This window comes from Castanea sativa, chromosome 1, assembly GCF_040712315.1.
Source record: "Castanea sativa cultivar Marrone di Chiusa Pesio chromosome 1, ASM4071231v1".
In the NCBI taxonomy this organism is placed as follows: Eukaryota; Viridiplantae; Streptophyta; class Magnoliopsida; order Fagales; family Fagaceae; genus Castanea; species Castanea sativa.
The window spans coordinates 88,891,630-88,963,718 of NC_134013.1; the positions used below are offsets into that span (position 1 = coordinate 88,891,630).

At 37.1% G+C, this 72,089-nt stretch overlaps 2 protein-coding genes and 1 long non-coding RNA gene across 6 annotated transcripts; 1 reads left to right on the forward strand and 2 right to left on the reverse strand.

Moving 5' to 3' along the window:
- Positions 1-159: 159 nt before the first annotated feature.
- LOC142619056 (YTH domain-containing protein ECT4) lies at positions 160-7,602 on the reverse strand. 2 transcript variants are annotated; one of them, XM_075792136.1, is made up of 10 exons: positions 7,403-7,602; positions 6,752-6,814; positions 6,271-6,332; positions 5,516-5,672; positions 4,264-4,328; positions 3,797-4,159; positions 2,918-3,433; positions 2,244-2,456; positions 1,317-1,487; positions 160-610 (listed from the first exon to the last, which is right to left on the reverse strand). In XM_075792136.1, the coding sequence occupies exons 2-10, from the start codon at positions 6,777-6,779 to the stop codon at positions 434-436; spliced, it is 1,752 nt and encodes a 583-aa protein (XP_075648251.1). In that variant the 5' UTR covers positions 6,780-6,814; positions 7,403-7,602; the 3' UTR covers positions 160-433. The 2 variants fall into 2 exon arrangements, with proteins under 2 accessions (XP_075648251.1, XP_075648259.1); XM_075792144.1 differs by having other exon boundaries at positions 5,594-5,672; positions 7,403-7,601.
- A 17,633-nt stretch (positions 7,603-25,235) lies between these two features.
- On the reverse strand, positions 25,236-48,784 carry LOC142607673 (protein ACCELERATED CELL DEATH 6-like). 3 transcript variants are annotated; one of them, XM_075779247.1, is made up of 7 exons: positions 48,424-48,784; positions 48,238-48,307; positions 36,689-37,678; positions 35,858-36,396; positions 32,096-32,769; positions 30,579-30,639; positions 25,236-25,702 (listed from the first exon to the last, which is right to left on the reverse strand). In XM_075779247.1, exons 3-6 carry the CDS (start codon positions 37,671-37,673, stop codon positions 30,603-30,605), a joined length of 2,235 nt encoding a protein of 744 aa, XP_075635362.1. In that variant the 5' UTR covers positions 37,674-37,678; positions 48,238-48,307; positions 48,424-48,784; the 3' UTR covers positions 25,236-25,702; positions 30,579-30,602. The 3 variants fall into 3 exon arrangements, with proteins under 3 accessions (XP_075635362.1, XP_075635373.1, XP_075635382.1); XM_075779267.1 differs by lacking the exon at positions 25,236-25,702 and adding an exon at positions 27,058-27,223; XM_075779258.1 differs by lacking the exon at positions 48,238-48,307.
- Positions 48,785-63,466: 14,682 nt separating this feature from the next.
- LOC142623319 (uncharacterized) lies at positions 63,467-64,302 on the forward strand. Its single transcript, XR_012842108.1, has 3 exons — positions 63,467-63,600; positions 63,767-63,827; positions 63,961-64,302. It is a non-coding gene; the product is annotated as an uncharacterized LOC142623319 (long non-coding RNA).
- Positions 64,303-72,089: the final 7,787 nt, after the last annotated feature.

Here is a 72,089-nt window from a genome sequence, read left to right on the forward strand (position 1 = left end):
TCTCCACATTCCATCCTCTGGGGGCAAACGGTAATGTTTAATTAAAATTTGGCATAGGATCCATCACCCATATGAAATTAGCAGCTTGCCAATAGATTTCGGAAATCGGGTGTTCTAAGTAAAGTAATAACTGGAACCTCATCACATAGTCTTTGAGCCTACTGAAAAATAGAAATGCTAAACTCTGATAAACTGGAATCAAGCACAAAACTGTAAAATCAATATCTGACACCAAACTCCAACTAAACCAGAAACAGAAACATCAAACCAGGACTCAATAAACTAAGAAAATAAACACACAAACCAACTTAGGAATAGAATAAAAACTGAAATGTAGAAGGGGAGGGATAAAGACATCGAAAGAGATGGAGAGAGAGAGAGAGAGAGGGAGGAGGGGGGGGGGGGGGGGGCTCTAACTAATAATCTAAAAACTCTAAAATGCTGATGTTGCGGAGTTTCCTATGGGATTCTTTACAGAACTACCCTTCAGAGGGGAACCATTGAGGGAAAGATTTTTAGTGAGATGGATAAGAGTATTGGGATCGGTAGTTGTAGTTCTCTTGGCAGCCCCTAATTCCACTTCAATTTTCCTTTCTCCTGCTGTGTTATCCTGCCAAAAACAAAAAAAAAAGGGGTTGAGATTGGTGCAACAGAATTTCAAAGGTAGCCAAAACACTAGATAATAGAAGGAGGAATTGAAAAGGAAAAGAGAAGAAAAAGAACCATCAAAGGTGTCATTAATGCTAGTAATAGTAACATGAATAAGAGGATCTGCAAACTATAACATGATTCTACATAAACTTGCGGTGAAAAATTTAGCCTTCACAATGGATTCTAAACAAAATTACTATCCACCAGGAAATGACATGAAAGAGGTAAGCAGAAATATTAAACAAAGTCACTACCTCTAATTCAGTAGCCAATAATGAATAACGTGCAATAAATTACTAAGTGCGCAAAATACTAATCTCCACATAAGCCAATACCACCTAACTATGTGCAATAAACAGAAGTATCCAAATACAGAGAAAATCAAGCCTGGTTACAGCTAGTTGATTTCAACATGGTGGCTTTGAAGGCAAGTAAATCAAGGTCCCAGTTCAAGAAACAAAGTCACCATTTCTCAAAAAAAAAACAAAAGGTCCCAGTTCAAGAAACTATGTTGGGTGTATTTTACAGAGAAAAAAAATGAATTACTTATAAATAATCATAGAAACTATCAATTAGAACAGACATTTTGTATAATAGAAAAGGTAGTTCCGTTCCATAGGAATAGAAATTTTAAAATTAATAGAGAAGAAGGAATTGAAACTTACAGGAATATCACCGTTACTGTACATTTCCATTGGTGGAGTTGTAGGCTTGTTGCTTTTGGAAAGAAGAGACTTCTCTCTATTTTCATAAAATTTAAAATCATCTACCAATGATGATTTTGCTGTGTAACTTTTAAAAATACTCAGCATTTCCAAACCTTGCTTCAGCCCAACCTGCAAAGTATAATAATAAAAAAATAAATGATTCCAACAAACAGAAAATATGGACAATTCTCTTGATCCTAATTGTCACTAGGAAAAAAACAAAAATAGAAACCAAAATTCAAGATTGAAATAATAAAGATACTATGAAATGACATTTGATAACAGAACCTCCACCCGACACTTGGGTATATTCTACATTTTAGGTAAAACCACAAATGTAATAATCTTTTTTTTTTTTTTTTAATAAAAACAACTTAACTCTAAACTAAGCCTTGATTTCAGAAAAAGCAAAAATCTAACCAGCCTTAGTTTAAATTAAGTTGAGCTCAGCATTAAGCATAATCTTAATAATGATTAAAAAAACATAAAATACCAACATACAGTTTATTTCAAAATTTAAATAGTAATGATTCACATCAATGTCTGAGTTTACAAATGGAGCAAGGAAAATGGAGATTCATTGTACTTTCTTTGCTGTAAACTGACACTCAAAAGAACATTACATATCAAGAAATGACAAATAATTCCATTCTAGGGGGATGAAGCAGTTTTTTATTTCTATTTTTTAAACACACAACACCAACTTAGCACCACTTTTCAAAATAAAATAGTAAAAATACTAAAAGACAACAATTATATATATATATATATATATATATATATATATATATACACACACATACATATCATAGATCAGTAGATCAGGTTCACTGCTAAACTAGCAAGTAAAAATGGAGTGCTGTCAACAAAGAAAGGAAGTGATACCTCTTGAGTGTCCCGGGTAAAAGTTACAGGCCTATTCTCATTGTTTTCTAGGATAATGTGCCGCAGTTGAGTGTTAGGAACATCTTTTACTATATGCCATTTTACTGGAAAGAACCCATTCCACTTGTCAAGTTGCCAAAATTCCATGTCTTTATTGAAGTCCACCTGTCCAATCATCTCAGCAACGCCCACAAACTGTCCACTTCCATTAACCTGGAAAATGGGAGTGATTGTTATAGAAGGATACACCACATATTTGGTTATATAACTTTAGACAATGCTGTACAGCATAATAATTAATAGACTACACAGATGCCCACTCCCACAGGCGATGTCTGCTAACAGTAACACAAATACATAGATAAATGATCACAAACTGATTTTCCCTAACCATGGCCATAAAATTGATAGTTGAACATGCTGCCACATTGATCTAGCCAGCTATTTAGAAAATAATTCTCCAAAGAAATTAAAATCAAGCAAAACCGCAAAAGAATAAAGCTAGCTTATTTATGCACTCTAGTTTACAAAGGGGGAGAAAGGGGGGGGGGGGGGGATTTTAATAAGATCATCTTTAACATGCATTTTAACCTATGAGAATGACAAAACATGTAAGTTAACTGATGAAAAAAATCACCAAGAATTCTTGCAAAAAAATTTAAATTTTGACTCACCGAGAAGAAGAGGAACATTGGACACTTGGAATTTTTCTCAGTTGCTTTTGCTTCAACATCACGGAATGCTGCATCTAACTTCTTATTTCCATTTGGAGTACTAGACCAAACATTATATTTAATACTCTTGTGAATATCATCTTCACTGTAGGACTTGATGATGTAGAATTTTGCATTTTCATACTCAATTGGGAAATCGTGAAGGTTGTATTCGTCACTACGAACTGCGAGCCCCAAATCCACAATTTCACCGGATGAGTCTGAAGAAGCACTCTTGTTGTATGCCCTAGGTCCACGAGTTAATTCAGTTGAGTTTTCGAATTCTCCATTCCTGTTGTATTTGTCTCTCAACTTACTTCTATCATTTACATTCCATGCTCTCCCATTTGGTCGGTAATTCACTTGACCATTCTGAGGGAACATACCTTGTTTTTGGTAAGTAAACGACGACAACTTCCCCATTGGGTTGTAACCTTTCAAAAGGCCTTTTGAGAAGTCAGAACTTAAATGAGGCACCTGTAACATTATAAATTCACATAATCAAAACAATTATACCAGGTAAGAGAGCCCATGATTAACGTTAACACCTTAACAGATCAATTCAAACAAAGTATTTCCTCCCTACACATTTAAAAGATTCTATAATGACAAACAACAGGCATGGCAGATAGTAGTACAGTAAAATTATTGAACTGCAACTGAAAAGGCAGATTCAAATTTAAAAAACAATAACCTCAAATTTTAGATAGACATAGTGCAGTAATGCAATTACTATGATCTTAAGTCTTATCTCTTCTTACGGAACACTTTGCTCAAACAATATAATGATATCAAAATTACTATGCTCTTCAAACAAGGGTTGCTTCAAACATTAAGTACCTTGTTAAATGTTCTGACAGGTTGTGTATGAGGAATAGACTTTGAAAATTTGCTAGCAACATTGCCATTTGTTCTCATTGAGTAGGAGCTATTAGACTTTGCAAAAGTGGTTGAACCTGGGGCAGATTTTCCATTAGCAAAACCAGCAGAGCTTCCATTTAGAGCATCCCCAACATATGGTGAATCCCATGAATAACAAGGCATTGCTTCAGATCCATAGGGAACAGGTTGCTGAAGATATCCTGAGGAAGCCAAATATTGCTGTTGACCAGCGCACTGCCCATCAGCACCCACAAGAGTCCCTGAAGTATATGGGTAGCCAGGCAGATAATAGACCATTGAAGCATTGTCGGATTGCATACCCTGGAGCAACATCCAATGACAGAACAGACCAATTTCAATTAGTAATGCCAAATTTGCAGGTCAATTTCATCAGTAATTTCCACAAAGCATGGAACAGAACATACCGTATGAGAACCATCTGCTTGAAGATTATAATGATCACCTAGCTGATTATAGGATCCATTAAATCCTGCAAAATGACAAAATAAACAAAATTTCCCCAATAAGAATGGGTAAAACAGCTGATTAATTCTAAAATGCCATTTTTTTTTAGCGAAGGCTCTACATGCAACTGCAAACTGAACAATAAAAAATGGAACTATTAAGCAAAGTTCCATGCTTTTACATAAAACTTCCTTAGCAAAGAATGAGGAACAAAGAGAGAATTTTCTTTCTACACATGTATGTTTAAGGGTTTCAGATGCTTTCAGGTCAAGTATCTAGCTAGATATGGTATTACCACACAAGTGCCAAATTAATCAAGAAAATCACTCGATGAAACTAATCAGCATAACCAGTTCATTCCTTCAGCATGGGGCAACCAAAGCCACGTAGCAAATCATACTAACTACATCACCATAAACACAACTGCAACACTATCAACTTCACCAATACAGCAACACCTATTCAAAGATCAATTCCCATCAGCCAAGATTTTCATTTTGGGACCTAGCCTATCTCAAAGATCAATTCCCATCAGCCAAGATTTTCATTTTGGGACCTAGCCTATCTCTCCAACCTTAAATTCAATAATATAGTATCCTTGTTAACAATCCACGTTGGGTTCAAACATTAGAATAACTTTCCTACCAGATTAACCAGTCCATATCACAAACTTGACACTAATGTTTTCTTTGCTAAACACACCTTCAAATTGCCCATGAATAGAAAGATACACACCATTACAATTTTTCAACTTTACAGGACATCAGAGAACTTTTTTTTTGGGTAAGTTGGAGGACATCAGAAACTTGACTTCACCAAATCATGACAAGATGATAATTTAAGGCATCAAAGCCTTAACTACATAAAATTGGTTTTAACCATTCATACTAAAAGACATCAGGGTCTAGGCATTCCTTTCCACTGGATCGCTATATTACCACAACTACAATTAGCCCTTCTTGGAACAATGCATGTCCAGCAATAAATCCTATAAGCTATGCTAAAATAGGGTCAACAAACAGAACGTTACTGTCACCGATCAAAGGATCTACTCTTTAATTAAGCCGAGAAATGGCAGTGGCTAGGATCCTCAGTTACAGATTCCCATTTACTAATGATTTTTAATTTTCAACAATTGTCATGATTTTCTGCTGAATCAACTTTAGTTCTATTAATAGTGTTTGTGGACAAAGAACCATTTTAACATCTAACCTGGGAAATAATAATTGTAACAGCTAGTAGGTGGATGGTATTCACCATGCTCTCCAACTGATTTGTGATCAGTCTCACCTTTGGTGCTAGAGGTAGCATCCATAGTAGAGGAGACGTAGGAGGTAGAATCAGATGGAATCCCATCTTTCCCAGATGCCTGCAAGAAACATTAAAACAATGTCCAATTGAATTTCAAGAGTGACAGAAAGAAAGGTGATGTTAAATGAACCAAGAAACCCCCCCCCCCCCTTGAATAAAAATCAGAACCCTAACCCCAGCCAAATAGAAAACCAGAAATAGGTTACAGCATTAAAACATCTCATATGCACAGACTAGGAAAGTCTAAAGCAGTGTACTACTACTAAACAAAAAAAAGTATGAATGCATGATCTCATTGCGTTATAAAACATCCAAATTACACACACATTGATGGATAAGCTCAAGAATATGACTGATACAATGAACAAACACTAATTTTGGCTTCAGTGATACACAGCAATATCATTCCTCCTGCTAGAGAGAGAGGAGCAGAAAAATAATTGTAATATTAAACACACAAACACTACAACCTGAAAACTCCATATCTCAGTGTACAAAGAAACATCTTGGACTAACAATATAACATGCTGCCAACTCAATGATTTAAGGCTTTGAACTCCAATGGCATTCAAATCCAACCCCCAAAACAACAAATTGAACTAGAAGCAAACATAAACAACAAAAAGGGAAATAAAGAATTGTTAACTCTGACTTACCGCATCTTGCTCACTCAATTCAGCAACAGATTCTGGCTTCATTCCTGCAGCCAAAAGCTCAGCTGGAATTCATGGTTAAGAAAAGCATAAAACATTATACTAAAATTGACCCTAGTATGTTATCAATTCAAAGAATCAAACCCATATAAGCCATTCAGACACTCAAATCCAACACAGTGGTTACTTACATACTTTAAAAATAATCACTATTCCCACTAAGTAACCCCTGAACTCACAAACTTGATGCAATTTACAATCTACACATGTAAAAATTCAATCTTTAAGCACCAACTACCTATAATTGTTATAATAAAGCAAATTCTATTGCAAAACAAACAAAACCCAGATCATATTTATCGATTTAATTCACAAAAACATAAACTTCAAAACTATTTGCACCACATATTCCAATAAAACAACACAAACCCACATACAAATACTACTTCAAAAAGCACAAAACAGATTCAAAAATAGAGGATACGTTTCTCCAATATCTTCTCTCCAGCCATTGTTTCAATCTTCGTAAAAATAAATCACAGCTCACCTACAGTCCAACAATGAATAAGAAAAAGACGAAAAGGGTTAGTCTAAGTTTATATATAAAGTCAACCTGTATTTTCTAATAAAGGAAATACTACTTCTTCTTTTTTTTTTTATACTTAAACCCTAAGGAATCCTTAAAAAAAAACAAAAACAAAAACAGAAAAACATCGACACTGACAGCGACTCGTGCGCGTTTCATACTTTTTCATTCTTAAAAAAACAAAACCTTTAAAAATTTTCTCACCAGGAAAATTTAATAAAATAAATTTAAAAAATAATAATAGTCAATTTAGATATTTTATAAATTAAAAAAATATATACATCGAATTTAGATGTTTTCTAAGCTCTATTCTCATTTTTTTTTTGCCCGAAACCTATACATAAAGCAAAAGAATTTAAACAAAAAAAGAAGAAGCGAATTTGCAAAGAGACAGTGAAACGTTTCAATTCACGAACCAAAAAAAAAAACGTATCCTAAGCTTCTGATATAAATTTATTATTAAAAAAAACGTGTTTCACACAGTAGACTTCACACACACACAAACAAACATAGAGAGAGAGAGAGAGAGAGAGTGTAACCGAAACGAACCTAAGAAACAGAATTGGAAAAAAAAAAAAAAAAACGCGTATCGAATCGGCAAGGACCGATCTGAAAGAATCGGAAAACCGCTTCGGTTGCGAAAAGCGGTTTTCCAAAAAATAAATATTTTATATATAAATAAATAAATAGAGAGAGAGAGAGAGAGAGAGAGAGAGTGTGTGAAGACGAAGACGAAGAAGAAGAAGAATTGTGTTAGTAAAGAGAGAAACCCTTAAACGGTGGAATGGACGGTTAGGATTTTTTCCTACTTTTGAGTACAAAGGATGTGGGCCGTTCGATGAGAACGGGCCAAAATAAACGCAGGGCCTATCAGCCTTGTATGTGTTGTTGTTGGAATGGAATGGAATTGGGGGTTTTTTGTTTTTCTTTTTTTTTTTTTTTTTTGGGATAAAATAAATAAATAAATATTGTGAGTACTTTGAAATTTTTTTAAGTGAATTAGAGTCACTTGACTCCAACAACAATAGGTAAATACAAAATTATGATATGTAATTAAAATAATAAAATATAAATCTTAAATTTTATATTAACTTTCTTCAAATTTTTTTACAATTTTAAATCTCTATAACTTAAATAATTGAGTTTTGTTTAAATCAAAATATCCGAAAAAATTAAAAGGAAAAATATAATTTTAGTTGAAATCAAAATTTTAGTTTTTTTTTTTAAACTTAGATAATAGAGTTTTAGCTACATTAAACTATCCTAATAAGATATATAAAACTAATTTAACAATTAAAGAGGACGAAATCACTTATCATAGAAAAAAGATAGACCCTTGGGGCAACTAAAGTTTTTAAGACCCAACTCTATTATATAGGATAGGGTAGTATACAAACTAATTAATATAAAATTAAAATAAATAATAGATTTTATTTTAAATTATTTTATACTTTATTTTATGTAATAATATTATAGTTGAAGAAGATAACTACTCTTTATCATCTAATGAAGATATTAATTAGTTCTTTCTCCAAAAAAAAAAAAAAGATATTAATTAGTTTTTGATATACACAAAATTTGAACCAATTAATTCAAAAATTTGTACCCATTGCCCATGGGTAGGATTCCAATCCATCTTCGACATTCAGCCACCAAAAAAAAAGTTAATGATTGAAATTGAACCACTAGAACTTAATAAAGTTGATTATTCTAAAAATTAATAAGTCACTTGATAATTTGCTAATTGATCAATACTCTTGTAATACAACTAGCACCTCTTGATATTTTCAATTAAAACGTTTATGGCTCAAATTCTTATTTCTCTAACTATCATATTATTATTATTATTGAGTGCAATAAGGTAAACTATCGCAACAATTAATGATAAGGGTTCAAGTGACTACACGGTAATAATAGTATGATCATTCATGGTGTTGTATGTATGTGGCTCAGACAAGATCAAAACTACTCAAAATTTTATGTGTGCATATTTATTTATTTATTTATTTATTTTGAACCATTAAAGTGCAAATTTCAATTATATATACATATAAACTATATCGAAATTTTCACCCCTAAATTTTAGGATAATTTTAATTTTGCTTTCTGAAATTTCAAATTTTGGATCTATACCTCTAATATTATATATGATTTGAATTCAAGTGCATTGTGATAAGGTGTCTGTTAAATGTCTTCTTCTTTTTTTCTTTTTTCTTTTTTTTGTTGATCAACTGGAATTCATTAAGCAGCAAAACTAAGGGGAAAACAAAGTATCAAGACAAAGCCTGTTATGATACAATCTTGAGCAGTCCGAGCGTATAAGCTCAAGTAATTCCATAGGAGGATCAACATAAACAATAAAATCTTTGTCTTGAGTAATCCTTTTCTTTGCAAGAAAATCTGCACATCCATTGGCTTCGCGATAGCAATGGCCGAGCCTAACTTGGGGGATTTGACTTAGCAATCGCCTGCAATCATCAATAATGGGAATAACAACATTATTAGAGCAGTGGGGGTTAGCAAGAAGCTCAATCACACCTTTAGCATCAATCTGAATTTCAACAGCACACAAGTTAAGATCTTTCCAAAGAGTAAGGCCATCTCTAAGGCCCTGAAGCTCTGCAGTGAAGCTGGTTACTCTCCCTATGTTTCTTGAGAAGCCCTTAATCCACTCACCACGCTCATTCCTCAAAATACCTCCACAACCAGCCATGCTTGGGTTACCACTGGAAGCACCATCAGTGTTGAGGCGGATCCATCCTCGCTGCAGCCTTTCCCAACAGATTTGCATCACCTTTCGCGCACCAGCATTCTTAGGATTTAAAGCATAATATTGAAACTCCGATGCACTAAAGAGGATGTCTTTGTGGAGGTTGGCTTTGTAGGGGCAATTATTAAGAACCATGCCATTCCTCTAATTCCATATCATCCAAACAGCAAAGGCAAAAATTATTCTCCATGGAATATGATTTCCCATACGTCTCAAGAAGTCCTTACAATTTCTGCTAAGCCACCGATGCAAATCTTCCTCAAAAAAATTGTCATTAGCTTTAATTCCCAGCTGAGCCCAAGTGTTTCTTGCCACCATACAGTCACGCAACCCATGCAGGATAGTCTCTGGCTCCCTTTGGCAGATTTGACAGATTTCCAAGTCCCTTAAACCCCTTCTAGCTAAACACACTCCCACTCCAATGCTATTATGAAAGCACATCCAAATGAAGAACTTAATGCGCGGCAAAGTCTCCATTTTCCAGACCCACTAACCCGAGAAAAGAGTAGGAGAATCTTGATAGTGCATAAGCTGATTTGAGGTCAAAATCCCCATGGCTCGTGCCACTCCAAGTCAGCCTATCTTCCATACTTGAGACCAAAGTGGAATGAGGAATGGATTTCAATTCCATAAGAATAGAATCAAGGAGAAGGAGGGACAATTTAGACCAATCCCACCTACCAGGCCCATTAACATCCTTTACAAGCAAATTCTCTTCTTCCGCCAATAGCGGACCTTGGATAGCTGATCTTAAAGGGCCACTCGTAGTCCAATTGTCATGCCAAAAACTAAGCTTACTACTTCCTCTCAAAATCTATCTCATGCCTTTTTCAAAAACCACCGAGCCCTTTTTCATTGCCTTCCACACCCTAGAATAAGCAAGGTTATCAGCATTCCTAGAATTTATCCTTCAATTCGAGCAATACTTGCTTTGAGCACTTTGGTCCAAATAGAGTCCTTTTCTGTGTGGAATCTCCAATTAAGTTTAACAAGGAGAGCTAAGTTCTTCCCTTTAGTAGATTGGAGACCTAAGCCTCCCTCCTCCTTAGATTTGGTGACTTTATGCCATCCAACCCAATGAGTCTTTTTGGTTGTTTCTGTGGAGCCCCATAAAAAGTTCTAGTTAACTCTATCAATGTTTTCAAGCAATTTTCCTAGCAAGGCTGCACACTGCATAGTGTAAGTAGGGACTGTGGAAGTTGAGGCTTGGATAAGAACAAGTCTTTCTGCCATTGAGAGAAGATTGGCCTTTCACCCCGCCAGTTTTTGCTTAATCCTATCCAGCACAAAATTGTAATCTTGACTACCAGTGCCTTGATGCTTAATAGGGAATCCTAAATATTTGCCTAGGTTAGGTGTTGACTTAAAACCCAAGATATCGCACAAAGATTCCCTAGTATCAATATCCACATTAGGGGAGAAAAAAACCTTGGATTTACTGTCACTGATGGTCTGACTTGATCGGATGCAAAACTTATCAAGCACATCTCTTATGGTAAAGCAATTTATGTGATTTGCTTTGGCAAAAAGAACTAAGTCGTCAGCGAAGAACAAATGAGATATTGCTAAACCACTCTTGGAGTTTTTAACAGGAATCCAGCTTTTCTCACTGCATTTTTCTTTAATAAGATGCCCAAGGACTTCCAAACATAATGAAAAGATAAGGGGATAGCAGATCCCCTTGTCTAATGCCTTTGGTCGGGAGAATAAGATTAGCACTGCCACCATTAAAAAAAGAAAAGAAAAAAGAGGTGGACACCAAGGATACGCAACTCATAATAAGAGACACCAAATGATTAGGAAAATTCGAGTTGATCAGAACTTCCCGAATAAAACTCCACTCTATCTTGTCATACGCCTTCTCTAAGTCTACTTTGATTGCCATATTACCCACCCGGCCTTTCTTAGAGCTGATAGTATGTATGAGTTCTTGCACAACAATAGCATTATCCACCCCTTTCCTTCCCGGAACAAAGGCTGATTGGAATGGAGAGATAAGCTTGTCAAGGAAAGGCCTCAATCTGCACACAATAATTTTTGTCACAAGCTTGTATACCGTATTACACAAGCTAATAGGATGATAGTTTCCCAAAGTTTCCGTTAGTCTTATTTAGGTAGTTAGGAATTTTCCTCTCCTCAAAAGCTAGCTTAACTTCCTTTTTGACCGACTCGCCAACTACATACCAAAATCTCTGAAAAAACCAGCGTGTAATCCATCAAGACCCGAAGATTTCCTTGGTTTCATCGCCCAAATACCATCTTTAATTTCAGCATTAGAAACATATATGCTAAGGGAGTTCTTCTCCTCCTCGATGAGGGCAGATTGCCACTAAGAAGGTTGTGGAGGAGTGAGGGGAGCACTATCCAGACTAGAAGTGAAAATCCTGTCAAACCCCAGCCTAATGAACTCCACAATCTCCCTTTCATTATGAATCCAATCCTCAGCATCATTCTTGATACAAGAAATTTGATTGCACCTTCTTCGAACAATGGCAGACACATGGTAGAAGGATGTATTTCTATCCCCATAAACCAATCTATTAATCCGAGATTTCTAAACCCAAAGCTCCTCTTCCTGTCTTAGAATATCACTTAACTCTCTATGAAGTTTATTTTCCAGGGCTAGTAATGATGAAGAGAGGTGTGTCGTAAAAGCTTTTTGGACTCTGCCCAACCTAGCCATTACTCGTTTCTTTTTGGCGAAGATATTACCAAAATGGTTTTTATTCCAATCCGTTGCCTTGTTAGCAAATTTTTCTGAAGCTTCTTGTAAGGAGGAGGATCGATCCCAAGTATTTGAGACAACCTTAGGAAAAGTCAAGTCTTCAAGCCAAAAACTTTGAAACCTAAAGGGCCAAGGAAGGTAGACACCACTACCCAGATCAGACTCCAATTAAATGTGGCAGTGGTTAGAGTGATAATGAACCAAATGACTCACCCTTGCATTAGGATGTAGAGCACACCAGCTCGGATTGGCAAACATTCGATCAATTCTTTCTTGAATCAGATCTGAAATATCTTTCCGATTAGACCAAGTAAACCAGGGACCCGAAAACCCCAAGTCTATCATATTACAGCTATCAATATACTCTTTGAAAATTAAAGACCAATTGGCATTGACAGCCCTACCCCCCCAAATTTATCCCCATTGACAAGCATTTCATTGAAACTTCAGCAATTATCCAAGGCTTATCATGAAGGTTAGCAACATTTTTCAAATTATTCCACAATATACATCTTTCATGAAATCTAGGACTAGCATAAATGGCAGTAAGTATACATTCAAGGTTGGAAGAGATTACCTTTACCAACACATGGATTTCTTGTTTAGACTTGGCAAGTTGAGCAACGTGCACCTTCTCAGTGTTCCATAGGAGCTAGAGGCCACCAGCATAGCCTATTGTGTCTGTACGAATCGCTCCATCAAAAGGGAGCTTGTCCGTAATGTCCTTAGCTCTCTTTCTGCCAATACGAGTCTCCATGATGATCATGATGGCCGGATTATGGTTGTTAGCCAATTCAGTAGCATACTTAAGAAAGGAAGCCTTCAATGCATCCCTACAGTTCTAAGCAATCACATTCATGACTAAACGATGATTCAGAGTTGGGCATTCATCAACGAACTTTCCATGGAATATTATGATGCGGGGGTTCTAGGACAAATTGGGCAAGCTTTAGGGAATGTTCTTAAGATCGATACTCACACCGCCACGAAGGCCAGAGGTAGATATCCTCGTATTTGCGTACATTTTGATATCGGCAAGCCATTAGTTACGACGGTGTGCATCGGTAAGCGCCATTAGAATGTAGTTTATGAGGGACTCCACAAGCTTTGTTTCCTTTGTGGGCACATTGGCCGCCAGAAGGAAAATTGCTAGTATGCCATCAGATCACCCTTTCCTCTGGCCAATGTGGATAACACGAAAAAGTTCATCGATAAGGAAGCCCAGGCCTCTCTGTCTCCCGAGATGCAGGAGGTTGAGTCACATGATGCTATTTTTGGGCCTTGGATGGTGGTTTCACAAAGAAGGAAAGGTCCTAAAGCTGTCCAGAAAAGTAACATTAACCTTAAACTCGAATTGCACCATACTTTCAAACATGCCAGTACGATAGAGCCGTTGGAGACAAACACAGGTGACAGGTTTCTAGTTGGATCAAAAAGCTCTAATGGGAAGAGGAAATCACGAAGTGAGCTGGACCAGGGTGGAACCTGAGCCCAATACATTGGGTAACAATGTGTCGGGGTTAACGGGCTTGGGCTCTTTTAAGATAACACAGACAAAGCTTCAAATTAGGCCTTCCACACAATTTAATCAAGGCTTAGTCTTGGCAAAGCCTGTTCCCACTTCAGTAAAGGGCAAAAAAGACATTGCAAGGGGCAAGGCTCCGCCCCTTTCTTCGGGCAGTGCTGCTCCAAGCAAAGTGAAAATTCCAGCTCCTTATGCTTCACACTCAGAGAAGCTTCCTTCCACCTTTGATTGGTCAAGCAGTGTTACAAAAATCCAAGGGGACTTCAATGGAGGCTTTCAATTCCGAAGCAAACCAGGAAGAGAAGTGGGCGATCAATTTGGAGGGGAGGATTGTGGAAATTCCTTCAGTGGTCATAGACAAAATCCAAGCTCGCCCCACATACAAAATGGGTTGGTTCAATGCAAAGCTTTGCAAAGCATGGAAACTCATCTTCCCTCTAGCTCCGAAGAGTGCGACACTGGGTTTTCTTCCTCTAACTGATCCAGCATGGGCGTCTGTTAAATGTCGCTAAGTGCAAAATAATGCCATCTTTTTATTCAAAACTACATCCTTTTAATTCTGGCAATTTTTTCCCAGCCCACCTGAAGAGTATTGTCTTTAATTATGGCGTTATGTATTAAAATGGTAATTGATGATGCAAAGAAAATCAGTAGGCTGGATGCTTTGGACTTGAAAGGACTACTTGCTTTCTTGATGGCCTGAAAGACAAAGAAAAGCGATCAAAGGTGATCGGGATCACTGGCCAAGAACCCTCCGATGGCAAAGTTAGTTTTCTCCCTGTATTTTTGGAATTCCAACTTTTTGGGAATCGTAAAAACGTACCTTTCATTGGTCTGAACGGGTGTTTAAATAGTGTTCTAGGAGCAGTTATTGGAATTGTAACCTCTCCTAAATTTGAGGAGGTCAGGAGTTCATGGATAACTCCTACAACCGTTTAGGAGTTATATCTTCTCATAAAACGGTCACCGGAAGTTACGCGTAAGTCACGGAGTGGTAAAATGTACTTAGTAATTCCCAAGTGTAACGGTCTCGTCCAAGGGTCTTCATGTGGACCAATTCCTTCAGGACAGGTGTGTGCGCCTCCCTTGGATGAATGATGTAGGTTTGTTTTCGTCTAAGGATGACCATGCCCGTTAGACTCGTCTTGACGCTACCTTCTGGACGACTGCTGGTGTAATGACTATGGACGGTCTAAGTATCTTCATCCCTATCAGTTGCCCCCTCGTCCAGGGGTCATGCAGCATATTACCAAACTTTAGGACGAGTTTTTTTTTTTTTTAAGAAGCGTGCCACGTGTCACCATTTCATAAGGGGTTGGTTATGTCGACTTACTTTCTCGAGACAGATGCTACGTGTTACTTTCTCATTGGTTTCGTCATTGCGATTACCGAGACTTTTCCACCTATAAATAGTGGTTTCCCTCTCATGCCCCTCTCACTTTTTTAGATTTTCTGTTTTGACATTCTCGTCCGTCGCCTCGTCTAGGAGTATTCTCTGCGTCCTTAGTATCTCTCGTCTAGAGCCAGGTACTCCCTTTACTCTAACTCTCAAGCTTTCCTTTCTAAGTGTTAGGACGTCTTCAATGGCTTCCTGTTCGTCTAGCGACAGTGTAGTCAAGGCCATAGATGAGTATCACGATTCTTCTAGTTATAGTACCTCCAGTGGTGACAGTAGTAGTAGTGGTCACACAATAGAGGAATACACCTCTAGTGTTCCTGGAATTCCTGTCGAGACCTTTCAGGAGAATATTAGGACGAGGATAGACTCGGGGGCTGATAACTCAACAAGCATCCCGCCGTCCTCCCCTTTGGATGAAGAAGAAACAGTATATAGTTGTGCCATTGAAATCCCTTCCAAGACGGACGAAAGGAGCTTAGACGCTCTTAGGAGCTGGTTCCAAATCCTAGACGATCTGAACCCTAGGTTAGCCGTCCGAGGGGAATGGTGTTGTCAACCCCGTTTTGGGATAGGTGTCTACGAAACTTACCTGTTAGGGGGGCTTAGATTTCCTTTAAAAGGCTTTGTTAGGGAATTACTCACTAGGCTGGGTTTGGGAGTGTGTCAACTTAACCCCAACGCGTGGAGACTTATTGTCTCTATGCAAGTCTTATGGAGGGAGGTATTTGATGGGAACCGTCCTATCATCGTGACGAGTTCCTGTACTGTTATAAACCCTCCGAGATAAGTCAATCTCTAGGCTTTTATCAGTTTACAGCTAGGGGCAATGACTATAGATTGATTAAGTCTTTGCCTTCGTCTAACATAAACTGGAAGACATAATTTTTCTTTGTCTCTGGTTTCTGGGCGGGGCATCCTATCGAGATTGGTAGAGATGCATTTGGCCCTATACTGGAGAATTAAGGAACCTTCGTCCAGAAGGTATGTTATGTTTTTTCCTTCGTTTTTTTTATTTGTTTTGTCATATTTCATACAGTGGTCTAACCTTAATTTCCACTGTGATCGCATTCATAGGGCTCGTCTACACTCCGAGAGAGATTTTCACTCGTTGGTGACCCTTCAACGCCTACACAGGTGGGGACTTGGCCCTGATCCGTCCGTCGAAGCCTAGCGCACGAAAAAACCGTCCGTAGACGTGAGTGCTTTTCTTAAAGATATATGTATTTTTCATTTTTATTTTATTATTATTATTTATTTATTTGTATGTATATGTGTTCACGTGTTTTTTTACAGGAATGGCAACCATGAAGGGAAATAAGGGGAAGGAGGTGATCGACGAGGCGGCTAGACCTGAAGTTCAACCCTAGCCTCGTCCTGCTACTGGAGACAAGAGGAAAAGCTTGTCCAAGCACTTGGACTTGGCTAGCTTGCCCAGTTGTCGGGGAAGGAAGGCCAAGTATGGGTCATCCAGGCCCGAAACTGCTAGGCCTGATCCTCCTTGCTCCCAGCCGTTAGTCCCAGTCGTCGATATCGACTCGTCTACGCTTGTTAGCGTCACTCCGTCCAAGTCCCCTACCCCTGATTCGTCCCAGCCTCCTCAAAGGATTTCTACAAATTTGTTGGAGAACGAGGATTTGGCTTGGGAACGATTCCAAGAGGCTGCGAAAGGTGAGGACGTGGCTGCGTGCTACGACATGTCTTTGAAAGAGTTTGAGCACTCCGGCGTCCACGATCTTTTTAAGGTGACCATTTTTGCCTCGTCTTGGTTTGGCCATGTTATCCAATGTTATTTTTATCTCTTGAACCCTCTTATCTTCCATGTAGGCAATGTCAAAGTTCATAGCTGCGTCTAGGTAGGCCACAGAGATGGACAGGATGAGGATCCTTCTAGAGAAAAGAATAGAAGAGATCAAGAACGACTGCAGGACTTGGGCCGAGGTGGCAAACAAGGCCAAGGATGAGGCTAAGGAGTTGAAAGCTTTGGTGGGGGAGCTGAAATCCGATGCTGCTAAGAAGGACGACCGTCTCGACCTTCTTCAAAAGAAGAATGACGTGCTGAGTCTTCTTCTCAAGAAAGCTAAAGACGAGGTAGTGGAGGAGTTCAAAGCGTCCAAGGAGTTCACTGACCTGCTGGACATGAACTACGTAGCAGGGTTTGAAGATTTTAGGATGGACGCTATAGACAACTTTCCTGGAGTTGACTTTAGCACCATTAAACTCAATCTTGGCGCTGCTACAAGTTCTCTCCTTTACACAGGCTCAGACGATGTTAACATCGAGGACAATGCTTCCACCAAACCAGCTCAGGACGACCCCAACATAGATGCCCCCCCCTCTTGAAGAAATTTTTTTTTTAACTAGTGCTATTGTTGTTTGGTTTTCTCTCCTTTCTTTTTTTTTTAATTTAAAATGTATTCAAGTACAATTACCTCGTCTAGAGTGTTCTGGACGAGTTTATTAACAATTGCCTTTTAAGGCTTATTTTATAAGGGTTTTTGGACGGTGGTCATCTACCCTCTTTAGACTAAAGAATATTTTCGTTATCTGTTACCTATTGTATGGACGAGCTTATACATTGTTGTTACCATTTATGCAATTGTCTTTTAAACAATGTTCTAAGTGTTGAATGATCGTCTATGCGATTTCTTTATGGACAACCCACTTAGGACGATAATGATGACTGCATTGCTTTTGCTTGTCCTTTAGGCAATTATTACTCGTCTTCTCGCAAGGAGTTCATAACGTTTATGTTTTACTTGTCTTGACTAGCTCCTCGTCTTTGGAATGTTATGCCTTAATGCCTACTTTCTTTTTTAGACGAGTGGGCCTTAGCCTTTTCTTTTTGCTTTATACTCATTTAAAGGAAATCTTGGACGAGCATGCCTTAGCTTTTTTCTCTTTGCTTTATCCTTATTTCAAGGAATGCTTGGACGAGTATGCCTTGGCCTTTTTTTTCTTTTTGCTTTATCCTTATTTAAAGGAAAGCTTGGACGAGTATTACTGCGTCCACAGATTTTAATTCGTCTTAGGCTTTTGTCCCCCTTGTGGGTATTATTATGAAAATTAGATTTATGCATTGAATACATTAGAAATCCAAACCATATTATTATATGAACATTGTCCACAGGTATGACACACGCTTATAAGCTAGTGCTTTATTAAAATACTTTAGGAAATACATAGCCTTGTCTTTCATAAGCTGGCTTGTAAAATGGTGCAAAAGTTTAAGAACTAATGCACTTTTTATTCTTAATACACACCATAGTAGTAGTAAGAACACAACAGTAAATATAAACGAACACGCAAATCATAGTTGTAACTTTGTCACTGACTTCCCTCGTCCCTGCTTATCACTAATAGTACCTCCTCAGATGCTCCACGTTCTAGGGATGCTCTAACTTCCGCCCGTCTAGAGCTTCCAAGTAGTGAGATCCCTGCCTCTTGCAGTTGATTACCCTGTAGGGTCCTTCCCAATTGGGTCCCAACTTTCCATGAGCTGGGTTCCTAGTTGCCAAGGAGACTCTTTTAAGGACAAGGTCCCCCACACTGAACCGTCTGGGTTTCACCATGGCATCATGCCGTCTGGCCATAAGATTTTTGTACCTTGCTGTCCTTTGCTCCGCATCCATTCTTACCTCGTCAATAAGATCGAGGTCAAGACGAAATTGTTCCCCATTCTCTTTCTCCTAATACTCCATCACTCGGTGACTAGCCATATGAACCTTTACTGGTATGACAACTTCACTTCCATAGGCTAGTTTAAAAGGGGTCTCTCCTGTCGAAGTTCGTACAGTCGTCCTATAGGCCTAAAGAACACCTGGTAGCTCATCTGGCCATATCCCTTTTGCCCCATCGAGTCGAGTCTTGATGATTTTCAACAGGGATCAGTTTGCTACTTCTGCTTGTCCATTTGCCTGTAGATGGGAGGGCGAGGAATAGTGATTCTTGATCCCAAAATGATTGCAAAAGTCCCTGAAGGGTGCGTTGTTGAATTGACGTCCGTTGTCCGATACTAATACCCTGGGTACTTCGAACCTACATAGAATATTCTTCCATACAAAATTTTTCACGTTTTGCTGAGTAATTGCTGCAAGAGGCTCGGCTTCTACCCACTTGGTAAAGTAATCGATTCCTACCACCAAAAACTTCATTTGTCTGATTCCCACAGGGAAGGGACCTAGGATATCCAGTCCCCACTGTGCAAAGGGTCACGAGGCCATCATTGGGGTTTGGTACTTTGACGGCCGTCTAGGTACATTGCTATAGCGCTGACACTAGTCACATACCTGGACATAGGCTTTAGCATTTGCCTGCATTGTAGGCCAATAGTAGCTGGCACGGACGATTTTATGGACTAGTGATCTTGCCCCTGAATGATTTCCACATGCTCCTTTATGGACTTCCCTCAAAACATAATTTGACTCGTCAGGAGCAAGCACCTTAAATAAGGTTGAGAAAAACCTCGCTTGTACAGCACTTCATTTATGAGGACGTACTTGGCTGCCCTGACCCTCAACTTCCTAGCTTCATCTTTGTCCTCTAGAAGCCTTCCATCTTTAAGATAAATTACTATTGGACTCATCCAATTTTCTCCTCCTCCTATCTGCTGTATGTCAGGAATGTCTATGCTTGGCATATACTGGACGTTGTCGTACTCGTCCGTAACTCCTGCCGAAGCTGCTTTTGCTAAGGCATCTGCCTCCATATTTTCCTCCCTAGGGAGTTGAACAAAACTTATCGCTGAAAACTTTCGTGTGAGTCGTTTCACTCGGCTGAGGTATTTCTTCATCCGGTCCTCCTTAGTATCACACATTCCATTTACTTGGTTGATGACTAGCTGAGAATCTCCTCTGATTGTTATCGACTCCGCCCCTAAGGACTTAGCCAATTCCAATCCTTTGAGTAGTGCTTCATACTCAGCCTCGTTGTTGGTGGTTTGATAGTATAGACGGGCCGCGTACTCCAACTTGTCACCCTCGGGGGACTTCAGTATAACTCCAATCCCTCCTGCATACAGTGCGGACGATCCGTCTACATTAATCACCCACCTTTCAATTCCTTCATCCTTGTCCAGGTCGTCCTGGCTGGGGGTGAACTCTGCGGTGAAATCTACTAACGCCTGCGCCTTTATCGCACTCCTTGGGAGGTATCTGATATCAAACTTGCTAAGCTCAACATCCCACTGTACTAGCCGTCCAGCAGCTTCCAACTTGTTCATTGCCTTCTTTATGGGATGGTCTGTTAGGACGTTGATGATGTGAGCCTGGAAATAATGCCTCAGCTTCCTGGAAGCCGTGATCAATGCAAAGGCTAGTTTCTCCATCATCAAGTATCGTCCTTCTGCTCCTTTCATTGCATGACTTGTGTAATAGACCAGTTTCTGGATTCTCCCCTCTTCTCTGACCAAAGCTAAGCTTACTGCGTGTGGGGACACTGCCAAGTACAAATACAGTTCTTCTCCAGGTACAGATGGACTCAGCAGCGGCGCTGTCATAAGATATGTCTTCAAGTCTTGGAAGGCCCTTTGACACTCGTTCATCCACTCAAATGCCTTCCTAAGGACTTTAAAGAAAGGCAAACACTTATTAGTAGCTTTCGAGACAAACCTGTTAAGGGCGGCGACTCGTCCGGTAAGAGACTGGACTTCCTTGATATTTTTTGGTGGTTCCATATTCAGTATCGCCTGGATTTTGTCCGGATTTGCTTCAATTCCTCTGTGCAACACCTTGAACCCCAAAAATTTCCCCGACGAAACTCCGAAAGCACACTTGCTTGGATTTAATTTCATGTTTTATCGCCGCAATGTGTCAAAAGTCTCTTGAAGGTCGTCCAGATGATTATCCTCGTCCTGGCTTTTTATGAGCATGTCGTCTACATAAACCTCCACATTTCGCCCGATTTGAGGACAGAACATATGGTTAACCAGCCTTTGGTAAGTCGCCCCTGCGTTCTTCAAACCAAAGGGCATTACCTTGTAGCAATACAACCCTTGGCTTGTAATGAATGAGGTCTTCTCTTGATCCGCTTCATCCATTTGTATCTGGCTGTAACTTGAGAAAGCGTCCATGAAGCTAAGCACTCTGTGACCTGCCGTCGAGTCCACCAGCTGGTCAATGCGTGGCAATGGGTAACTATCCTTGGGGCAAGCTTTGTTTAAATCAGTGAAGTCCACGCACATTCGCCACTTGCCGTTAGCTTTCTTGACCATGACCACGTTCGGTAACCAATTTGGATAATAAACTTCTCGGATGAACTTCGCGGCGACCAATTTCTATACTTCTTCCTTAATGGCATTGTCTCGCTTAGGAGCGAAAACCCTTTTCTTCTGACGCATTGGTTTTGAATAGGGACACACGTTCAGGCTATGGGTAATGACACTCGGATCAATGCCAAGCATGTCCTCATGACTCCATGCAAAGACATCGAGGCTTTTCTTCAGAAATCGGACCAAAGCGTGCTTTGCCCCCTCTTCCATGCTCGCCCCAATTCTAGTAAACTTCTTAGGCTGGTTCTCGTCCAAAGGGACGTCTTCTAATACTTCAGTGGGCTCCGCCGCGATCCTTCTCTCGTCTATACTCATTGCCTGTATATGCTCATCCATCGCCAGCATAGCTAAGTAGCATTCCCTGGCGGCCAACTAATCTCCTTGTACTTGGCCTACTCCGTGCTTGGTTGGAAATTTGATAGACAAGTGGTAGGTAGAGGTTACCGCCTTCCAGCTATTCAGAGTTGGTCTTCCAATAATTGCATTACACGACGATGCACAATCAACAACAAGGAAATTTACCTCCTTGGTTATCTGCTGTGGATATGTTCCAACGACCACTGGTAATGTGATGGTGCCCACCGGTTGCACATTCATTCCTCCGAATCCTACCAACGACGAATTCACTAGTCGAAGCTGATCTCGTCCTAGCCTCATTTGCTGGAATGCGGGGTAGTAGAGAATGTCTGCAGAACTGCCATTGTCTATCAACACCCTCCTGGTCATGTAGTCAGAAATGAGTAAGGTGATGACTATCGCGTCATCGTGTGGGTGGTGAAGTCGTCCTGCTTCCTCGTCAGTGAACGTAACGGCCTGCTCGTCTACTTCCCTCATCCTAGGAGATCGTCCGGACAGCTGGATGTTCTGCACCACCTTCAGGTATGTCTTCCTTGACTTGGATGACTGCGCTGTCGAGTTTCCTCCTATAATTACCCTTATTTCTCCTAGTGGGGGACGTGATGATTCTTCCACCTTGGCTTTCATTTTCTCATCTCTTTGGTCTCGTCCAAGGAAGTTCCTTAGTTTTCCTTGTCTAATGAGATTCTCTATCTGCTGCTTCAAGTCAAAGCACTCGTCCGTATCATGCCCGTGGTCTCTGTGAAAGCGGCAGTACTTGCTCCTATTACGCTTGTTAGGGTCTCCTTTCATTTTATTCGGCCACTTCAAGGACGGATCATCCTTGATCTGCATAAGAACCTGCTCTAGTGGCATAGTCAGGGGCGTGTATTGCTAATTCCTCGCGAAGGAACTCGCCTTCTTATCATCCTTATCTTTCCTCTCATCTACCCGAGCTTTCTTTGGACGAGGTCCCTGATCTGAATAACGATGGTGACCCGCTTCCGAGCGTTCTGCCCTCTTTCTTTTCTTGGCTATGATAGTGTCCTCAGCATTCATAAAATTCTGGGCCGAATGGACGAGCTCGGCCATAGTTTATGGTTCCTGCTCGTAGAGCTTATGAATGAACAAGTCAGAATTGACCCCATTGTGGAAGCGGCCAGCAATAACTTGTCATCCATCTCGTCCACCGTCAAGGCCTCCCTATTAAACCGGGTGATAAAGGATCGCAAACTCTCATTTTCCCATTGCTCTATAGTCAGCAGACTAGAAGAGAAACGCTTGTGGCGCTGTCCTCCAATGAAATTATTGACAAACAACTTACTCAACTCTTTAAATGATCCCACCGAGTTTGGGGGTATTTTACTGAACCACACCTGAGCTGGTCCCTTAAGTGTGGTGGGGAAAGCTCTACACATAATCTCGTCCGGGACCCCTTGAAGGTGCATGGTCGTCTTGAAAGTAGCAATGTAATCTCACGGGTCGCGATTTCCATCATACGAATCCAAATAAGGCATTTTAAATTTCGGAGGTAGGGGGTAACTGTTGATGGAAGCCGTGAAAGGGGAGTCCGTTCGGTGAACCATATCATCCACTAGGTTCGCCCGCCTCATGTTTTACTTCATCTCATCCATGGCTTTTCTCATCTGGTCCATCTCTTTTTCCAAGTGTGGCACTCTTCTTGAAGCGGTACCCCTTGTCTGATTTTCGGACTCGACATTTTCTCCTCCACCTTCCTGACTCGGTGCCCATCCATCCGCATGCCCATCTTGGCGCTGCCTCCTGAGGTTGATCTCCCTATTCAACTCCTGATTCTGACGTGTCAGTTTTGTCATAACGGCAGCCATGGATTGTATATGTTGAATAGAAGGCGGTTGCATGACAGGCGCTGACCTGTGATCGCGAAGGGGGTTGCTAGAAGCATCCCTACTCTCCTGGTGGCCTGGGCTAGTAGCCCTTGATCTTGTTTGAACCATTCAGCTTTTTGTTTGGGAAATGCTAATCCTTGACAACAAAAACACAGTCAAATGAAAAGAATAGTGAACAATGCTCGTTTGTTTTTTTTTTTTGTTCCCACAGACGGCGCTAACTGATAATGCAAAGAAAATCAGTAGGCTGGATGCTTCGGACTTAAAATGACCACTTGCTTTCTTGATGGCCTGAAAGACAAAGAAAAGCGATCAAAGGTGACTGGGATCGCCGGCCAAGAACCCTCCGATGGCAAAGTTAGTTTTCTCCCTGTATTTTTGGAATTCCAACTTTTTGAGAATCGTAAAAATGTACCTTTCATTGGTCTGAACGGGTGTTTATATAGTGTTCTAGGAGCAGTTATTGGAATTGTAATCTCTCCTAAATTTGAGGAGGTCAGGGGTTCATGGATAACTCCTACAATCGTTTAGGAGTTATATCTTCTCATAAAACGGTCACCAGAAGTTACGTGTAAGTCACGGATAGTAATTCTCAAGTGTAAATGTCTCGTCCAAAGGTCTTCACGTGGACCAATTCCTTCAGGACGGGGGTGTGCGCCTCCCTTGGACGAATGATGTAGGTTTGTTTTCGTTCAAGGACGACCATGCCCGTTAGACTCGTCTTAACGCTACCTTCTGGACGGCTGCCGGTGTGATGACCATGGACGGTCTGAGTATCTTCATCCCTATCTGTAATGATTAATAAATATTATTGAGTTCATAAAAAAAAAATTCTTGAGAGGCACTCGTGTATTACAACATCAAAGGAAGTCTATTTTATTTGTATTCAATTATGGCAGTTTTTTCTCATAATGACTTTTAGGTTTATATGTAACACAAAAACTAAAATAAACATGGCTTTTAAGTTAGTAAATATAATATGCCTCTCAGTAATAATAGGGAAATTTTACTTTACCCACTTGTGATTTGCTCGAAAAATACTTTACCTACCTATGGTTTAAAAATTGGCACTTTATCTACCTGAGATTAGCTCCGTTTGTCTCCCGTTATCCACCTCTGTTAAAAACAGGGGTAAATTTGTATTTTTGTTGTCCTTTTATATCTCTCTCCTTTCAAAAAAAAAAAAAAGAAAAAAACTGAAAAATTAAGGGAAAAGAAGATCAAAAGGCTAAGTTTTGTAAAAATAAAAACCTAACTTTTACATCTTTTCAAATATATCAACTTTTAGATCTTCTATTTTAAAATCTTCTCCTCTTTCTATAGAACACACACATAAACAAAGCCATCAGCAACTTTGTCCTAATCCTGGAATGAGTAAAGATTAGATGAACCAAAACATAGAGGCAACATCAACCATGAGTCTAGAAAGACATAACAGACCAAAGTTTTGACACATGTTTGAGCAAAAACAGAGACAAAAGTGAAGGACCTTCAACCTAAGCTTAAATGCCATAAATTAATGCAACTCTTTCAACAAATCAAACATAATCTCTCCGTGAATTAACAATTGTTCGCAATTTCATCCAGAGGATTGAATCCGTATAACGCTACTGCAGGAACATGAACAAAAGCCCGAATATGAAGTTCATCAAATTAGACATGGATAATCAAACAATCTAAAGGTCTCGTCAATATACCAAACCAAAAATAAATTAAAAGAATAAGAAGCTAATTAATGTCCCATTTTTTGATGAGTTGTTGTAAGTCTTGTAATGAGAACAACCTTCACTTTCTACGAGTTTGAACTCCTTTTGGATTTGGTTTTGCTTTTAACCTCAGACACCTAGATCGAAAAAAAAACAGAGCTGCACTTTTCAGTTTTCACCAGGGTAGATGCAAGAAAATTTCATCGCTGTTGCTGGATTGTGATTTTCTGCACCCTTATTCCAGTCATAGCACACCTTTAGAAAAAATAACAATGATAACAAAATTCAGTGCCAACTTAAATATAAAAAATAAAAGGACAAAAACTATTGTTTCAAGCCAATTTACAATAATATATGCTTTTGGCGGACAGGTTTCAAGCCAAGAGTGTCCATTATTCAGTTGACATAACTATAAGCCAGATCTCAATCAATCACATCTCTTCCATTTCACAAAGGTTAACCTAGCATTTTTGTTAAAATATCGACTTTAACGTGTTAAAATAAAAAATCTATAAGTTGATACCTAAAAAAGATGTAAAAGGTAGGTTTAAATATTTACAAAACATAGCTTTTTTATCTTATTTTTTATTGATTTTTAAGTTTTTTATGTTTTGAGATGAGAGAGACATAAAAGGGTAACAAAAATACAAATTTAGTACTGTTTTTAACAGAGGTGGGTAACGGGAGACAAACGGAGTTAATCTCAGGTGAGTAAAGTGTCAATTTTTAAATCACAGGTAGACAAAGTATTTTTCGGACAAACCACAAGTAGGCAAAATATAATTTTCCCAATAATAATTTAAGGGAAAAAATTTATGGAGTATTTAAATGAGGAAGTAGTGGATATTTAAAGTATCAGTAGAATTTATAATGCACATTTACTGATTTTTTTTAAAAAATTCTTCTATTATTGACACGAACAATGCTAGAAATATAAACTATTTTACAAAAAAAATTACAAACTGATGTGGTGAGTGATTATTGATAAATAAAAAAGTGATATTAATGGTGGGTTTAGATAAAAATGAATAAAATGTTGGCCATATCAACATCATCAATATCTTGTAAAAATGTTGTAAAATAGTTTGTGGTTATAACATTACTCGACACTTCATATGGCAAAAAAATTGACATGTACAAATAATTGTCTGACATGTGGAACTATTTTTCCATATAGATGAAGGATTATACAAAAGATGATGTGTCATTGTTTTAAGCATTCTTATAAGGACATGTGTCACTATTTTGTGCATCCACCAGTTTGTGGATCTAACTTTTATCTTTATATGTTTCTCAAACCAAAAAAAAAAAAACTTTTATCTCTATATATTAAGAGCATACTTTGAGTTAGTTATCACATTTTTTACTCCCTAAAATACCCTTAATATTCCTTGCTTAATATTATTTTTCACAAACAAAGAAACAATGGTATAAAAGTAATTGACAAAAATTTCGTTTTAAAAGCCATAAACACAAGTACAGCAGCACAAGAATAAAAATCCAAAAAGAAAACTTCCCAACTAACATAAAACTCCTAAATTTTAGGACATTATCTTTATAACAACATTTTAGGACATTATCTGAATTACAACTCACATGGTGGTTACCATTTAATAGTTCTGCAAAATGTTCCACTCCCTACGACACCAAAACTTCATTTCTCTTATGCCCTCCCCCTCACAGAAGAAAGGCCCAATAGCTTCCATCAAAATTGCCTTTCTTACCAAGGTTTTGTTGTAAATATCATTCGTTTCTCTCCTACTGGTAAGAACCAACCTATGTTTTTCACAAATGTACGTTTGGTTAAAATTTAAAACCTGGATAATTAGCATAATATGTATTGCAATTGTATCAGACTGATGACTTTTGAATGCAAACTATAGTATATTATGAAATACAATATGTGTTGTTAAGTTATGATTTTTATCATAACATTAGTATTGGCTTATTCAATGACAAAAAGTGTTGTAATTGCATAAATTTATTTCCTTATATCTTTGTAAGATTTATTTGTAATGGGTATAGTATGAAGTGATGGAGATTTGATCAAGACAGCTAAAAGTCACATGAGGAGCATATGCTAGACGCTAAAAAGTCAAGTGTCAGCTGTGGAAGTTGAAAAGTCATGTGCTAGCTGTGCCAGCCGTTTTCGCGACTCAGGTGACCTGCGCATAACCCGCGAATTTCACTGGTTAGAGGTTTTTTTAGTGTGATTTATTTGCCCATCACTCATACCATATATACCCTCATTACCCACAGAAATGGTAAGGAGCCTATTGAGAGAAAAACCCTAAGAAAAGTTTCTACAACACACCCACCTTATTAGAGAGAGAAAGCTACTAATTCTTAGTGAGAAATTTTTGTAGTCTCTTTTCCTTTCCTCTTCCATTGTTATACCCTTTGAAAGGAGATTTGTACCCAAACACTTCCCACACCCATTTAAATTGTTGAGAGTGTTTTTGGAGCTTGGGAAAGATTAGAAGATGCCAAGGATGGCGTATGTAATATGAAGTTTATTGTGAGATCCGGAAAGCTAGAGAAAACATGGTTAGGCTTAACCTTATTGGAGCAAGAAGTTTGGAAAGTTTAGGTGCATGGGGTAGATTAGACTTGAAGAATCTATTACTATTCATATATCTCAACTAATTTTCTAGTGGATCATTTTATCGCTTGGAGGGGGGCAGAGAGATTTTTCGCCGAGTTCTTTAGTTTCCTCTTCGATAATACGTGACAGTGTTATTCTTGTTAGGATTAGTGCCTTTAAATTCTATTGTATGATGTTATATATGATATTATGTTGTGATTAATAAAATTATTTTATTATTATCTAAAATAATGGTAATATGAATATTTGGATATTATCATATAGTCCATGAGGTGCATAGTATGTGATTTAGTCACAGAAGATATAAATTACAAGTTCTTTGTAAACTCAGAATTTTAGTTCGTAGCCGGTGATGAAATTGGACATTTCATCTGTAAAGACTATAACATATCAACTAAGATGATTTGTTTTGATCATGGAAGTGGAGACTTTTAGTTGGTATGTTGATATGTTTTAAGAGTTAAGACATATTGAATTGGACCGCTGTGAGATTTATTCTCCTCCTAACAACCGTCAAATGAATAATAAATTTCAGGACTTCTATTTACGTGAACTCTTAATCCTAATAGAATAATGGACAAGATCATGAAGTGTAGGTTGCTTTGATATATCAAGAGTGAGATCTAAAGTCACGATCAAAACCTCAGTATGTTGGGCAACCACATTTAGTGCTGAGGGAACATATATTCTCGAGATGGAATTCATAATCTCTTAATAGAGATATAAAATATTATCTTAAGATAAATTTAATGAGTTTGATTATTTAGAGTGTTAGGCTTAAACATTTTAGTAAGGAGTCACTAAAGTATATATTTATGAAATTGTATTTCATAAATGTATTATAAATAATTTAAAGGATTAAACCGGGTACTCAAGGATTAAGATGTAGTAATCTTCAAGGTGGCAGTTTACATTTATGACTTTGTATTATTATGAATATTTTATGAAGGAGTTGCATATACAATAAAGTCTTGGAATATAATTTATTAATTAGGCCTAGAGTGCAATTACATTTATATAGTGATATTAAATATAATTAATGATAACTTTGGACTTATCAAGAATTGACAAAAAAGCCCAAGGCCCATTAGATTTGGAGTCTTATTTATTCCCTTTTGGTCCCACTCAAAACCACATACTAGAGCCCAATTGAAATGACCCAAAAAGCTAGCCTAATTAGATAATCAGTTATATAGAAGGAAAGAAACATACATAATTTTATGAGACACAATTGTGAAATGGTATGTATGTGAGTGTAAGCCCCTCTCTTATTCTCCCTTTAATTGATTGAGAGACCACACTTCTTGGGCGTTAGTGAAATTGGAGTAAAGATTAAAAGTGTTTCCAAGGGCTTCTAATATTTGGTTTTGAATTTCACCACACCAATGTACACTCTCTTGTTCTTAAATTCTGAAATTTACATAGTGCATGTTATCAATTGCGAATAAAGTAGATCCGATAATTTTCTGTTGCATATGTTTTATATAGATACAAACCATGTTTTTTCAACAATCCTCGTGTTTGTATCTCTTTTCCATTATTCTTTAACCATTAAATGCTGTTGTGTTTTTGATTAATTATGTGTTAAAGTAGTTTGTCATATTGGGTATAGCTTATATTTATCATTTCGCACATATATTGTTTGAGTATAAGCTTGTGTTGATATTTTTGATATTGGGGGTCTAAACATTCACTAGTGTTTTACACACCAAGTGAACTTTCATGCGTTGAGTAATATGTTTGTAAATCTTTTCTTCTTCTTCTTCTTCTTCTTCTTCTTTTTTTATTTTTATTTTTTTATTTTTTTATTTTTTTTTTCAGTCAAACATTTACTACAAGTTGAAGAATTATAATCATGCCAAAGGTCTTCTACTATCTTAGTTTCTTGGTTGAATGGGGTTTCTTTATGATTTTCTTTCTATTTTGTGGATTCTAATCATTCTTTGTATTTTTTTTTTTTCATTTGTTTATTTGTTCCATGATGTGAGCTCATTCCTTATTTCTAATTCTTTGTTTTTATGGAAGTTCTGGGACTTCCTCATATCCCATCAAACTGTGATAAATAAAAAATTATTACACTAAATTCCAACAAAAAAAGAGTTTTATTGCACGCACTAAGTGCGTGTAATCAGGCTAGTATTATATTATTATTTTAAGCATTCTTAAAAAGACACGTGTCACCATTTTGTACATCCACCAATTTATGAATCCAACTTTTATATTATATTATAAATGGACAGAATTTTTTGTTTTTGTTTTTGAAAGTTCATATGGCAGGGTTAGTGAAAATATCTCATGATTGAGAATCAGGTCAAAATTTATATATATTTTATCGGTAAAGCTCACTCATAAGGTATGAAAGCGGAATAATAAGCAGGAACAAATCAAACAATGTTACAAGCATGTATGAGGAAATAAAATAATAAAATTCTCAATTATCAAGGACAACTCATAAAGTTAATATCTCAAGAGATGTCAAAAGACCAAAGCGGAAAAATGAAACATAGTGGATAAGGTCCAACTTACCTCACAAACGCTGCAATCACAGTATCACACCGAATCAGGACCAGTGACAGAGCCTTCGAACCTAAATCAATGAAATCAATTATAAAATATTTATTTTGGTTTTTTTAATAAATAAAATAGAATTTTAACTCATGGTATTCGTTCCACAATAATTATTCTTTATTATCAAGTTAAGATATTAATTAATTTATAGTATAAGTACTATAAGAGATTTTTTTACCAATTAAACTAACTGGAATCTACTATTAAAGATAACACCTAATATATTAAGTCAAACTTCAACAACAATCTTCTATAATTCCACAAGATCCATTAATCCTATAATTAATCAACTAAAGCAACATAAATAAAGGGAAAATAACTTCAAAAAAAATAAAATATTATGTCCAAGAACATATCTAGGAAATTAAAAAGAAACTAGTCACTAATTTTTTTTTTGTTCAAAAACTAGTCACTAATTCGTATAATGTACAAGAAAGCTTAACAAAAAAAAAAAATATATATATATATATATAAATATATATTTTTTGTCTCACATTGGATGTTTCACTTCATGCTCCACCAATTACAACTTGCTACATATCATTTCCCCCCTCTATATAAAGTGCCACAAATCATTTATATATAACATATGTTTAATTAATAAGTATTAACAACTAGAAGGTCAAATTAGAGAATTTGTAGGAAAAAACTTACATAATTTAATTAGAATTTGTTTAGAGGAGATCAAACCTCATTTAATTAGAATTTATTTAATGTTGGTTTACTTTATAAAAAAACAAAGTGAGTTGCACTAACATAGTTTATGACTATTTGTAATTTTAAAGCCAAATTTAAAAAATATACACATACATTACAATGATGGCCTAGAAAAAAAAAATGAGATGTCAAAACTCAAAAGTATATGTGATAATATGAGAAGAAAACAACAAAAAATTAAAGCCTTCCATTTTATATATATTATAGATTTTTCTAAACGATGGGTGGGCTAGATTCAGGCAAGTGGGATGTTTATTTGGCAAAGCCAACAAATTTGGTTGCAACAGTTGTCGAGGAAAGGTTGCAACGATCACGAGAAGGGCGTTGGAATTTGGTAGAATGGAAGTGCCTTGAATCCATAAGACCAATGGAATGTGGTGATTTTTCGGGTGATTTGGGCTAACACTAGCTTGGAAAATAATTGCACAAAATCTTTTGATAACTACACAGGTTCCTTGGTATTGGGCATGACTAGGAATGTATGAACACTTCATCTGAAGTGCCGTACCCATGTTGCAACGGTGTCTAATTTGCAATATTGCGTTATAATTTTTCAAAAATTGCTCGTCATTGTATCGTAGCCGTACCCATATTTGTAGCTGTGTTCGTGTCTGTGCATCCTGTGTTCTTTTTTCCTTTTAAATTACCAAATGATTTGAAACTTATGGTCTCATTGATATTATCTGAGTTCAAAACATAAAATTCTACCATATATCATCATATCTATTTAAGAAAAAAAAATTCAGTGTCACACTTACTGCTCGTCTTTTTTGGCTGGCTGAGAATCTTTCTTCTTGTGATCAACTGGAGCTTCGACATTACTTCCCATGAAGCGAAGCGTTACAAGAATGGTGTAATGACTAATGTAATGGAACACAGGATGGGGCCACCCCAATGGGAATATCAACATAATATAATTTGTAGAAAGAAAGGCAATGAAGGTGATTCCCATGACCAGACCAAGAGTGGCAAGCCAATTAACTTTGCTTACTACTACATATACAGCGGCCATGAATGCCAAGGACGTCGCAAAGAGAGCTATCCCGAGAAAAAATAGAGCGCAGCGAAAGGCAGTAAATGCTACGTGATAGTCACCCAGTTGTGCCCACATGAGGATGAAAGTACCGATGATGGAGCAATACATACCTATGGTATCACAGACAATGAAAACCTGGAACATCCCTCTATGTACCAGGGTTGCCATGCCTTGATCTTTTTTATGATCAGAGGATTCAGAGCTATTGATACCACCAGGCACAGTTAAGCCAGCAGCAAAGGTCACAGTGGCCACTAATATTGTTACCAAGGAAAGCAAATTGACCATGTCCTTAATCCGATTTTGATTCGGTGGAATCCTTCTTCGTCGCAAGATTCTCGTCCCTATAGGAGTTAAGGGTGTATTCGCTGAGAATAAGGCCCAAACTGTATATCTCTGCAATGAAAATTGAAAATTAGGAAAATACACAAAACGGCATGTGGTTTTCCCCTACAATATGGAACCCACTCGAGGATTTGAATGCAACACTTAATCATGATATTGTTTTATGCGTAGACCTTTAATACTTTGAGGTTTTTGAGTACAACAAAAAATTCCCAGAGAATCTGGTTCATTGAAGCGGACGAGTCACTCATGAGGGATCCATATAAGAAGTTCCAAGTTCTAAAACTGCAGTAGGTTGCATCAGTGAGTTATTTACTGAGATTGTAGAGTCTAGGTACAAAACTACAAATGTTAATATATTGCCTTAAGTTGGGTAGGTTACCTTGTAGTGGTTTTTTCTTTGGAAAGTTCTCTATCAAGTTTTCCACTTATCACCATATTGTGTACGTATCTCATGCTTTTATATTGATTTTATTATCTTGTTTTATGATATGGCTTGTTGCTATTTTGTGGGTAATTTAATAATATTGTGGAACACATAACAGAGTTACGGTAGTAATTAACTAATAATTCCACTGCATATTTAACAAAGGGTCTAAATCAGATTTAACATTAATAATCTACCATAAGTTTTTCTTTTAATAATAGTAGTTGGGACATACGAATCATGCTCGCACTATGTGGTCACTATAAATATTACAAGTTGTATCATGTGACTCGTTAGTCGTTATAAGTATATTATTAAAATTATTAAGGAAGTTTAATTTAAGTGAAACTCTATTATCAAGTTTATTTACTTATAGTTTCTCAAAAAAAAAAAAAGTTTATTTATTTATTATTTTTTTATAAAATAAAAATAAAACACCCTTCAAAATTCAATTATAAAAATTTTCAAGTTATGCAAAAGCTATGATGCACAGGTAAGGATATGAGTATGGGTATGAAATGGGTACAGATACGGGGATACAATGTTTTTTGAAAAACTTAGGATACGATGTGTCAGAGATACGTGTATTAATAACTTATTAAATATATTTTATTTATATTGTTAAACATATACCAATTCAACAGCAATAAAGAATAATAAAGTGAATCCATGGCCATTCAATGATGTTTAGAACACAAACCAAGATCTAAAAGAGTAAATAACTGATAACTAGGTAAGTGTTCAACATTTAAACCAATGTATAAAACATATAAATAAAAATTATTAAAAGTTTGGGCTATCTCTCACTATCAAGGGTTGGGTTAATTAGAACAATATCCAAGTCATATCACTGGTATATATCCTAGATGAATTGATATTTGTTTTTTTTTTTTTTAATGACTCGGTATGTATCTTAGATGTATTTGGTATGATATCCAAGTCCTATCACTAGTATATCCTGGATGAATTGATATTTGCTTTTTTTTTTTTTTTTAAATGACTAGGCATATATCTTAGATGTATTTAGTACGATACCTATACGATATGTATCGGATATGAGTACATGAGCATAAATTGGAGTATCCGTGCATTCTAGTTTAAAAGGAATCTTATTATTTGTTTCCAATTGTATAATTTATATTTGGTTTTTGATAACAACTTAGACTTATAGTGCATTTATCATTAATTGAAAAAATATTTTTCTTTCTTTTCTTTTAGTTTTGCTAATTATTCTATTATACAAATTTATTCATATAAATATTATTGAAATATTTTGTTTAATTTACCTATACTTTTTTATTAAGCAGTGCATCATGAGCATAACACTAGTAATAAATAAAAATTTTAATTATAAATGTTTGGTATATTGTAATAGGTCCAGTGATAGAATAACTATTTATGTGGAACAATTATTAGATTATTTTGTTGAATTTTAATTACAAGTAAAAGTTAAGAATAACCATTTCTTAAATTGTGGAATAGTTATTCCTTTCTAGAAGGTTTTATTCCTTAGTAGGTGTAATAACTTCTACAATTAATATATTTCAAAAAATACACAATTTACTATCGCACACCCTTGGTGCAGTGGTCACTCCACAAGTATAAATGCTTGTGGGGTGTGGGGGGCAAGGGCCGGGATTCAAGTCTTAGGAGGGAGCTTCACACACATATACACTTAGATTAAACTAGAGTAGAAATTCTATCTTGTATAAAAAAAAAAATACACAATTTTAATATACACATAACAATTATAAAAATAAAAAACAATCTCTTTCTCTCTCAAATTAATTTTTTTTTTAAAGAAATACAACTGTATAAGTAAGATGTTTCATAAATATAGAACTTGAGTTTTATTCTAATGACAGTTGTAGTTACTCAATTACAACATGATAAAGATTACTATTCTTATTATAATCTCATTTAGTGCACCAAACTTGCACTTAAAAATAAAGACGGTCACTCTATAAGTATAAGTGTTTGTGAGGTGTAGGGGTAAAAGCTGAGATTTAAGTCTCTAAAAAGGAATTTCACACACATATATACTTAAATTATATTAAAGTGGAATTTCTATATTGTATATATATATAAAAAAAAAAAAAGACGGGCGAATGAGGCACATTATACATGATCTTAATATGCATTCATTTCATCTCATTTTGTTAGGGCCGTTTAGAAAAATCAATTTTTTTATAGGACTATAATATAATTTATTGTATTTTATTTAAAACAGGTACAAGTTTTTAAAACTATTATCCTTAGGTGAAAGAATAGTATTAACTTTTTAAATAAAAGGGAAAGATATGTCAAGAAATTTAATTATTGACTTTTCACAAATAACTTCATTTTGAGACCTCCCAATATACAATAAAGGACTAACAGTTTCACAAGGGAGTATCATTTATCCTATTTAAAAAAAAGAATAATGCTAGGGACACAATAATTCTACAATATTTTCAATTTAGCATGTCAATTTACACATGAGACTACCGCAATCCCAAATTTAATTTTTTTAATGACATGGATAATAAAGAATTGTTACTGATTTTAATTTGAGCTCATCACTTAAATTATTTTCTTATCCACCAATGATAGTCAGTAACAACTTGTCATTTAGTATTTGTTGTGAAATATTGTGTAACTAGTATCTCTCAAAATAATATGTATTATTAACTCCATGCAATTATGACTATTTGCTCTTTATAGAAGCCATACCTCTGTAAATGTAGTGGGCGGTATACTCCCACAATCTGCAAGAACATCCAAAGCAGTCAAGCCTGCCATATTTGTGAGTTTTAAATCAATTCTCTTGTCCCAAGTGAGAGAAACCACAACTTTAGGATGCAGGTTCATCGATGCCAAATGCACAGCTGTGTTTCCACCATTGTCTTTTGCATTTAAAAGCTTCTCAAGCTTTGGGTTTCTTAGTATGTTCTTTACCACAACGTCTTTTCCACTCTTAGCTGCAACGTGAAGAATATTTTGGCCCTCTTTGTTTAGCAACTCCGTTGGATCAGGCCACTGTTCTTCGAGCAACACGTTGACTACATTTACATGTCCATTTTTACATGCTGCGTGAATTGGAAAGTCACCCTTTGTACTCCTTTCAAGGGTGCTTTGCCTAGAATAGTGTAGCAGAAATTGAACACCCTCAAGATAACCTTTGGATGCTGCAAAATATAGCGGAGTCTTCCCTTTTTCATCTCTTATGTGGAATAGAACTTGCTTCGTCTTGGCTATTTCTTCCAACATATCTAAATTAAAAATAAAATAAAATAAAATAATTATTTTAGTGAAAACAAAATTTAAAAGACTAATTAAAATAGAAGCTTAATGCCATGGGTACAACATTTTTTACAACTGCTGTTGTGGTTGGAGCAATATCTTTTTCTTTTGGATTCATCATTGAGTCATTGACACCAATTTTATTATGCATCAATTATAACATATTATAGCAATAATTGTAAAAAAAAGTTATGAAAAATATTATATTATCTTATTGAAAATAGAATAGCAAGTAATTGATAATGCTCGAGCCGACAGTACCTAAACTTCTTTGCAAAATGACAGCATAAATGGGGGATTCTCTTCGAGGCCTGCCAATCAACTTATCATTTCCATCTACAAGCTCTAGTAGACGCCGAAGAATATCTTTATTGCCAGTTTCAGCAGCGAGACAAAATGGAGATACACCTTCTTCATTCAAATAGTATGCCGTTTCTGAATCTTTCGAGAGCAAATATTCCACCTCAGCCAGACCATCAGCAATGACAGCCTCATGTAGGGCTGTGTTTCCTACCTGATTCTGCATTCGTAGTAACTGCATATCATCGTTATATTCATAAGCAAGACTAGGCCCTTCTAAAGGGTTTCCGGATGTTTGTTTGCCAGAGTCAACTGTGAGAACTTTTAGTACGTCAAGTTTTCCACGTTTGGCAGCAACATGAAGTGCAGTGTCACCTATGATGTTTCTCCTCGTAAGAAGGGAGGGATGATGATCAATGATGTCTTTAGCTATCTTTTTGCTACCAAAGCTTGCCGCCTCGTGAAGCAAGGAATTTCCTGACGGGCTCGTTCGATCTAAAATGTCTTTTTCTGTTGAAATCCGTTGCAGTGTATTTCTAAAGGCATCAATATCATCTTCTTTTACAGCTTCATACAAGGTAGGATCCATCAAATTATATGCCCCATAATCCGGAACCACCTTCTTAAGATCAATCGGATGTTTCGGTTTCTCCTCTGTGGAATGTTCCGGTCGTTTGAAGTAATGGGAGACGAATTCATCGAAGATGCCTTGGCAGGCGGCGGCGGGGTAGACGCAGCAGCAGCAGTTGCTGACTATTATGCAGCAGTTGCTGACTATTATACAGCAAAAAATGCAAGATTCCCAGCAAGATTCCCGGCAAGACTCCAAGCGTTTAACTATGGAACCCAAGCATAGGAAGATGTAACGGGGCCAGCCTGTTTCTCTCCTAGATCCTCGCTCAATTAACTTTTTCGTAAAATTAGAAGGCTCAACAAGTCTCCCCATGAAACCTGCAAGTCTCCCCTTAAATCAATTGAACTCATACAGGATTTTGCTTATACTGTGCAAGTGTGTACTGTATAGTGCTATAACTCTATAAGGTATCTCTTGCCTCGGCCATGTAATGCTAGCCAATCTCCCAGCGATAGCAACCCCTTCCGAATTTTCTCCCAGCAATACCCAGTTCCATTATGTAGTACTTTTGCTTCACGCGCGCTTGCACATATACGCACATGCAGATATAGATATACTTCTTTTAATAGTTATAAGAAATTATATATAGAGGGCGTTTGGATCCAAGTCTAGCGTCCACGTCCGCGTTTTAGTTTTTTTTTTTTTTTTTAACCCAGCCGCAAGGTTGGACTTTTCAGCCATGAACAGTGCACAAATGTACTGTTCATGGGTCTCACAAATTTTACTTTTCAGCAACTTTTTCATTAAAAATGGGTCACACGGTACTATTCACACATTTAAAAATTATTTTGCTACAGTGTTTTCAGTTTTCAATTTCAGCAAAATAAGTTCTATCCAAACGGACCTTATATAGTTGAACCATTATAAATGAAAAAGAAAACTCTTAGGTTTTGTTTGGTTGGAACGTTAAAAAAAGTAGAATGATAGAAAATGTAAAAATGATAGAAAATATAGTTTGTATGAATTTACTGTCATGCCTCTCATAGATAAAAAAAGTAACTAATTGGAAAAAGACAAAAAACTAAAGAAGGAAATTAAAATAATAAAAAAAAGGGGGGGAAAGAGTTTACACGTAATGGCGTGTATCAAAAAAATAAATGACAAAACAGAAAAGAAAGCAAAGAAAAGGAAAAAAAAAATACAAAAACTATGAATAGTAGAAAACCCAGCACATTAGCATAGGGGTGTTTTTTGTCCAAACATTTTTTTTTTCATGTTTTCTTCCCAATTTGGGGAGAAAACTGTGGGGGTAAAGTAGATAAAATATTTATTTGGGCCTTGGGCCTGATTTGGCTGTGTAAGTCTGTCCGAGCAGAGCTTTTGAAGCCCACAAGCCAGTGCACACTACGAGAGGTGGAGGAGTCGTCCGAGGAAGAGTACCTCTTCGGACGGGCCCAGTAAAGGTCATGGGACATACCAAGGGGTTTAGAGACAGAATTCCGGAAGATCTATTGGGTAAATGCGTGATCCACGCAGTGGTTGGAAGGAAGAACGTGTGAGAAATATTAGAGGAGAAAAAGCTGCTACCACCACATTAAAAACCCTGCACCTACTTCCCTGGCCGCATTAATGGGGAAATGACCTCTGAGCAGTGAGGTTCAGCTTTCCAGCTGGTATTTGGAGGTTTAAAGAAGGTGCGGGATAGGACAAGTATCTGGGGAAGAGATTGGTAATGCACGTTAAAGAAAGAAGGAAGAAGAAGATGGATACAAGAGAAGAAGAGAGATATAAAAGAGAGGGGAGGGCAAAAGGAAAGGGGGATCGGATACTAAAACTGTATTTGTAATATTGTTCTTAAAAGAAAGAAAAACAACACAGGTTGTCCTCGGCTTATGTCCGAGGAGAGATTCTTTGCTGTTCTCAGCTATTAAATACGCGGATAATGACTAGATTCCTTTTTCCAACATCCACAGTCTAGGTTTCAAGCCCACACTCTACAAATTTTTATTGTATAAGGCCCTTTGGGCCTGAGTCCACCTAGCGATTGGACCGGGTATAATTATGCACTTACAAAAATATTTTGGTGGGTTTGGGGAGAAAATACCCAGGCCCCACAATTTTTTTCCTCTCTTTCTTCCAATCAAACACCCACTAAAAACATCATCTTTCCACTTTTCTCTCCTTTTTTTTTTTTTTTCATGCTCCCTAAAATCATCCCAATCAAACGTACCCTTAACTTGCTTCCTCCTTCCTTTGCCTATTAAAACTGCTCCCTATAGGTTTGGTCCCATTAATTTTCAATATAAAATTCCAAGATTATCTTTATCTCTTGCATTCAATTCTTAGGATTCTATTATTACTTGATGCTTAATGCTTATTGTAATTAATTAAGAAATATCGTCAAATTATGCGAAAATAATTGGGTATTGAAAGCAAATATAAATGTAGGGTTTGATAAACCCAATATACCCAATAGGTTTGGGAATTTTAATTAGCAATATACCCAATTGATTTGGGAATTTTAATTAGCTAATTGGACAATTGATTGGAGGTTTATATCATGAAGTATTAAGGGATTAATGGTTGGTTTTGTGGTCGTAACTTTGAAGTGCCAAAAACCCAAATTTTAAAATTGGGAACTTTCATTATGTACTTATATATGATTGGGTGGAACCTATTTGGATAAATTATTATTATTATTATTGTTGTTGTTGTTGTTGTTGTTGTTGAGATAGTTAGAAATATTTACATATTATATATGTTGCTCCTGCAACTTGAACCTACTCCTCTAAACACTTATGGCTTGTTTGGTAGCCAAGTTCAAACAACGATTTTTAGTTTTTAAACATTGAAAATTGTGGGGCAAAAAAAAAAGAAAACATTTTTGGTATGAGTGTTTTATTATGTGTGTTTAGTTACAGTTATCAAATTAGGGTGTTTAAAACATGTATTTTGAATACTCATCCATACCAGTTTTTAGTTTTCAAGTAACATTACTAAATGGCATTTTCGTAAATAAGTAGAAATCTATGGGAATCATTTGACAAGACCTAACATAACTACAACTCTCTCTCTCTCTCTCGCAACACGCCTCATCTTTTTTTTTTCTTTCTTTTTCTCCCATCTCTTTCACACTTCCTTCTCTCTTCACTTTTAGATTTCTTCATCTCTCTCTTCACCTCCATTACTTCTCTCTCTCTCCAAATCACAGCAAGATCATTAGGAAAAACCAAAGTAGATAAAAAAAAAAATACAACATCACTGATTAGAAAAAAAAAAAAAAAAAAAAAAAAAAAAAAAAAAAAAAAAAGAAGCCCAAATTGCTTCACATCTCTCTCTTCCTGGTTTTTTTTTTTTTTTTTTTTTCCGAAAAGGATTTGTTAGTTTTTTAGAAGAGTAAGGAGAGTGGGTTCCTGGGTTTTTTTTTTTAGTAAATGATTGTGGTTTTTATAATTTTTTTTAAGAGGAGGAATAATGAATTTTCTGGAAAGGAAGAAGAGAGCAAAGGAAGAAGAAGAACCGAAGAAGACCAAACGAAAATAATGGGAAATTACCTCTCCTCTAATAGATATTAATAAAAAAATTGTATATGTCAAAAATTTACCACTTAAAAAAAAAATACATACACGTACCAAATACAAAATTATGTTTTATCACATTTTAAAATATGTTGTTTGAAGATGCTATGTTGTTTGTCAGATGCATGTTAGCGTGTGTGTGAGTCTAGAGAATAAGTTTTTAAATAATTTTTAATAGGGTCAAGATATAGGATACAATGATGGGAGGCCAACCTCAAGGTTGAACAATCTTGGGTGCCTATCACCTTCCCAAAAGCGTACCTTAACTCCGAATTCAAACTCTAGTAATATGATCAAAGGTCCTTTCTTGAAAGGACGCTATATTCATGGTTCCTAGATCATATAACTAGGCGGCGACTCCATTGACCCTCTCTCCCTTGCCCACACGCGATTATTGGCGTCATGGGCTCCCTTGGTCGCGTTTGAACATTCGCGAAGTGTTGGCACTGGTTGCATGCTTTGTCGAGGTCATATGACAAAGCGAGCAACTCTGATTTGTACCTTCTGTGCTTCATTCCTGTCTTCTGGAAGTTGTCCTTCTTTCAAGTAACGGACGATAGGAGCCATCCATTCATCTTGTTCCTGTATCTTTATCACTTGTTCTCCCTCAGTGCTGGGTTGTTCCCTTGTTTCTATGCATGCATAACTCAGGAGATATGCCATGTCTGTCTGATGAGGCTAGTTGTGCTAAGAAATCAGCTTCAACATTCTTTGCATGAGGGATTTGTTGGAACTCAACATTATCGAAGTACTGTAGGAGTTCTTGGACGATCTTCTGATACTTCTGCATTCTTTCTTCCTTCACTTCATAATCTCCTTTTACCTGGCCAATTATAAGCTGATAGTCGGCTTGGACGATGAGGGTCTTGGCTTCAAGTGCTCTTGCAAGACTCAATCCTGTAAGAAGTGCTTCATACTCAGCTTCATTGTTGGTTTCTAGGAACTGCAATTTGATCGCGTACTTCAGGATGTCTCCTTTTGGTGATATGAGTACCACACCTTCTCCTCCAGATTTCTTGGTGGCGAACCCATCTGTTTAGACCGTCCATGCCTTCTTTTGGGGCTCTTCTAATACTTGATGATAAGTGAATTCTGTAATGAAATCAGCGAGGACTTGGACTTTGATTGCTACTTGAGGCCGATATTCTATGTCGAACTATCCAAGCTCTATAGCCCATTGGACGAGGCGCACTACTGCATCTATCTTGTTCATTATTTTTCTTATCGGTTGGTCTATCTTGACGATGGTGGGATGTGCTTGAAAGTAATGGCGTAATTTTCTAGAGGCAACTACTAAAGCGAAGGTGATCTTCTCTAGCCTTGGTTAATTCGCTTCAACTTCTTGAAATGCTTGGATGGTATAGTACGCCGACCTCTACACATCTTCCTCTTTCCTGATCAATGCCGAGCTTACTCCCGTATTAGATACTACCAAATAGAGATGTAGCTTCTCTCCTGTGACTGAAGGGCTTAACAATGGCGGCTGTGCTAGGTATTCTTTTAGTTTCATCAGGGCTTCTTCACATTTGTCAGTCCAATGAAAGGCTTTGTTCAAGACTTTGAAAAAGGGTAGGCACTTGTCTGTCGCTCGAGAGATGAATCTATTCAGGGCTGCAACTTTTCCTGTTAAGTTCTGTACTTCTTTCACTGTCTTTGGGGATTTTATCTCCATTATTGCATTTATCTTGTCTGGATTAGCCTCTATGCCCCGTTCAGATACCATGAATCTCAAGAACTTCCCTGATGGAACAGCAAAAACACATTTTGTTGGGTTTAGCTTCATTTTATACTTATGTAGTGTGTTGAAGGTTTCCCTCAGGTCATCCAGGTGGTTTGCCTCATCATTACTCTTCAATAGCATATCATCTACATATACTTCCACATTTCTGCCTATCTGATGAGAGAACATGTGGTTCATCAAACTCTGGTATGTGGCCCCAGCATTCTTCAATCCAAAAAGTATCACCTTATAACAGTATAACCATTGGCTAGTGATGAATGCGGTCTTCTCTTGATCCTTTTTATCCATTATGGTCAAATTGTAGCTGGAGAAGGCATCCACGAAGCTTAAGATCTTGTGTCTGGCAATTGAATCTACCAGTTGGTCGATCCTAGAAAAGGGGAAGCTATCTTTTGGGCATGCCTTGTTGAGATCTGTGAAGTCGACACACATCCTCTACTTACTGTTATTCTTCTTTACAATCACTATGTTGGTTAGCCACTCAAGGTAGAACACTTCCCTTATGAAGCCTGCCTCTAGGAATTTCTCAACCTCTTCTGCTATTGCCTTATTGCGTTCTAGTAAAAATATTCTTCATCTCTGCTGCATTGGTTTGCACTCCAGATTAACATTGAGACGGTGCTAGATGACTCTTCTTTCGATTGCTAGTATATCCTTGTACTTCCAAGTGAAAACATCCTGGTTCTCTCTTAGGAAGTTTATTATCTTCATCTTCTTTGAGGTTGAAAGCGCTGAACCCATCTTGAAGACTTTGGACAGATCTCCAAGGATGACCTTTGCTTCTTGTGGCACCTCTGACGGTTCGAGGATTGGTTCAAGCTCGTCTATCATCCACGTGTGGTTTTCCCCTAATGTTAGGGCAGCTTGATAGCACTCTCTTGTGAGGACTTGGTCTCTTCTGATTTCCTCTATACCATGGGCTGTAGGGAATTTCACCTTAAAATAATAGGTCAACGTCGTTGCTTTCAACTTGTTGTGCATTGGTCGTCCAAGGATGACGTTGTACGTCGATAGGCAATCTACCATGAGGAAATCAATCTCCTTAGAGACTTGTGCTGGATAAGTGCTTGCGATTATGGTTAGCTTAACATGCCTTTGGGAATAACCCTGTCCCCGGTGAAACTTACCAATGGGGAAGTGAATGGTCGAAGCCTCTCTTTGTTCAGCTTCATTTGTTGGAAGGGTGGCAGATATATGATGTCTGATAAGCTTCCATTGTCTACTAGTACCCGATACATGTTAAATTCTTCCATCTTGAGCATTATTACCAGTGGATCATCATGGGTCTGTCTAAAGTCCTTCTCGGAAAAGTCGATGTTCGGTTCTCTGCATCTAAGCACTTTTGAAGATGGGAACTACGAGTGTACGCTGTTCACTTCTCTTGCATACACCCTCTTTAGTGATTTGGAGGATCCTCCCGCTACCAATGCTCATGAGATCATCTTTATTTCTCCTGTGGGGGCTTTATTGCTCCCTATCTCTGGCTCCCTTTCCTTCTCGTCCCTCTATTGTCTTCTATACAGCTCCGTTCTTCGTACAAACTTCTGTAATTTTCCTTGACGGATTAGGGTTTCTACTTGATCCTTTAGATGCCTGCATTCATTAGTACAGTGCACGTGGTCCTGGTGAAATCTACAGTAATTGCTTTATCTCTTACTTCTACTAGAGCGTAAATGAGTCTGGGCCATTGCAGAGAAGGTTCGTCCTTTATTTGCATCAATACTTGCTCGATAGGCATCACTAAGGGAGTGAAGCTAATAAACTTAGGCCTTCAATCTCGAAGGTTCTTCTTTTTGTCCAATGCATGCCCAGTGCCTTGTCTCTCCTTCTTCCTGTCAGGGTTGTGGCTGGCTCCTTCGTCTTGTTTCCTTTTGGTCGTCACACCTTCAGCAGTCACAACATCCTCTGCATTCATATATTTTTGGGCCTTGTGAAGTAGTTCTGCCACTGTTTTCAACAGACTCTTGGTGATTGAGAAGAAGAAATCTCCTGGTAGCAACCCTGCTTGGAAGGTCGTTAGGATGACTTGATCTTCCACTTCGTCCACCTCCAGCAATTCTTTACTGAAGCGCGTCACATATTGCCTCAGTGATTCTCCCTCTACTTGGCGTATGTTGAAATGACGAACAAAACGTTTGTTGAGCTGCTCGAAGTTGGCAATAGTGCTCGAGGGTATCTTGCCAAACCACACCCTAGCTGCGCATTTCAACATTGTTGGGAAGACCCTGCACATTACTTTGTCTAGGGTCATCTGCAAAAGCATCAAAGTTTTGAACAACTTGATGTGATCCAAGAGATCTCTTGAGCCATCAAAGGATTACAGCTAGGGAAGGCGAAACTTTGGTGGGAGTGAACGGTTCAACACTTCAGTTGTAAATGGTGAATCCGTCTTTTGAATCATTCCATCTAAGTTCTCTACAACTCTCTCTTTTACCACATTCCTGTGCTCATCCATCTCCCTCATGCTTCGAAGCTAGCTCTCCATTCTGGACAAATTTTCTTCTTACATTCTCGTCCTCCTATTGGCCTGACTATCCGTTCCTTCCTCATTATGATTTCCTTAGATCCTCTGACGCTTTTCTTCATTCTGATTCTCCATAGTCTGTTGTCATTCCTCATTCTGGGATTCAACGGCTCTCCTTAGTTCTTCAATCTGGTGAGTCACTTCTTCTAAGCTAGCCATTAAGGCTTGAATTTGTTGTCCAGCTTGTTCGGAATCCATCTCGTGTTACAAGGTTCTCTTTTGTCACTTAGGGAAGATGGCTTGAATAATCAGCGTTACCCACAGATGGCGCCAAATTGATGTTGCGAAAAATCACCAAGTTGAGGACCTCGTCTCACTGGATGGACGATCTCGTGGTTGGTCATGTCTTCGGTGAAAACCTACAAGAAAACTTGGGAAAGAAGTGTAATACACCGATATAGTGTTTGCCAAAAACACTTCGATACTTAAGTCAAAAAGGGAGAAAATTGTTTAGAGAGAAATTCACTTGGAGTGGTTTTTGGATGAGTATTTGTGTGTACTTTTAGATTTTCTTGTTCCTTTATTTTATAGTTGTTCCTCACCTTAATGGACAATGAATGTCCGTATTTATGCTCAACAACTAGTATGTTATCAATAAGAGCTCTGAAGTGCACAGCTCACTTATTACCGTTACTCCGTCCATTACGTTTCATCATCAATGCGCATAATAAATATGTAATGCTTGCTGGGATCATCATTAAAGGGAATGACAATCCCATGTTTTCTTTTGACTCATCAAAAACCATGTGTTGAAATCTGTCGTGTTATCAATATCATCCCCCGCAAACTCGATGAATCCAGGCAAGTTCAGTAACACCTGTAGCAAGAGACCAATATTCGGACTCCGTGGAGGACCGGGAAACAGTGTGCTGTTTCTTTAAAAGCCACGTGATTGGATTGTGACCCAAGGAAGACAATAAGCACTGCAGTATAATGACGATGATCATGAGGATCATCTGCCCTGGTCAGCATCGTTGAAAGAAGAGAGTCGAACTGGGTCAGTGACGTCAGTCTGAGAAAAAGATGCCGTGATTAGTAGTACCCCGAAGGTGGTGAAGAACGCGTTTAGAAGCAACTAAGTGAGAATTAAGCACAGGGAACATGCATATACTGGCAGAGGGAATTGACAACGTAGGCATGCAATATCAGTTTAGTAAATGTGGCGTATTGATTTGAAGGGCACCCATTAAGTTCCAGTAGAACGCAAGATTGGAAAGAGATTCTGACCCGATAAGAGATTGTTTGGAGGAGGTAGCATAAGGAGTGGAGGCAGGGCATCGAAGTGTGAATCTTAAACAGAAACGATCAAGCGATGTTGTAAATCAGTATCAGTGAGGCATTTGCGTTAATGGACAAAAAAGCCATTGGGCTAATCGTCAATTTGTAGCCCAAGAAAATAGTTTAGGGGCCCAAATCCTTTATATTAAATGGGGGGAGGCTAGTGATTAACACAGTATGGCAGTTGGTGAGTAAACTAGTCAAGATAAAGATAATGTCGTCCACGTAGAACGGTAAAACAGAAACGCAGGGCCATGGCGAAATATAAACAGAGATGAGTTTGCCACTGACACAGTGAAACCAAGGGAAGTAAGATGAACAGTGAAGCGCTCGAACCAGGCGCGTGATGCCTGTTTCAAGCCATAGATGGACTTGTGCAAGTGGTAGACATGGTGAGGCCCCGAAGGATCAACGAAACCCTGAGCCAAGAACACTTCTGCACGAAGAATACCGTGCAAAAAATTGTATGTTGTCGTAGACGCCATTGTATGTTGCTGCAAATTCTTAAGGGAAATCACAATTTACCCGTGTTTGTCTCTATCACAATTTCGTTCACAAATTTTCTATTGATACATTGTATTTGGATACCGCTTCTGTTTGGATACAACTTATTTTATTGAAAACTGAAAATACTGTAGCAAAATAATTTTTAAATGTGTGAATAGTGCCGTTGACCCTTTTTAATGAAAAAATTGCTGAAAAGTGAAGTTTGTGGATTCTGTGAACAGTGCACAGGAGCCACTGGTGTGCACTGTCACACAGAAAAGTAAAAAATCACGGCCAAAAAAACAAGGGGGGATTGCAGATGCAGAACGCGCTACTTTTCAGCTATTCAAACGTATACTTTGTTGAAAACTGAAAACATTATAGCAAAATAATTTTCAAATGTGTGAATAATACTGTGGGACCCATTTTTAATGAAAGTTTTATTGAAAAAAAAGGTTTGTGTGTGCTATAAACAATGCACAGTACCTACTAGAAAAGCATAAATTTTGCTCAAACCTCTTCTCAAAAAAAAAAAAAATGCAAAGAGAAAATGCAAACGTAGACCCAGATGCAGTGCTTTTAGCAAAACAATATGTGGCGATTGAAAATTTTGTGAGATTAAATTGTGACAGGGGAAAGTTGTAATCTTCCCTCTTTTATTTAATAAATTCTCTCCTTCCAAATCTAATCACATAAATAGTTCAGAAGATTATCGGTCCAATATATGATTGTGTATATCTCAATGGTCTGTGTTTGTATATGAGGGCATGGACGGAGCCATGTTTGGACTTGGGGGCAATGGCCCCCCCCATTTTTTTTAAAAAATTATTATTATTATATATATTAGGTACTAATTTTTGCAATTTTGTTTTAGAAAATTACACTTTTGCTCCCTTAAAAATATCATTGATTCTTTTAAAGTATTGTTATAGTTACAAATTTTTCTATAACATTTTTATAGAAAGTTAAGGTAACAAATTCTTATTGGTTCGCATTTGGGCTTATTACTTACATTATTAGTAATTTGTAAAAAGGTTTGTAGTTCAAACATTTTCCACATTTTAAAGACCATTACAAAATATTTATATGTCTAAAATCTAAAAAAGAAATATACAAGCCAAAAAAAATTAGTACAACAACAAAAATTATCAATAGTAAAACTAAAAATAAATAAATAATTAAGCATTGTCAACCAATTTTACTTAAAACTAAAAATCTAACCCTTTAAAAAATTTTAAACAACTAACAGTTAAGCGACTAAGTAGCAACAAAGTCATTGCACACAACCAACAGTAAAGCTGCCCCTAATTCTAAGTTCTGGCTCCGTACCTGTACGAGGGTACTCTGTGCCTGAGTGGAGAATCTGTGGGTACGAAATTTACTGTGTGTGTGGGTGTGGCTGTGAATCACGTATAAAATGGTAAGAGTTAACAGCACAGAGTATATTTAAACACAAACCGTGTTTATTAGGTGATGTCATATGAGCAGAGAAATGGTGAGCGGTTTCGAGTTTACCCTTTTATTTTGTTGTGTCTTTTTGGGTCTTCTTGGCTGGATTTTCTGGTTTTGTTCCTCTGTTCTCGATCTTTGCTGCTGCTGTGACTGCTGATGCTCCTGTTCTTCTTGGATGCTCTGGTTCTTGGTGGTGGTGATGTGATTGTGTAGTTGTTGCTTGCTGATTGTGAATCTGCTGCTTTTTATTTTTCTGATCTTTGGCTAAAGGGGATGATGGGTTTTCTCGGTGGGATGAGGTTTGACAGTGTGGTTGTTCTTGACTGATGGTGAGAATGGAGGATTTGTACTTTGTAGTGAATTTTCTGGTTTTTGGTCATTGTTGAGGGAGATTCTCCGGGTTTCTTTCTCTACATTGGCCTGGTAAAGTATTACCTGTACAACACAATCAATATTATCTATCCCTATAAGCAGTGGTGTAGTTAGGATTTTAGCTGAGGGGACAAGATTAAAATAATATTAAAAAGATATTAAGTATTTTTTTTTCTTAATAATTATGTGTTACTTATGAGGATCACAAATTGAATTGTCATGAAAATTTGTAATAAGCAAGATTTTCACAATATTTTCACAAGAAATTATAAGTAGTAAGTTGTTACTAGTTCAAATTTCAACCTATTACTGAAATTAATTTTTTGCTCACCAATAACAACCTGTTATTTAAGATTTTTTGTGAAGTGTTGTTAAAATATTGTGAATATAGAATTTCTCAAAGCTAAAACGATTATAAATTCTACCGTAAAAAACTCACAGATTAATGTGACAAGAATGTATGACGCTTAAATAATATAATAAATAAATGTTTGAATGAATTTTTTTTTTATGATTGATAATACGTCAATTTGTAAAATTTGTAATATTCATAGCATTACTCTATAAGAAAAGTGTTGTGAATAGTAAACTGAAAATAATGATTGAGAAAAAAAGGAACAATGAAATGGGTGAAGACGTCGTGGTGAGATAAAACTAATAAGAATAGTAAATTTGGTGAAAAAGTGATATAATTTGGGATGTGAGAGAAGATTTTTTTTTCCTACTTTTTTGGTATTAAAGGTTTGTACATGTATTAAAGTAGAAATCTTTTTTTTTTTAAGGTAAAGTACCAAAGAATAGTTCATACCAGACCTACTTCAAGGATTTTTTTCAAGGAGCCAGGGGGGCAACTACCCCCCCCCCCCCCGACCCCCCCAGCTCCGCCTCTGCCCAGAAGAATTTGAATTAAATTCAGTTATGTGTATCAATTTAACTAGAAAACCTATTGTATTACAATTAAGAAATTTGTATATAAGTTTTTCCTTCATTTCTAATTGTTTTGATCATGTGTTTATGTAATTGATTTATTACAATCTTAATCCATATTACATTCTACCCAAATAAATAAATAATTTGTTGAACATCATAAAGTATTATCTCACATGTGATTTTAGAAAATATGTATAACTAGTTAAAGTCTCGTGCGTTACACGATTTTGTTCATAAACTTATATAATTTATATATATTTTTTCAAAAAAAATATAACTAACATAATATATATAAATAATAATGATATTATCGTAGAGTTAAAATCCTGTCATATTTATTAAAAAATCTTGTAATTTTTTGCTTTATAGATAAAGTGTGGGCTTGGAATGTGATTAAAAGCTGGTATAAGGCAAGTTTTGCTGCTTTTATGCTCAAATATACTGTTTGCGGGTCCTATTAAAATGTTTTTGGTCAGAAAGTCAGAGAACAAATATAAGGTACTTTTTTTTTTCTTTCTTTCTATTGGGGTCTTAATGCATCTCCAATAGGCTTTCTAAAGCCAATTATAGAGAGTAAACACACAAAAAAAAACCCTTCCAACAGCGTCTCTATCTCCATTTAAAAAAAAAAAAATTGCTACAGTAGCTCTCTTGACATGGAGAGCACTATAACAACTCCAAATCAATATTCTTTCTTTAAAAAAAAAAACCCAACTCAATAAAAAATTATTCTTTCTCTCTCATCCCTTCCTCTTTTCTCTTTGTTTCTTCAGAGCATTGTTTCTCTCTCCTCTCATCCGTTGGGCTTTGTAGCGCCTAGTTTATGTTTGATCCGGTTGACGACCCGACCCGACCCGAATAATGTTGCGTGGTTTTTAATAGGAGATTTTCTGAGGCTTAGTCTATAGAGCGGAGGCTTGGGCTGACAGACCTAAGCCGGAGCGCTTGTGAATCCGGTTTTTAGTAGAAAACGTGATTTTGTGATTAGGGTTTGTGTGAAGTCAGTTTTGGAGAGAGATAAAGTGTCTGTAGCCGCAACTTGTATTTACTCTGAAATAGTGAAATCTTTGCAACTCCGTGGACGAAGGCAAATTGTCGAATCACGTAAATACTGTCTTGTGCATGTGATTATTATTATTATTATTATTATTTTCTTTGACGTGTGTTTTCTCTATTTTTGTTTCTCACAGGTTTAGGAATTAGTGCAAATTCCCTACATCATCCTCTGTTTCTCTCATTTTTGTCTCTCAAATGTCTCCAAACAAAGACAAATAATCAAAATACAAAACACAATCTAGTTCTTAGAAAACAAATTGTAACAACAAAGTTAATCACAACAAGAAAAGAAGGAAGAAAAAAAAAAGAGACAGAAGCTGATCTGACCCAACTAGGTTTGCACGCACATGGTGGTGAGGAGGAAGACCAGCGGCGATGAGTGGATGATCTCCATCGAAGGCAGCAACCTCTCTCTCTCTCTCTCTCTCTCTCTCTCTCTCTCTCTCTCTCTCTCTCTCTCTCTGTGTTTGACAAAGAAAAGCCGATCTAACCCAATCCGGTTGCATGCATAGAGTCCTCGAACCAAAAGCATGCACTAATGTCTTTGAAAACATTCTTGATCTACCGTTGAAACCCTGAAAACCCGACGAAACCGGAGCTCCAAAATTACCCAATCGATCTAAAATACTTTAGGCGAATAGTCCTTGATGCACTGAAATGATTTGGTAGATAGAAGAGTTTTTACCATCAAAACAAGATTACATACTCATGGTTGAAGAAGAAGAAGAATCTCATGGTTTACGAAGAATAATCAGCTGGAGAAGAAAAGTCAAAGACATATTTTCTCTCTCTGACGAGAATGTGAAAAATGAATGGTGGAGGAAGTAGTCTTGTAGTAGTACATAGCTATAAAATGTGGTTTGTCTATGTTTAACTCCAAAAAAAAAAAAGATTAAAAATAATAAAGGAGAATAAAATAATAAGTGAAGAAATAATATTTAAATCAAATAAAGTAAGGATATAGAGTTTGTTGGAAAATGTATTTGTAAAAGTGAGTTGATAAAAGCTAAAAGTAACTGACTAACTGTTTATTCTCCAAACAATACAAAAATTTGGAGAGATCGCTGGAGATGCTCTAACTCTAGTCTTTGTTTTGCTTCAATATTTTTAACAAAAACAAAATCTAACGGTTTTATCTAACCTTTAGTTTTTATCTATCATACTTTTAGCAAGAAGTCAAAAAAAGAAGAAGATAAACTATTCCCTAACAGATACATCAAATAATTATATATAATTTATAAAGGAGTAATGCTACAGGCACAAACTATTTTACAATATTTTTACAAACTGCTGATGTGGCTTTAACATTTTCTAAATAGGTATTATAAGCAAAAATATGATGTTAGTGATTGACTCATATTAGAACTAATAAAATTTTTTTATATTAGTAATTTGTAAAAATATTATAAAATAATTTGTGTCGATAGTATTAATCTTTATAAAAAATTATACATTTATACCATTAAAATTACTTGCAGCCCACCTAAAAGAGAACTTCCTAACTCCGCCAGTGGAGTTTGATGTGTATGAAATATAAAAAATAAAGTATTTATATATTTGTATATTTAATTTTATTTTTATATTAATTTGTAATTGATTATAAATTATTTTTGTCTGATTAGTAATAAATGCTATTTACGTGTAGTGAGAGGGTGAGATCCGGATCTGGCTCGCAGTGAAAGAAAGAAAAAGACAAAGACGGAGAAAAGAAAAGAAAATTAAAGAAAGTGGGGCCCGGTTCCTAAAAAAATAGGAAAGAAAGAGAAGTAAGGCCCAAGGATTAATCTGACGTGGTTCGTTAAATCATGCAAACGGGCATATCTTTTCAATAAATAAATAAAAAAGAAAAGCAAACGGGCATATCAACTGCAAGGAGCGTGATTCTCAAAAAAAAAAAAAAAATTTTAAAAAAAACTGGAAGGAGCGTAAAGCATTAAAATGAAAAATAAACAATCCTCGGGTATCAAAAAAGGACCGTAAAGCCGTAAAGCATTAAAAAGAAAAATAAGCAATCCCTGTCGAACTTATATTAGAAATGTGTCGGGCATATAAAAGAAAAGTTACTGCCCGACACATTCCAATTTTTATCATAAAAAAGGGAATGTGTCCAGCTGTAACTTTTCTTTTATAAAGGAATGTGTCCAGCTGTAACTTTTCTTTTATAAAGGCTTTAGGTGATTTATATTGGTTAATGTGTGCACTTATGACATATATTAAAAAATTTATTTTTTAAAAAAATTTATTCAGAATTGAAAAAGTTGTCAAAATTTTTTCTATTTTCGATAAATTTTTTTTTCTAAAATTAGTTTACTATTGTGTGCTCTAAGGTCACATATTAGTAAATATATATATATATATATATATATATATATATATATATATATATATATATATATATATATATATATAACTGTGCGCACCCAAAGTTGCTTTAACGAGATGGACTATGTTAACATGTATAATGTTGTGGGTTTTAGGCCCAACTAGTTTACTTGTATAGCACTCTTACTTGTACTATACTCATATTTACTTGTACTGCACTCATATGCCTTCTATATAAAGGCACTCATATATATTCTTTCAGTGAGAAATACAATACTATTGAATTCAGTATTTCTAACATGGTATCAGAGCCACTGCTCTGACTTTTTTTTTTTAGCAGTCTTGTCTTTTATTGGTGTTACTCCATTCTCAACATCGTTTCCGCCGTCACAACAACTGCTACAGCTTTCGCCGTTGAACCTTCGATGTCTTCCAGACATCATCCTTGGGTTCCGGACCTGTAGCAATCATCGTTGAGGAGTTTTACACTGCAAAGACCACTGCCTCTTCCAGACATCACCCGCCACGTCATCGTTGACCCGCGTTGACTGATGTTGACCTGCGTTGACTCGCGTTGACTCGCGTTGATTTTGACTTGAAGGTCTTCTTCCTTTTGCAATAATCGTCGCCGACAATCCAGCAAACGTTTTTGCAATTTTTGCAAACGTTTTGGCCATAATATTGAGACTTGCTATCAGCGCAATAAATCAGCTGTTTCAATTTCTGCTGCCACTATTGCTAACATTGAGAGTGTCCAACCAATGGCTCCCGTCTCTGCACAGTCTAAGTCTTCAGGTCGCACTTTCACCATGTCCACAGATGACCTTAAAAACATCATCGCCAATGTCATTTGTATGGTTGGTAATGCATCTTATTCCTCTTCTCTCTTAGCTTTATCCGGTATGTCTCATTCCTCTTGGCTTATGGATTCTGCTTGTTGCAATCACATGACACCTCACTCGTCCTTATTTTCTGAACTTAAACCTGTACCACACCCTCTTACTATTCGCACAGCAAATGGTTCCACAATGTCTGGTCATAATATAGGTTCCGTTTCAACCTCCAACCTCTCAGTTTCTGGGGTCTTTAATGTTCCTGACCTTTCTTACAATTTGTTTTCTGTGGGACAATTAGCTGAGTTGGGTTATCGAATTATATTTGATTATTCTTGGTGTATTGTGCAGGATCCAAGGACGGGACAGGAGCTAGGGACCGGTCCTAAAGTTGGGTGTATGTTTCCCGTGGACAACCTTCGTCTTCCACTTATTGCTTCTATTTCTGTTGCCGTAGCTGCTGCAGTTTCTTCTATTCCTTCCCTTGCACTTTGGCATGCTCGTCTTGGTCACACATCTTCTTCTCGTGTACAACAATTGGCTTCTAGAGGTTTGTTAGATTCAATGTCTACAGAAAATTTTGATTGTGTTTCATGTCAGTTAGGAAAACAACCAGCTTTGCCTTTCAATACTAGTGAATCAATATCCACTGATATCTTTGACCTTATTCATTCTGATGTTTGGGGACCTTCCTCTGTCTCTAGTATTGGTGGATCTCGATATTTTGTTGTCTTTGTTGATGATTACTCTCGCTACAGCTGGATTTTTAATATGAAACATCGTTCTGAATTATTGCAAGTATATTCTAATTTTGCAAAAATGGTTGAAACTCAATTTTCAAAACGTATCAAAATTTTTTGATCTGATAATGCTCTTGAGTACACTCAATATGCTTTCCAAGCTGTTTTGCATTCCTATGACACTGTTCATCAACTAACTTGTCCAGGTACCTCTCAGCAAAATAGTAGAGCCGAACGAAAACTTCGTCATATTCTTGACACTGTTCATGCTCTTCTTCTCTCTGCCAAAGTTCCTGCTCCTTTTTGGGGCGAAGCTGCTCTTCATGCTATTCATGCTATTAATCGCATTTCCAGTCTTGTCATCCAAAACCAAACTCCATATGAGCACCTTTTTGGGTCACCTCCAGACTATCACCACCTTCGCTCATTCGGATCTGCTTGTTTTGTTCTTCTTCAGCCACATGAGCATAACAAACTTGAGCCTAGGTCAAGACTTTGTTGTTTTCTTGGCTATGGCGAAACTCAAAAGGGGTATCGGTGTTATGATCCTATTTCTCATCGTCTTTGTATCTCCCGCAATGTTGTCTTTTGGGAACATCGCCTCTTTGTCGAGCTCTCTCACTTCCGTGCTTCTCTATCTTCCTCTTCTGTCTTAGATCTATTTCCAGATGAGACACATGTTCCTTCTATAGCTGCTCCTGACCCTCTTATAGCTGATCTTGATCCTCCTATAGCTGCTCCTGATTCTCCTATTGACTTCTCTGTCCAACCACCAGATATCCTTGATCCCTTTCCTAGTTCCCCCTTTAATGAACAAGTGGAAGATAAACAGGTTGAAGACAAGCTACCCAACCCTGATCTTGGGTCCCCTGCTCCTGCTCCGCCTGAAGATCATGCACAAGACATTCCACCTCGTCACTCAACTCGGGTAAGGTCCATTCCTGCACATTTACTTGACTATCATTGTTACACTGCCCTTGCTACACTGCACGAGCCTCACACCTATCGTGAGGCTTCCACTAACCCTTTATGGCAGATTGCAATGAAAGAGGAACTTGATACATTATCTAAAAACCATACTTGGGACTTGGTCACTCTCCCCCCTGGGAAATTTGTGGTTGGTTGTAAGTGGATCTACAAGATTAAGACTCGCTCTAATGGGTCCATTGAGCGCTACAAAACTCGTCTTGTTGCAAAAAGTTTTACACAGGAGTATGAGATTGATTATGAAGAAACTTTTGCTCCGGTTGCTCGTATCTCATCTGTTCGTGCCCTCTTAGCTGTTGCTGCTGCCAGTAAATGGAATCTTTTCCAGATGGATGTCAAAAATGCATTCCTTAATGGGAATTTAAGTGAAGAAGTTTATATGCAACCTCCTCCTGGTCTCTTTGTTGAATCAAACAAGGTTTGTCACATTCGACGTGCACTTTATGGCCTTAAACAAGCTCCACGAGCTTGGTTTGCCAAATTCAGCTCTACCATCTCTCGCTTGGGTTACATGGCCAGTCATTATGATTCTGCCTTATTTCTTCGTCGTACTGACAAAGACACTATTTTACTTCTCCTGTATGTGGATGATATGATCATAACGGGTGATGACCTCAGTGGCATTCAAGAACTTAAGGATTTTCTCAGTCAGCAGTTTGAGATGAAAGATCTTGGACATCTCAGCTACTTCTTAGGTCTTGAAATCACTCATTTTACAGATGGACTTTACATTACTTAAGCCAAGTATGCCTTTGAACTCTTGTCTAGAGCTGGACTCACTGATAGCAAGACTGTTGACACTCCATTTGAGCTTAATGCCATCTGACTCCTTCAGGGGGGAAACCATTGTCTAATCCCTCTCTTTACAGACGCTTAGTTAGCAGCCTAGTTTATCTCACTGTTACTCGTCCAGACATTTCCTATGCTGTTCACCAGGTGAGCCAATATCTATTTGCTCCACAATCGACTCACTATGCTGCTGTTCTGCGCATTCTTCGGTACCTAAAGGGCACTCTCTTCCATGTTCTTTTCTACTCTGCTCAGTCTCCTCTTGTTCTTCGTGCATTTTCTGATGCTGATTGGGCAGGAGATCCCACTGATCGCAGGTCTACCACTGGTTATTGCTTTCTTCTTGGTTCTTCTTTGATTTCTTGGCGAAGCAAGAAACAAACTCATGTGGCCCGTTCCAGTACTGAAGCAGGATATCGTGCCCTTGCTGATACCACATTTGAGCTTCTTTGGCTACAATGGCTTCTCAAAGACTTAGGTGTGTCTACATCCTCTGCTACTCCTCTTTATTGTGACAACAAGAGTGCCATTCATATTGCTCACAATGATGTCTTCCATGAATGGACTAAACACATCGAGATCGATTGTCATTTTATCCGTTATCATCTTGTCCATGGTGCTCTCAAGCTAATATCAGTCTCCTCTACAGATCAACTTGCAGATATCTTCACCAAGTCACATCCTACGGGACGCGTTCGTACTTTGGTTGACAACCTCAAGTTAGTCTCACATCCACCTTGAGTTTGAGGGGGGATGTTAACATGTATAATGTTGTGGGTTTTAGGCCCAACTAGTTTACTTGTATAACACTCTCACTTGTACTACACTCATATTTACTTGTACTACACTCATATTTACTTGTACTGCACTCATATGCCTCCTATATAAAGGCATTCATGTATATTCTTTCAGTGAGAAATACAATACTATTGAATTTAGTATTTCTAACAGACTAATATTTAGACTTACAACTTATTTATATTGTGGGCTTAAGAGTTTCCTACTGTGGGTAGTCCTTTGCCAAACAGCCCAATAGCTCCCTCTGGCTTTTGTGAACTCCTCTCTTTCTCCGCTCCTAATAGCTCTCCTCTTTACTGATACTATCACTCTTTTTCTTCCTCTTTTTTCTCTCTAATTGCCAACCTCCAGACCTCACTCGTGTGAATGGGGTTAGGTATCATCGTTTTTGGTAAGAAGATGCTCTGTTGAGAACAATAGTAGTGGCATTGGAACTGTTTCCAGCCTCCAAAAGACTGCTCGGCAATGATATTTTCCAAGGCAAAACCGAGTTGTCGAGAACATATGATGTTCTCGGCATGCGTATTCCCTGATCAGCTCACAACTGATCGGTGTGTGCTTTTACTGCTATCAGGAAGAGAGGGACCTATTTTGGGTATTTAGGCTCATATTGGGCCCAAATGAATATTCGGATTAAGACCAAAGGCCCAATGGGCGTATGGTTGTGCATCACGCCTTAAGGCCAGGGCCTAGGGTTCAATGAACCTAGGCTCATGCCACGTACAATAGCCCCCCCTTTATTTGTGACCGGCCACCAAAAGCGAATCAAGGACAATCCAACTAGCGCTAGTGTATTCTTGGGAAGTCTAATCGTCAGTTGTTGAATGATCAGGATGGCCATTAATGCTCTCTCAAAAGGAGCGTGATGCCAGGCTGTCACGTCTAACTGTCAGTATGGCCTGACGGTTTGTGAACCAAGGCCACGTGTGTGGGGGTTACAAAAAGAAGCTGGAAAGATTTTCCCACCTTCTTTTCATTGAATGCCTTGGCTCCTATAAATAGTCTCCTCTAAGTTCTCATTCCATTTTCGCTTCCTTTCTCATCCGACTTCTTCTCTGCCGAGCATTCTTCCCATGCATAAACTCCTTTATTAAGATCACCCCATCCTAGAGCCTACAGTAAGTTTCTCTGCTCCTTCCTCTTCTTTCAATTTTTTCCCTTCACTTTAGAGTTTAAGAATGGGATATCTCATCTTTTGTCTTCTAAGGTGTCTTTGGCTAACTTTAGAGCAATTTTTAATATCCCTAGAGATGTGGACGTGGCGTATTGTACATTAGAGTAGTGCACGTGAGAAACTTGAATTTCGTGCTCCGGTTTGAAATATTCGTGAATTTCGACGAGCAACTCCCAACGTCGCACCTTATACTCGGTTGCACTTCTGTCTACACAACTTGTATATAGACGTGCAACACGCAAACCTTCTTCCCCCCCAGTTAACTGCCGGCGAAGCTCGGGACATTGGCCCCCGGTTTACTATCGCGGAGTCTCTTGCACCGGTAAGGGTCGGCAGATTTGGTATCTCAAAGCCGCAGAGTCCACGTACCCTTTTAAGAGCACGAAGCTCCAGTTCAGGCAACTGAGCCAGCAACAGTCAAGCTGGTTAATTCCTTAGGGACAGAGGCCGACCAAGGTGAAGAAATGGTGACCAAACGAGCAATGACCATTGACCGGTTTCTCCCCAACACCCGTCCTGCGACTCAGTCACAACAACCTCAAAGCTGATTAGACTCCTCCTCCCCCAACTGGCCGCACCCAAAAGGGGTAGCATACTACCGAGCAACCACCCCGGGTTTCAAGCGATGCTCCCTTGAAGACCCCTTCCCAAGTGTCTGGTAGGATTACAATCCGGGAGCCTACCTGCGATTCTCGACCCATTGCCCAAGTCGGGAAAAATGTAGCATCATCCTCTCGGCCAGCGGTAGGTTGGCAGACCATCTTCAAGCTCGGTACCGAGCCTCTCCCCGTGACAGCGAGCGTCAGAACCTGGGCGTACGGCGAAGGTAGGCAGGTCACCCGGAGCTTGGTGCAGGGTCTACTCCTCTCGAGGATGTGCATTTCTTTTCAGGTGGGGTTGACGAATCATTGGGTAACCGACTGTAATGGCACACCATAGCGGTAATACACCATCCTACCCTCTCTTCGGTGCACAAAGTTCTTCGCACTTTCTTTCTTTACATGCTTATTGTTATTATGTCGCCAGGCCGCGTGGCAATCTTATATCATTGACAAGCGGTTGAAGGAGGCCGTAGAGGATGCCGACCGCGAAAGGGATTTAAAGGATGTAGCTGTTGCCATCGCGAGGGACAAGGGCAAAGCCACCGAGGCCGCTGAAAAGAAGGCGTAGGCTGCCGAGAATACTCGGTCAATGATGGAAAAGAAGCTGACAGAGACAGAGGTTAAGCTTGGGGGCATAGAGCTCAAATTGGCGGAGGCAAAGAGTCTGAACTTAGCCCAAGCTAATACGATTGCTGACCTTAAAGCGGCCTTTGAGGCTTGTGAGGAAAAGTGGTATAATGAGGGCTTCGCGGAAGCTGAAAACTCTGTGGAACCCATCATTCATCAAGCTCGGCATCATGGGTTCAGGGAAGGGTGGATGGCTGCCCTGCAAGCCATGGGCATGCCCGAAGATTCCTTACTAAGGAATACTGAACAAATTCCCTACTCGACTCCTCCTCCCCTTATTCAGAGTCAAGCCGGTGTAGCTGATGAAGAGGACACTCCTAGCATGAGGAAACTAGTGCATGAGATTGACACTCATGTGGAGATGGTTGGCCTTGAGGTCACCAGCAATCTTAATGCTGCTGAGGACGTGCAAGCTCAACAGTTACCCACCAATCAGCCAGCCGAGGAAGCACCAGCACGAACTGACGAGGGCGCCGTTCCTTCTCAACCCATCGACCCCACCGCCTGAGTTTGGAGATGCCACTTGCCCTTTTATCATAGTTTTTCCTGATCGTTATTTACCTTTATTTGGTTTTACCTATAGTTAATTATCTTCATTTGGTTTTACCTAAGGTCATTGGGGTGTGGTGACAGAACATTGGTTGAATTTCTAATTTGTTTATTTTACTTAATTAGTCACCTTAAGATGGTGATTGGACACCTATTCAGCCATATTTATAAATAAGTGCTAAATTTATAAATGATTTTTGTTGTCATATTACTCATCATACCTTACTTTCTCATTTATAATGATCGAATATCCAAATTGAAGTGTACCTAAGGTTGGTAATAGAAGATTACTCTTAATTGAAGAAGGTAGACTACGTTATAACCGGTTTGGTGAACGGGAACAAACTTAATGTGGGTTTCTACACTTAGGAATAAGTGTTAGGTTCACGCCCCCTCGGTAACCGGAACTGGACTGAGCACTTTTGTCAAAATAATCTGATATTAGGTTTCCACATGTTCGGTGATTGGGATAGAACCAGGAACAGACTCCTGTCCTTAGAATAATTTGATATAAGGTTTCCACCTGTTCAGTGATTAGGATCGAACCGAGAACATGTTTCTGTCCTTAGAATAATTTGATATAAGGTTTCCACTTGTTTGGTGATTAGGATCGAACTAGGAATAAGCTTCTGTCCTTAGAATAACTTGATATAAGGTTTCCAGTTGTTCAGGCTTCTGTCCTTAGAATAATTTGATATAAGGTTTCCACATGTTCGGTGATTAGGATCGAACCGGGAACAAGCTTCTGTTCTTAGAATAACTTGATATAAGGTTTTCACCTGTTTAGGCTTCTGTCCTTAGAATAATTTAATATAAGGTTTCCACCTATTCGGTGATTAGGATTGAATCGGGGACAGACTTCTGTCCTTAGAATAATTTGATATTTAGTTTCTTTTGTGTTTGTTGACCGAGGTTGATAAATTAACAACAATGGAACCAAAAGTATGAATACACCTGCAAGGATAAATATTGCTTTCATATTACTTAATGTCATACAGACCATATGATGCTCAACCCATAATCTTGGGCATTGATGGTCATTGGTAAAATTTCTTCAAATAGTGAACATTCCATGGCCGGGGAAGTGGTCTTTCGTCCAAGTCTTCCAGATAGTATGCTCCCGCACCGGTAATAGCGGTAATTCTATAAGGCCCTTCCTAGTTCAGGGCTAACTTTCCTGCATTGACGTCCCTTGTGTTTCTTACTACCTTTCAAAGTACCAAGTCCCCAACACTAAACTCCCTTCTCCTCACGTCCCTGTTGTACCTCATTAACTGCCTCATATCTTCGGGAGGCCTCCTTGTCAATGAATCTCGCAATTCGGAATCCTCGGGCAACCCTAACCGGAAAGTGCTCGCCACAATTTTCTCATTCCCCCCTCCAATCTCGTTATACAATTCCTAGTACTAGCTAGTGTAGCTACGAAGAGTTTCCCCAGCCCCCATCTTCATTGATAGCAGTGCATACACGGGCTGTGGTACCCGACTGCAGGTCATGAATCGGACCTCGAATTCCTAAATCAGCTAGGCGAATTATGAATCGAACCCTTCCTCAATCTGTTGAACCATCTCAAAGCTATGGGCCCGAGACTCGATGGAAACACCTTACACATCAGCGCGTCGTTGTAGCTGTGCAAAGCCATCATCTAGATATAATGGCTTACATGCTCAATCGGGTTCGTTTTCCAGTCAGAGGAGTTAAATGGTGGTCTAGTGAATTTGCTTGGCATCGGGGCCCATTCGATATCTCTCGAGAACGGTGATTGAGCAACACTACGCAATGCTCGGCTCATTTCGTCCATGGCAGCGTTGTGGGGTCGTTGTCCCTTCGGCGATGCTGAGTCCCGGTCTGCATATTCCCAGGATCGGTCCCGATGTCGATGTGAGCCGAATTGATGGGACGTCTCTCCATAACCACTTCCCACACTAGCCGACCCTTTCGCATGCTTTTCGCGGTCCCTTCTCTGATGTCTACCTCTCGCTTCTAACTCCAAATCCCTCACCAATCTGCGTAAGCATTCGAGCTCCTCGTCTCGCCTATCAAAACGTTCATGCCCCGAGGCGCCCGATAACGCCCAGTGTGTCTGAAACGACCCTTCTCCAAGACCAGACTGCTCTTCCCCTTGTCCATATTCCCTGTCTTCGTGCCTTTTTTGCCTCCTCTCGGGCCAACCGGACCCCCGAGAAGATTCTCCGGAGCCACTTTCAGCATAACTTCTCGACTGCCTCCCAGACATTCTTCCTATGCGTGGGCCTTGGTAGAACTACGGCTGTGTAGGAGATCCCCACAGACGGCGCCAATTATGCGCGCCTAAAGTGGCTTTAACGAGATGGGCTAATATTTGGGCTCACAACTTATTTATATTGTGGGCTTAAGAGTTTCCTATTGTGGGTAGTCCTTTTCCAAACAACCTAATAGCTCCCTTTGGCTTTTGTGAACTCCTCTCTTTCTTCTCTCCTAGTAGCTCTCCTCCTTACTGATACTATCACTCTTTTTCTTCCTCTTTTCTCTCTCTAATTGCCAACCTCCACCTCTCCTTCTGTTCTCCTATTTATAGCCTCAGGTGGGTGGAGGGGTTATGATTGCTACCAGACCTCACTCATATTAATGGGGTTAGGTATCATCGTTTTTGGTAAGAAGATGCTCTATTGAGAACAGTGGTAGTGGCATTGGAACTGGTTCCAGTGTCCAAAAGACTGCTCGACAACGATATTTCCCAATGCAATACCACACTGCTGAGAACATATGATGTTCTTAGCACACGCATTCCCCGATCAGCTCACAACTGATCAATGTGAGCTTTTACTACTGTTCAAGAAGAGAATGACCTATTTTGGGTATTTGGTCTCATATTGGGCCCGAATGAATGTTCGGATTAAGACCAAAGGCCCAATGGGCGTATGGTCGTGCATCGCGCCTTAAGGCCAGGGCCTAGTGTTCAATGGACCTGGGCTCATGCCACGTACAATAACTAATAGTCGAAATGTTTGACTTTTTGTTGAACACTCTTTATTGCGCCATGTGGCTATACAAATTAATGGCACATATACATTTAAAAACACCAAAAAAATATGTCTTTTCGTTTGGGCAGTAGTTAATAGAAAAAAAAAAAAATCTTTAAAATAGCAACAAATCAGCAAATAAGCCTTTTAAAAAATAAATTAAAAAAAAAAAAAGCAAAAAGTAACCAATTATTTTTAACCTCTTTTATCAAAAAAAAAAAAAAACTTAACCTCACTCCTCACACACGTTCACCAAATTTTGTTTTGTCTTTAAAAGCCCCACACCATTTCAGTGGGTAACCACTTTATCTGTGTCTATATATGTTTTTAACTTCTCTCCAATTTTTTCCTTCACAGTAATGCCCCTTTTTACCCTACGAGAAGATACTCAGTGAAACTTGAAGAGAGAACAGAGCCTGCCGCCTTTGTCAGCCAGCGAACCCACAACGTTTTGCTTCTGTGGGTAGTTATAAATTTTGCAAGTTTCAAATTCCTTCCAAAAAAAAAAAAAAAATTCTTCTGTCTCTGTATACACTCTTTCTCTTTCTCTCTCACCCTCTCTATACTTCATTTCCTGCACAACTTTGAGACGATTTCTTCAATATAAATTTTTTCCTATTTGCAGAAATACTGAAAGCAAGATTTCACTTTATAGTAAAGTGCCAAAGCAAGTCCAAAGGTCCACTGTAAGTCCTAAAATTAATTTCTCTTTGCAATTTTCTAATGCAGGTTTTTGTTTGGTGAGAAACTGAGAGAAAAGAGAAGGAAAAAAAAGGGTTTTGGATCTGGGTCTAATTATATATATTTTTTACTGTTTAGGAACTGTAGGCAAACACAGAGAGAGATGAATGAACCACCAGTCGACCACCAGCCATTAGACCGTCGAAACTGTTAAGAGGGATTTTTTTTTTAACGCTTTTTCAGATTTGAGTATTAAGCACAACTCAGTTTTAGGTATTTGTGTAGACTCAGTTTTATTTTGGGCTTTTGGGTTTCTCTCAAAATGTTTGTCTTCTCAATCTAATGTATAGTAAGCCTTATCAATTCAATATATTCGCTTTTGTAATTTTTATAGATTATGAAAATTACAAAAATGATTGGTTAAGTTTTGGTATTCACTGTAAATCAACGAAATTATTAATGTTATGTTCCAATTTTGTTTTAGGCCCTTTTGATGTCGTTTTTCCTGTGATGAATGTGTTGTTCATTCTGTTATGCATGTTCAATTTTTGGTTTTTTTTGTTAGTTCTGTTATGTTTTCATGGTGAGATTTAAGTTTTGTTGTAATTGGTTTTATTTATTTATTATGGTTTTATGTGTTGTTAAATTCATAAATCAGACTAATAAGACTTTGGTTCTATGCCCTCTGATTTGCAAATGTTGGGTTAAAATTATATGAAAAATCTAATTGTGTTACTAGTGTTCTCAAAAATTTCTATTGCATATGACTAATTGTAGTAGTTAAAAACATTCTACGCAATTTCTATATATTTAGATTATTGCATCAATCTTGATGCTAGAGTTTAAATTGGTGAATGGTCATTGCTTAATACTGCCAAGTAGAACAGATTTGGCACTTAAGTTTTTTCTGTAGGGAATTTCAGACTTTGGTCTATGTTATTTAACTTGACTTTTGGTCCGCTTGGTTTATATCTCAAAAATGACATATTTTTCTTTGAAGTGATTGGCATTATTAAAACAAAGGCCTTGATAAAAGAAAGTTAGTTGTTGTATATCATGCTGAGTGTCTCACGTATTATCAGCATCTTTTGGAACTTCAGGAATATTGGGAACATGTTAGAAAATTTTCCTTTCTATTTCAATTCTGCATTTACGTACTTTAATATTTACACTCATTTTTAGGCATTGTATTTCATAATCTTCACTTGATTATTTGTTGTCTCAGTGTACTGTTCAATCAAAATGCAGAATTTAAGTTTTGGGGCCATCAAAGCTATTGGCCAACATTCTGTACTCATGGGTCTATTTATGGAATTTATTAATTTGGTTATAACAGCAAATTTTCTAATAAAATTTATTTAAATCTAAAATTACATGTTCTTTTGGTGTTACATGATATATGTTCAATGAAATTCCATTAAAATTTGATATGTAATCTTCTCATTAGATATTTTCCCTCATCATGATAAAATCTGAGCAGTTATACTATGGCTGTTTAAAATCAAATTTTTATGGAAATGAATAATTTGGTTATAAATCAAATCTTTGAAGTGATTGGAAATGACAGCGTAGGCATGCAATAAGCAATATCAGTTTAGTAAATGTGGCGTATTGATTTGAAGGGCACCCGTTAAGTTCCAGTAGAACGCAGGATTGGAAAGAGATTCTGACCCGATAAGAGATTGTTTGGAGACGGTAGCATAAGGAGTAGAGGCAGGGCTTCGAAGTTCGAATCTTACGCATAGAAACGATCAAGCGATGTTGTAAATCAGTATCAGTGAGGCATTTGCGTTAATGAACAAAAAGGCCACTGGGCTTATTGTCACAATTTGTAAGAAAATAGTTTAGGGGCCCAAATCCTTTATATTAAATGGAGGGAAGCTAGTGATTAACACAGTAACAGCAGTTGGTGACTAAACTAGTCAAGATAAAGATAATGTCATGCATCCATGTAGAACGGTAAAACAGAAACGTAGAGCCATGGCGAAATATAATCAAAGATGAGTTTGCCACCGACACAGTGAAACCAAGGGAAGTAAGATGAATAGTGAAGCAGACTCAGTGCTTTTAGCAGAACAAAATGTGGCGATTGAAAATTTTGTGAGATTAAATTGTGATGGGGGAAAGTTGTAATTTTCCCTCTTTTATTTAATAAATTCTCTCCTTCCAAATCTAATCACATAAATAGTTCAGAAGATTATCGGTCCAATATATGATTGTGTATATCTCAAAGATCTGTGTTTGTATATGAGGGTACTCTGTGCGTGAGTGGAGAATCTGTGGGTACGACATTTATTGTGTGTGTGGGTGTAGTTGTGAATCACGTATAAAATGTGAGTATATTTAAACACAAACCGTGTTTATTAGGTGATGTCATATGAGTAGAGAAATGGTGAGCGGTTTCGAGTTTACCCTTTTATTTTGTTGTGTCTGTTTGGGTCTTCTTGGTTGGATTCTCTGGTTTTGTTCCTCTGTTCTCGATCTTTGCTGCTGCTGTGACTGCTTATGTTCCTGTTCTTCTTGGCTGCTCTGGTTCTCGGTGGTGGTGATGTGATTTTGTAGTTGTTGCTTGCTGATTGTGAATCTGCTGCTTTTTATTATTCTGATCTTTGGCTAAAGGGGATGATGGGTTTACTTGGTGGGAAGAGGTTTGACAGTGTGGTTGTTGTTCTTGATTGATGGTGAGAATGGAGGATTTGTACTTTGTAGTGAATTTACTGGTTTTTGGTCATAGTTGAGGGAGATTCTCCGGGTTTCTTTCTCTACATTGGATGGGTAAAGTATTACCTGTACAACACAATCAATATTATCTATTCCTAGAAGTGTGCTAGGATTTTAGTTGAGGGGGCAAGATTAAAATAATATTAAAAGGATATTAAGTATTTTTTTTTTCTAATAATTGTGTTAGGACCATTGATTGAATTGCCATGAAAAAATGTAATGAGCAAGATTTTCACAATACTTTCATAACAAATCATAAGTAGTAAATTGTTGTTGGTTCAAATTTCAACCCACTATTGAAATTAATTTTTTGCTCACCAATAACAACCAGTTACTTAAGATTTGTTGTAAAGTGTTATTAAAATGTCGTGGACATAGAATTTCTCAAAGCTAAAACGATTATAAATTTTACTGTAAAAAAACTCACAAATTAATGTGACAAGAATGTATGACGCTTAAATGATATAATAAATAAATGTTTGAATGACTTTTTTTTTATGATTGATAATACGTCAATTTGTAAAATTTATAGCATTACTCCACAAGAAAAGTGTCGTGAATAGTAAACTGAAAATAATGATTGAGAAAAAAAGGAACAATGAAATGGGTGAAGACGTCATGGTGAGATAAAACTAATAAGAATAGTAAATTTGGTGAAAAAGTGATATGATTTGGTATGTGGAAGAATATTTTTTTTTTCCCTACATTTTTGGGGTTCGGACTTTACATGTATTAAAGTGGGAGTCTATTTTTTATCTTAGTAAAGTACCAAAGAATAGTTCATACTAGACCTACTTCAAGGATTTTTTTTCAAGGAGCCAGGGGAGCAACTGGCCCCCTTGACCCGGCTCCGCCTTTGCCTAGAAGAATTGTAATTAAATTTAGTTATGTGTATCAATTTAACTAGGAAACCTATTGTATTACAATTAAGAAATTTGTATATAACTCTTTTTTTTTTTTTTTTTTTTCATTTCTAATTGTTTTGATCACGTGTTTATGTAATTGATTTTATTACAATCTTAATCCATATTACATTCTACCCAAAAATAATAAATAATTTGTTGTACATCATAAGATATCTCACATATGATTTTGGAAAATATGTATAACTAGTTAAAATCTCGTGCGTTGCACGATTTTGTTCATAAACTTATATAATTTATATATATTTTTTCAATAAAAATATAATTAACATAATATATATCTATATAAATAATAATGATATCATAATAGAGTTAAAATCCTGTCATATTTATTAAAAAATCTTGTAATTTTTTGCTTTAGAGATAAAGTGTGGGTTTGGAATGTGATTAAAAGCTGGTATAAGGCAAGTTTTGCTGCTTCTTCTTTTTTTCCCTATTGTTGGTGGAGTTCGCGTGGGTTCTACAAAGAAGTTTATTTTTTATTTTATGCTTCAAATTGCTTACTTGCTCAAATATACTGTTTGTGGGTCCTATTAAAATGTTTTTGGTCAGAAAGTCAGAGAACAAATATAAGTTTTTTTTTTTTTTTTCCTATTGGGTTCTTAGAGCATCTCCAATAGACTTTCAAAAACCAATTATAGAGTGTAAACACACACGCACAAACACACCCAAAAAAAAAAACAAAAAAAAAACCCCTCCGAGAGCCTCTTTCTCTCCATTTTTTTTTTCTCTTGACATAGAGAGCACGGTAGCAACTTCAAATCAATATTCTTTCTTAAAAAATTACTCAACTCAATAAAAAATTATTCTTTCTCTCTCATCCCTTCCTCTTCTCTTTGTTTCTTCAAAGCATTGTTTCTCTCTCCTCTCATCCATTGTTTTTCTCTCTCGTTTTTGTCTCTCAAATGTCTCTATAAATAAAGACAAATAATCAAAACACAAAACACAATCTAGTTCTCATAAAACAAATTGTAACAACAAAGTTAATCACAACAAGAAAAGAAAGAAGAAAAAAAAAAAGAAAAAAAAAAGAAGACAGAAGTTGATCTAACCCAACCAGGTTTGCATGCACATGGTGGTGAAGAGGAAGACCAGTAGCGGTGAGTGGATGATCTCCACCGAAGGCGGCAACCTCTCTAATCTTCTCTCTCTCTCTCTCTCTCTCTCTCTCTCTCTCTCTCTCTCTCTCTGTGTTTGCCAAAGAGAAGCCGATCTAACCCAATCCAGCTGCATGCATAGAGTCCTTGAACCAAAAGCATGCACCCATGTCTTTGAAAACATTCTTGATCTACTGTTGGAACCTGAAAAACCTGACGAAACCGGAGCTCCAAAATTACCCAATCGATCTGAAATACTTTAGGTGAATAGTCATTGATGCTCTGAAATGATTTTGGTAGATAGAAGAGTTTTTACCATCAAAACAAGATTACACACTCGTGGTTGAAGAAGAAGAAGCTCGTGGTTGACGAAAAATAATCGGTTGGAGAAGAAAAGCCAAAGACAGGTATTTTCTCTCTGTGATGAGAATGTGAAAAATAAATGGTGGAGGAAGTAGCACTATAGTAGTACATAGCTATAAAATGTGGTTTGTCTATGTTTAACTCCAAAAAAAATAAAAGATTAAAACAAAATAAAGGAGAATAAAATAATGAATAAATAATGAATGAAGAAATAATATTTAAATCAAATAAAGTAAGGGTAGAGAGTTTGTTGAAAAGTGTATATGTAAAAGTGAGTAGGTAAAAGTTAAAAGTAACTATTTATTCTCCAAACAATACAAAAAATTGGTGAAACCGCTAGAAATGCTCTAACTCTACTCTTTCTTTTGCTACAATATTTTTAACAAAAACAAAATCTAACAAGTTTATCTAACTTTTAGTTTTTATCTATCATACTTTGACTTTTAATTTTTATTTATCATTCTTTTAGCAAGAAGTCAAAAAAAAAAGAAGAAGATAAACTATTCCTTAACAGATACATAAAATGATTATATATAATTTATAAAAAAATAATGTTACAGACACAAACTATTTTATAACATTTTTATAAATTGTTGATGTGGCTTTAGCATTTTCCAAAAAATTATTGTAAGTAAAAATGTGATATTAGTGATGGATCTATATTAGAACTAGTGAAAATTGATCATAGCAGCAATTTGTAAAAATATTGTAAAATAGTTTGTGTTTGTAACATTATTTTTTATAAAATATTATACATTTATACCATTAAGATTACTTGCAGAACACCTAAAAGAGAACTTCATAACTCCACCAGTGGCGTTTGATGCGTATGAAATATAAAAAATAAAGTATTTATATATTTGTATATTTAACTTTATTTTTATATTAATTTGTAATTGATTATAAATTATTTTTGTCTTATTGGTAATATATGTTATTTACGTGTATTAAGAGGGTGAGATCCGGATCTGGCGCGCAGTGAAAGAAAGAAACAGACAAAGACAGAGAAAAGAAAAGAAAATTAAAGATAAGTGGGGCCCGGTTCCTAAAAAAAAAAAAAAAGGAAGAAAGAAAAGTAAGGCCCAAGGATTAATCTGGCGTGGTTCGTCAAATCAAGCAAACGGGCATATCAACTGGAAGGAGCGTAAAGCATTAAAAATGAAAAATAAACAACCCTCGGGCATCAAAAAAGAAGGAGCGTAAAGCATTAAAAAGAAAAATAAACAATCCTTGTCCAACTTGGATTACGAATGTGTCGGGCATATAAAAAAAAAGTTACTGCCGGACACATTCCATTTTTTTTTTTTTTTTTCGTTGGATGCCCGACACATTCTTTTTTTTTTTTTTTTTCATAAAACAAAAGAGAATGTGTTGAGTGATAACTTTTCTTTTATAAAGGCTTTAGATTATATGTTATGATGTGTACTCTTAAATCCTATTGTATGATGTTATGTATGACATTATATATGATATTGTGTTGTGATTAATAAAGTTATTTTATTATTATCTAAAATAATAGTAACATGAATATTTGGACATTAACATATAGTCCATGAGATGCATAGTATGTAATTTATGTGAATTAGTCACTAAAGATATAGATCACAAGTTTTTTGTAAATTCAGAATTTTGGTTAGTAGTCGGTGATAAAATTGGGCATTTCATCTGCGAAGACTATAACATATCAATTAAGATGATTTGTCTTAATTAAGGAAGTGGAGACTTTTAGTTGATATGTTTTAAGAGTTAAGACATATAAAACTGGACCGCTGTGAGATTTATTATTCTCCTAACGACTGTCAAATGAATAATAACCTCACGACTTCTATTTCCATGAACTTTTAATCCAAGAGAATAATAGACCTGATCATGAGATGTATGTTACTTCGATATATCAGAAGTAAGATTTTAAGTCACGATCAAAATCTCAGTATGTTGGACAATCACATTTAGTGTTGATAGAACATATATTCTCAAGATAAAATTCATAATCTCTTAACGGAGATATAAAATATTCCCTTGAGATAAGTTTAATGGGTTTGGTTATTTATAGTGTTAGGCCTAACCACTTTAGTAAGGAGTTACTAAAGTATATATTTAAGAAATTGGATTTCATAAATATATAACGAATAACTTAAAGGATTAAATCGAGTACTCAAGGATTAAAGATGTAGTAATCTTCAAAGTGGCATTTTATTTTCATGACTTTGTATTACTATGAATATTGTATGAAGGAGTTGCATGTATAATAAAGTCTTGGGATATAATTTATAAATAAGGTTTAGAGTGCAATTATATTTATATAGTGGTATTAAATATAATTAATGGTAATTTTGGACTTGTCAAGAGTTAGAGTTTTATTTGTTCCATTTTAGTCCTACTCCAAGCCACACACTAAAACCCAATTGGAAAGCTCCAAAAGGCCAACCCAATTAGATAATCAGTTAGATACAAAGGGAGAAACATACAGAATTTTAGAAAAAAACATTATTGTGAAATAGTATGTATGTGAGTGAAAGTCATTCTCTTATTCTCTCTTGGAAACTAATTGAGAGACTACACTTTTTGGGCATTGAGTGGAATTGGAGTGAAGATTAAAAGTGTTCCCAAATACTTCTAATCTTTAGTTTTTGAATTTCACCACACCAAAGTATGCTCTCTTGTTCTTGAATTTTGAAATTTATATAGTACATGTTATCAATCATGAATGAAGTAAATCCGTTCATATTTCGCTGCGTGTATTTGCATAAGATACAAATCTGTTATTCCATGTGTTTTTCCAATATTATATATATATATATATATATATATATATATATATATATATAACTGAAGTTTTTGAAACTTTTACAATTTCTCATGTCAGCACAATATTAAAATAAAATTATCATTTTATTTAAATAAAATTAATTAACCTTTTTTTTTTTTGTGAAATTTCGTTACGTACTAAAATCCTTTTGAAACAAAGTTACTAGAAATCCATATAAAATACTTTTGCCGACTTAAGCACTCCAAGTCCTACTTGGATGCCTATAAAAAAAAAAAAAAAAGTTCCTACTTGGATTCCATAATTATGCAATCCAAGTCCTACTTGGATGCCTATAAAAAAAAAAAAAAAAAAGTTCCTACTTGGATTCCATAATTATGCAATCCAAGTCCTACT

Coding starts and splice junctions, on each gene's coding strand:
- LOC142607673 (XM_075779258.1), bottom strand. CDS start 37,673: ATGGGGAGACTTGTTGAGCCTTCTAATTTTACGAAAAAGTTAATTGAG. Junction 36,397..36,688: donor CATTTTGCAAAGAAGTTTAG/GTACTGTCGGCT, acceptor TTTTTAATTTAG/ATATGTTGGAAGAAATAGCC. Junction 32,770..35,857: donor CGCCCACTACATTTACAGAG/GTATGGCTTCTA, acceptor TTTTCATTGCAG/AGATATACAGTTTGGGCCTT.
- LOC142619056 (XM_075792136.1), bottom strand. CDS start 6,779: ATGGCTGGAGAGAAGATATTGGAGAAAC. Junction 2,457..2,917: donor CAATGTTCCTCTTCTTCTCG/GTGAGTCAAAAT, acceptor CCCATTTTCCAG/GTTAATGGAAGTGGACAGTT. Junction 611..1,316: donor ACAGTAACGGTGATATTCCT/GTAAGTTTCAAT, acceptor TGTTTTTGGCAG/GATAACACAGCAGGAGAAAG.